The following is a 71,046-nucleotide window of genomic DNA, read 5'->3' as shown; positions in this document are numbered from 1 at the left end:
ACCCTCACTCTTACATACAAAGGTACCTAAATACAAGTGGGCTAACATCTGTCAGGCTGCACAATCCATCCTAAAACAGCCCTCAGGCTGAAGATCTGTTGGAGGGAATATTGATTATGAATTATGTATGGTTAAGCTTCCCATCCACTGCACATTCTTTCCTTTAGAGTCTTTCTCTGCATCATGTCACAGAGGCTTGGCCCCTTAATATTATTGAATATTACATCATTGGATCCAGCTTTACCTGATTAATTAGTTGAATTGTTCAAGCCACTTCATGGAACTTCAGCCAATAAGCTGTCTTACTTTCTTTTCCTATTGCTGTGATAAAAGACCCTTCAGGGAGAAAGAATTCAGCTCACAGTTCCAGATTATAGTCCATTATTGCAGGCAGCAGGAACTTGGAACATCTGATCACCTTATATTTACCCACAGCAAAGATCAAAGAGCAATGAAGAGCTGCATGCATACCAGTGCTTTGCTTGCTGTCTCTCCTTGTATACAGACCAGAAACCCCTTTATCTGAAGGTCACTAGGAGAAGACTGGCTTTTAGATAGGTAGGATGAGGGTCTTAAAGCCCATGCCAACAGTGACACACTTCCTCCAACAAGACTACACCTCCTAATGGTGTCACTCTCTAGGCCAAACATATTCAAACCACCACATTCCACTCTCTGGCCCCACAGGTTTGTTCAAACACATGAGTCTATGGGGCCATACCTAAACATAGCATAATGCAAACTACATTTAATCCAACTTCAAAAGTTCCCATAGTCTATAGTAGACTCAACAATGTTAAAAATCCAAAGTTCAAAGTCTTTTCTGAGATTCATGCCGTCTCTTAACTGCAATCCCATATAAAGTCCAAAGTGCTGGACAAGACAGAAAACCAGCTGGGTGAACAGCAAACTTTACATCTTCATATCTGATGTGGAAGCACTCCTCAGAACTCCAACTTCTTTCACCCTTGTTTACTGATGACAAATCTGGCATTCAGCAGCAACAGACTTCATCCCCTTGTGCTGCTTTTACTCCCTGTGAGCAGCTTTCTCCAGAGGAATTCCATGGCTCTGACATTTCTAAAATATTGGGGTATCTGAGGCAACTTTCAATTTACCACTTCTTGTTCCAGTGTCTAGGACCTACACACATGATCTTCTGGGCTCCTCCAAAGGCCTTGGGTTACTTCTCCAGCTCTGCTCACTGTAGGACTCTTACGACTTTGGTTGACTCCACTGCATTACTGCTACTGGTGTTGGTGGTCATCCCATGGTATTGGCATCTCCAATATTGCAACTTGGCTTCACCAATAGTTTCTCATAGGTTCCCTTCCTGGTGCCAAGCCTCAACACCCCTTCAGGCCTGGCCATCAACTGCAACTGAGGCTGTACCTTCACCAATGGCCTTCCATGACCTCTTTCATGACAGTGCCAACCTCAGCTGCTCTTCATGATCCCTTTATGCCTTCAAAACTAGTACCACCTGGGTGACTCTTACACATTACGAAGTACAGCTGCAGCATGAGGCATAACCTTGTTTATCTCTGGAACACACCTTCTTTGTGCTCTCAGAAAATTCTTTCCAGATTTCACCTCAGTGATGCTGGTCTTGTCTTAATCACCACTAATTACTTATCTCTAGCTAACCAGCTGTCTTGTCCCACTCGACCAGCAAGCAAAACGCAACCACAGGTTCTTCTTAAAGCAGTTTTTACTCAGGCAGCTTCTTTCTTAAAATCCGCCAGCCTCTCTGGTTACAAGTGTTTCTCACTCCAGCCACAACCACACCCCCACCAATCACCACAGGTCACATCACCTCACCAGGCAGGCTTGCTCAGCCAATCAGGGATTAAGGGCGGGCCATCCACCAAACATGGGCTTGTTTACTGCCTGGAGCAGATTTCCATCCGGCTGGCCTGTTTACAGCCTGGAATGGCTTCCTACAACCAGCATCAGTTGTCCCAGTAGTCTCCTTGTCCTCTTGACAGAGCCAAATGGGCAAAGGTGCTGAGTTCTGCTGCTTGCTGGGGCTAAACTATGGCCCCCTTATTCTATTACATTATCATCAGCTTTCTGTTTTCCAATGGTTTCCCTCATTGCCTAAGCTTAGCTGTCCTGAATCTTGCTCTGTAGCTCAACTTTGAACTCAGAGATCTGCTTGACTCTGTCTCCTAAATGCTGGAATCAAAGGTATGTACCACCAAACCTGGACTTAATCTTTTCTCTACTTGGAACCTGCTCTATACCAGGCTGGCCTTTAACTAAAAGATCTGCTTGCCTTTGTCACCTGGGACTAAAGGTGTGTACCACCATACTTGGACCTAAGTTTATCTGGGTGAGATCTTGTCCCAAAGTCACCACTCTCTTGATCTGTTCATTTCCTTGAACATAGGATTTAGCTCCATTACATTTCCTGGTGCTCCTTTATTACCATATATTTTTTATATTTTTCCTTCCTGAACTTGTTCCTTTTCATTAAAATGTTCTTTATAAGAGTGAACTTTAGTAACCACACAACAGAATTTATAATAGGCTGTTTTGAGATTTCTTTTTTCAAAGTAATTAATCTAAATCTCTTCACTTTAGCCTCAGGCAGACTCTTTGAAGGGCAAAATGCAGCCACGTTCTTCACCAAAATATCACAAGAACAGTCTCTCAGACACATATCAAAATTCTTCTCTGAAATCTCTAGAGCCAGGGTTCCACAGTTCAAATCATCCTTAGCAACAAAGCCTTCCATATTCCTACTATGATGTCCCATTAGGCCCCACTTAAAGCATTCCATGGCATTCCATTCCAAAGTCCCCAAACCAACATTTTCCAGACAAAAGTATGGCCAGGCTTATCACAGCAATACCCCACTCCTGGTACCAACTTCTGTCTTAATTAGTGTTTTACTGCTATGAATAAACATCATGACCAAGGCAGCTCTTATAAGGACAACATTTAATTGCAGATGCTTACAGGCTCAGAGGTTCAGTCCATTAACACCAAGGAGGGAACATGGCAGAGTCCAAACAAGCATGGGGCAGGAGGAACTGAGAGTTCTACATCTTTATCTGAAGGCCACTTGAAAAAGACTGGCTTCCAGGCAGGTAGGATGAGGGTGTTAAAGCCCACACTCACCAAGACACACTTCCTCCAACAAGGTCACACCTACTCCAACAAGGCCACACCTCAGTGTCATTCCTTGGGCCAAGCATATTCAAATCACCACACAACCCAACTCTTAAAGTCTATTCCCACATTCATTTTCTAGGTTTATATCACACATTAGAAAAACCATGCTTTCTTGTGTGTACATATAAGAAAACTGGGGTGCAAATGTTCTGTACCTCTTCTCCTGAAACTCACAGAGCTCTGACCTATTTAGAAAGAAAGAGACTTGGGTACTCTGACTTCTTACCATAGCTCACTCAGTCAGTGCCGTCACGTAGACGTCTCCATACCTGCACTGTAGGACTTGGGAGTAGCTTCTTTGTTGGGTGCTTGCCTATTGTATAAAAGGCTTTGCTTTCCGTGGCCAGCCAAGCCACATGGCCTCTTCCGGAAGAGGAAGGCTGGGTGCATTGGGGTGAGGGTGGGGAGAACAGATGGATATTCCTCTATGTGAGGGCAAAACACAGAAATGAATCCACATGCTGAGCTCTCAGCAGATACTGAATATTCTGGCACTTAGGTCACAGACCTTCCATACTTCAGGAGTGTGGGTGATGCATTTCCATACTTCAGAGATGACCAGTCTAAGGTGGTTTGTTATAATAACCTCAGTGGACTGAGGTGGCAGCGAGGGCTCACATTTTAGAGCCTTCTTCTTTTAGATCCACACCCACTTCAGAGATCAGCTCTGTGTTCTGATCTGAATTAAGCTATAATGCTGAAACTTGGAATTTATCAATATATTTATTTGAGTGTGTGTACATGTGAGTGCATGTGTGTGTGCATGCGTGTACAGTAAATATGTGGTTTCCCTTGCAATTGTTCTTGTGTAGAGATCAAAGGACAACTTGCCAGAATTGACTGTCTCCTTCCACCATTTAGGTCCAGGGGTTGAGCTCAGGTCTCCAGGCTTAGGAACAAACACCTTTACCCCCTGTCTTAGTTAGGGTTTTATTTCTGTGAGAAGTTGCCGTGACTATGGCAACTCTTTTTTTTTTTTCTTTTTTTTTTTTAATTAGGTATTTTCCTCATTTACATTTTCAATGCTATCCCAAAAGTCCCCCATACCCACCCTCCCAATCCCCTACCCACCCACTCCCCCTTTTTGGCCCTGGGGTTCCCCTGTACTGGGGCACATAAAGTTTGCAAGTCCAATGGGCCTCTCTTTGCAGTGATGGCCGACTAGGCCATCTTTTGATACATATGCAGCTAGAGACAAGAGCTCAGGGGTACTGGTTAGTTCATATTGTTGTTCCACCTATAGGGTTGCAGTTCCCTTTAGCTCCTTGGGTAATTTCTCTAGCTCCTCCATTGGGGGCCGTGTGACCCATCCAATAGCTGACTGTGAGCATCCACTTCTGTGTTTGCTAGGCCCCGACAGACTATGGCAACTCTTATAAAGGAAAACATTTCATTGGGACTGGACTTTGAATCCCCAGCACCCACATAAATAGTTGAGCATAGCTGAACCCCCAGCACTGGGGACCAGAGACAGCAGATAGGTCTAGTCAGCTTATGACCAAGCCATTCTAGCTGAGTGTCTGAATCAGAGAGAGACCCAGTGTTGAGGGAGGAGTGTGGAAGAGTGTGAGAGGAAGACATCTTATTAAAGAATGACTGCTTTGATTTCCATCTCCGTAAAGCAGAACAGAGTCACAGATGATAGAAAACACATATGATCATGAATATATGTTGACATCATAGCTGACAAAGAAGACTCAGTGTCTCAGTCTGATCGTGTTTCCTGGTTGTTATCGAAAATAAATTTCCGAGACTGACTGCACCTATGATTTCATTTCCCACTTCATGGTTGGGGATTGAACCCAGGGCCTGCATATGAGGCAAACACACCACTACTGAGCCACATTCCTGCTCCTTCATTTCACAGCAATTCAGTGAGATAAACCCTTATTCACTACTGGCGAAGAGTTAATGGGTTCTAATTTATGTTTCAGAGATCCTTGCAGCGTACCTTACTGCTTATATAAAAACAATTATGATGGTAATATCTACTATTAATTATATATTTGATTTCATTGGATTATCACAACAATGTCATGAAATAATGGTAAATTATTCCTATTTACATTTTTGCCCGTAGATTTGTGCTGCTCAGAACCTTGGCCAGAGAAGCTTCTCTCTGCAGTGGGCAGCAGTTAATGCAGAGACTCATAACTGGTCAAAGTGCTGAGAAAAAGTCTTTTTCTGAGTGTTCAGCCCTAAATGGAACATCTGTATCAGCCTCTACCTCAAGGCCCAGGGAATATTTAGAAAACAGAGGAATAGGCCCTGAGCTTGCCTTTGCTTATAAAGTAAACTGGCTTCACCTTTGCTTTAGTGAGCAAAGGCTATGTGCCTCAAGCCATTATTATATTTTTCATGCTAAATGGAATATTTCTGACAATAATTGTATATATTCTAGGTGTGTGTGCACTATTTGACATGTGCACACAGTGTGAAATGATGACCACAACCAAGCTAAAGTGATGTGCCTGTTGTGCCGCCTGGTTTGACATTCTTTCCAGGATCGTGGGCACACTTTTCCATGGTGTGTATTCCAAGCTCAAGTCTGTAACATCCAGCATTGTCTGCATGATGCACAATAAGCTCTATGATCACTGCAGCGCTTTAGTACTTTGTTTTTAAATGATGTTTTTCCAGTTTCACTGTTTAAACTTACCGGCCCAAGATCTTGTCAGACTCTGAGTCTATAATGGTTCCTGGTTCTTCCCATCTTGAGGCGCTTCTGACATGACTGGTCTAGAAAACACACTTCCTGCCACAAGGTGGTGCCTGTGTGATTTCTTTCTTTCCTTTTTTAAAAATTAAGATATTAATTCCATCACTTTCCCTTCATTTTCTGCCTCAAAATGAGTCAGCTCAAATCAGTACTTTCTTTTTGTGGGGAGGAATAAGGAGGAGTTGAGACAGGGTCTCACTATGTAGACCAGCCTGACCTCAAACTCACAGAGATCTGCCTGCCTCTGGCTCCCAAGTGCTGTGATTAAAGATTTGTGTCACCAGGTCAGGTCCTGTGTCCTTCCTTTAGAACCAAGGACCTCAGTATCCTTCCTGGTCCTCATCAAGGGATAGAGCTGTTAATACATGGGGGCTTTACACTCCCAAAAATCAGAAGGATACATCATAAGAAAACTGGCTGAGTGGCATCAAAATGCACAAGTCTGGCCTGGGTCTCTGTCTCTGTGTCTATCTCTGTTCCAGTAAATGCATTTGAATTGTTCTCAAATAAACATATTGGCTTCAACAAAAAACCACTAGCCGAGAAAGAGAACACACATAGCTTTAAGTGTTTTATGCTCTTTGCACAAGCAGATGCTGGGAAATAACTCTTGTCTTTGGTTGCAATCTGCTGAGCTCTCTGGCACGCTCTGGCTGTCGCTGAATATGGATAAGTCTTGAAAGTTGCAGGAAGCCACTTGAGTTCCCCCTGCACAGCCAGGTCATAATGTCTTTAACCCCACTGCCACACTCTCTTGGTTTTTGTTTATGAATGCATTTTATTTTCAATGTTGCATGTCACTTATTGCTGCATAAATACAGCAGTGTTTGTTCCTTGCGTTCCTAATGTAGTAGATGCGTACACAGAACATCAGGGAATGTAAATACAACTAAAATCTGCTACATTAACTACAAGATGACTTAAAAATATATTAGTCTCAAAACATATTCTCTAAGGCTTATTCTTCCTTTCTTTTCTTTTTATTTATTTTTTTTCCTGTGTGTTATTTCCTGCAGTACTGGAGTTCTTACCCAGGGCCACACACATGGTAAGCAAGTGCTGTACTACTGAACCTCACCCCAAGTTCCTCCCCTGATTGTTGTGTAGAAGACATACTTAAAAATATCGGTCTAGGGCTGGAGAGATGGCTCAGTGGTTAAGAGTGCTCTTCCAGAGGTCCTGAGTTCAATTTCCAGCAACCATGTGATGGCTCACAACCATCTGTAATGAGATCCCATGCCCTCTTCTAGGGTGTATAAAGACAGCTACAGTGTACTCATAAAATAAATAAATATTTTTTAAAATACTGTTCTAAGTCTAGAACCTGTTGAAGTTATTACTGGTTCTTTCTCCCATTTTTATGCTTCCAGAACTAAGACTCAGACTCAACTTATATTTACAGATACCTTGGACATATAGCTAGGGTCTTCTCTGACTAGAATCATAACAAGATAATCCATTTATTTTTATTTTTTTTTTTTGATAATCCATTTATTTTAATCGATATTCTGCCACATGGCTGGTTACCTGTGCTAAGGTACCATGCATCTTGATACAGCTTCCTAGTGAATCTCCTGCCTGACTCTCTCCCAGAATCCTTTCTGTCTCATGGATGTCCCACCTCTTTTTCCTGGGTAGCCATAGGCCATAGGCTTTTTAATTGACAGGTGATGCATCCATGTAATACACAAAACATTCTCTTTACAATTCCCTTTTTTAGTCCAGTAAAAGGCTCCCTTTCTTTCAAATTTAAATATACAATTATAACAATTATGAAAACTATGAAGTATGATATACATTTACAATGTCTATAGTATTTGGAAATTTTAGAAAATATTCTATTATCTATCTTATTTTGGTGTGTTTAAAGTTTTGTACTTAACATACTTTTTAATCCAAATTTACATTACTATTCTAAAAACATCTTTTTAGATCTAGAACATCTTTTTAAACCCTAAACAACTTAAGCTTATAGTAAGACTGTGATTATCTAGTCTTCAACCCCATCAGAGATCTGAGAAGGATAAATATTACCTGAGTATACAGGAAGAACTGGAACACAGCTTCCAAAAATTATAGAAATGATAGAGACAGCTGATCATCTGGACAGACCCCAATATTGTCTCTATAACTTTAGAGCATCCATCTTCAGTGTTCTGATCCAGTATATCTGACAAATTTTGTGAAGCAGGAATTATGAACAACATGTTTACCCTGTCTTGGCAGAGCTTGGTAATCAACTTCCCTGCATCCATTTGTCCTTTATTTGTCTGTAGTTGAAGCACGTATATTTTCTTTGCCCAGGGGCTAGCTTTGCTTTCTACAATTGAAGCAACTCCATAGAGAAGTTATTGATTCTCTTCATCTTTGAAGTGGAATAGGGGTACACTCAGGAGCAGACCTGTCTCGTAGTCAAAAGATCTTTTAATAATGAAATAATTATAAATGCCATATTCTGAGGATCTCTGAGGTTTTGAAGAACCATCTATCTATTCACAGCATATCCAAAAAAAAAAGCAAATGTTGCCTCTCTCCAGCTATTTATTATCTATACAATCCAGGATGTATATTTATTTCTGTGATAATTCAGATTAGTATCTAACATGACCCTGAGTTTGATAACTATTAACTTTCACCTTTAATCCCAGCACTCGGGAGGCAGAGGCAGGTGGATTTATGAGTTGGAGGCCAGCCTGGTCTACAGAGTGAGTTCCAGGACAGCCAGGGCTATACAGAGAAACCCTGTCTCGAAAAACCAAAAAAAAAAAAAAAAAAAAAACAAACAAACAAAACAAAAAAAACAAAAAAACCTTAATTATCCTGAACAGTTTGTAAGAGAAGCTATTTAAAAGACTTTGATTAAGCCTTGCAGTTTTAAAGTACTGTAGTAACCTATACAAGAGTTGAAATATACAAATATGTTGTAACAAATTAATCTTATATTTTGTATCAATATACAAAGATTTATACCAATGAGAACGTTAGTCCTGGATCAATATACAAAATTTTGTATTGCTGGGCAGTGGTGGCGCATGCCTTTTATCCCAGCACTTGGAAGGCAGAGGCAGGTGGATTTCTGAGTTCGAGGCCAGCCTGGTCTACAGAGTGAGTTCCAGGACAGCCAGCGCTACACAGAGAAACCCTGTCTTGAGACCCTCCCCCAAATTTGTAACAGTGTGAGAAAATGTAAGTTCAACTTTGTATCAAAATATGAAGATCTCTACCAATGTAAGATTATGGTTATAATTTTTTTGGATTAAGAGTAGAATTAATAACCTAGCCTTATTTGTTTAATTTCTTTCTTTCTTTTTTCTTTCTTTTTTTCTTTCTTTTTTTCTTTCTTTCTTTCTTTCTTTCTTTCTTTCTTTCTTTCTTTCTTTCTTTCTTTCTTTCTTTCTTTCTTTCTTTTAAGGAAGACCAAAGTGTGGATACTTCGCTCCTTCTTTTTTTTTTTTTTTTTTTTAAGATTTATTTATTTATTTATTTATTATATGTAAGTACACTGTAGCTGTCTTCAGACACTCCAGAAGAGGGAGTCAGATCTTCTCATTACAGATGGTTGTGAGCCACCATGTGGTTGCTGGGATTTGAACTCCGGACCTTCAGAAGAGCAGTCGGGTGCTCTTACCCACTGAGCCATCTCACCAGCCCTGTTTAATTTCTATAGTTATCTATATTGCTCTTTTTTCTTTTTATCCCCCTTCCCTTCCCTAAGAAAGAAAGGATAGAGAAAAGTAAAGAGAAAAGAAATCCCTAAATCTATGTTCCCCATTTCATTTATCTCCTGTCTAAGACCATAATTATTTGTAAATCATCCTCTAAAATGACAACATATTAATAATTCATAAGATGACCAAAGTCATTCACTCCAACTTAAGGGACAGGGAAGATGGTCTTCATATAATTGCTTCCTGCTGATTTCAGCAAAGAATTCCTGTTAAGGGGCCCAAAAGGAAATTGGGGAGATGGTTATGTCAAAAGAAAAGCGGCTGACATCATTTGTTGTTCAGTCTCTGTATGTTGAGACAATTTAGGGCTTAACTGAAGTCCCAGCTGGAACAGTCTGAAAGGCTGGATGAACCAAGGTCACCTGGGATTAGCAGTCCTATTTGAAGCTGTCCTAGAAGTAAGTCTCTGGAAACAGCATCAGTTTGAGGCAGGATCAATCAGGAAGCTGGAAGAGCAGGCCTCAGTATTGAGGGTGAATCCTGTCAGGGTTGTCCTCTTGGCATTTCATTCTGTAATATATAAATCTTACCAGCAGTACATGGTTCTATAAAGACGTTTGTATGGAGTGTGCAGAGATCAATTAAAGATGAGTTTTCTTTTGTTCTTTGTTTAAGCAGGTGATGCATCCATACAATACACAAGATATTCTCTCTATAAGAACCAATCTTTTGGGGTGTTGTTCAAGACAGGGTCTCTCTATATAGCCTTGTCCAGCCTGAAACTTATTTTGAAGACCTGGTTGGCCTCAAACTCATAGAGATCCGCCTACGTCTGCCTCCCAAGTGCTGGGATTAAAGGCCTACATTTTCACCGCCCAGCTTAGAACCAATCTCAAAGTACAATGTACATATTTACTAGTTAGCTCAACAGTTAACTATTTTCAGTGTTTTCTAATCTACATACCTGTCCATCTCCTTTTCCTGTTAACAACTCACCAATTCATCTCAATTGTTTCTTTTCTTTATTCCTTTCCTTTCCTCTCCTCTCCTCTCCTCTCCTCTCCTCTCCTCTCCTCTCCTCTCCTCTCCTCTCCTCTCCTCTCCTCTCCTCTCCTCTCCTCTCCTCTCCTCTCCTCTCCTCTCCTCTCCTCTCCTCTCCTCTCCTCTCCTCTCCTCTTCTTTTCTTTTCTTTTCTTTTCTCTCTCTTTCAGAATGAATTTCAAACTGTGTCATGGGAAGCCTCACACTGCCAAGGGTCCATTTTATTAGAATTCAGTAGTTGTTTATAGGTTGGAGGGATTTGCAACAATGAAATGTGCCAGTCAGCAAGTTGCAAGGGATGCCATACTTCTAGACTAGATCCACTTCTGGCAAGAATTTAGTAGATCAAGGTCATCTCCAGGAAATTTTATGTGTTAAGCTTTACAGTTAGTCCCTGATCTTTCCTTAACCAATTGGTCTAGATTTCTCAGCCCCCTGACTTGTTCATATACTGAAATGCTGAGAGTCTCTGTTCATGTCTCATATTACTGACTTATCTTCTTGCTACAACAGAAGTGCCTGCCAAAAGCAAATTAATGAAGGAAGCGCTTGTTTTGTCTCATAGTTTCTGGTCATACAGTCCATCGCGGTGGGGAAGGCGTGGTGTCATGAGCGTGAGGCAGCTAGTGACATTGCATGTGCAGTCACAAGGCAGGGAAGGATGGATGCTAGTGCTCTGCCTGCTTTCTCCTTTTCCTTCAGTCTTTGACCTTAGCCACATTTAGGATGAGTATTCCCAACTCAACACAATTATCAACTCCCTCACAGACACGCCCTTGTTTTGTAGAATTTTCCCTGTCCAATCACATTAGGGCATCAGGAGGCCTGTGATTGGACAGGGAAAAGGGAGGCAACGCTAAGAGTTGAGAGACAGAGAAGGTCTCAGGGAGAGACGGGGAAGGACATGATGGAGGCAGAATTGAACCCGTGTGGTTTTCACCAGACACAGGTAGTTATGATATCAAAAGGTTAGAATAATTGGCATAAAGCTTTGATCATTATCAATTGGTTCTGAAATTATTGTATTGGCATATTGTAAATTGAGAATTTATTGATACATAAATCTGGTTGGTTAATTATAAGCTTTAAGAGTTTTGATTCTACTGGGTAAATACGTGTTGTGATGGCTGACCGCAGGGTGGATGGTCATAGCATGGGCCTGGTGGCAGTGATTCGCCAAGGGACTCCGGAGCTCTGGCCAGAGAGATGGCGAAGTTGAGGTCACCCTGCTGGAGCCATGTGGCCCACTGGTTGCTGGCAGTAGTGCAGGAAGCCTGCCTGTCTTTTTTAATATATCCCACAACACCCTTGGATTGCATCCATGTTGATTCTAAATCCCATGAAGTTAACAAGAGTCAACTATGGTTCTTCTACAAAATGGCACAAAACCTGCACACATCCTTGCATAAGCTTTAACTCATTTCTCAATTTAATGCCCAGTGCAGTGTGCATGCCTTGGAAACAGTCATTATATTTTATCACTTAGAAAATATGAGAAAAAAAGGTCTTCCATGTGCTTGCTATAGACCCAACTCTACCCATGTAGTTTTGATCCTCTAATTCAGTAACCCAGATATTGGGAGATGAATGATCTGAAAAGCAAATAAACAGAAGCCAAGCTTCACGCCATTGACCTACAATTCCAGCTACTTAGGACGCCAAGGCGGGAAGATTGCAAGTTCAAAGCCCGTCTGAACTCTATCATAAACTCAAGTCCAGCCCAGGGAACTTAATTATCACTCTCGATTTGGGGGTATTATTCTTTGCTGTCCACCTTTGAAAAGAAAAAAAAAAAAAAACTTCATTTCTGCCTTTCTCTTATCTGACAATGCAGTTGTGCATGTCCCGTAGTGCCTAGAGTCTAAGCTTGTGCTACATTTTAAAAAAGCTTCTCCCTTTTGAGAGCTGGAATGTGAGTTTGATGGCTCCTGCATAAGTAATTTTTTTGGACCGTGAAACAGTCGCTCAAGGCAGGAGAGCAACAAAATAAAAATAAGCTGGGTCCTGGAGATCACTGAATCTCTTTACAAGTCAAGGCCAGAGAATATCTGGAGAGAGGGGGGTGGGGGAGAGAGAGAGAGAGAGAGAGAGAGAGAGAGAGAGAGAGAGAGAAAGAGAGAGAGAGAAGGAGAAATGAGCTAAACTACAGTGATGAGGCTACTATTGTACTCCTTGCAGAGAACCTGATTCTTTCTATTCCCTGACAGTTCCATACACGTGTATACTGAGCTCTTGGTCACTGTCACCCAGTTACCTCCTTCTAACCCCTCTTGTGTTAAACCTTTCTTCCTCCCAGCAACACCCCTTCTACTGAGTTCCATTCTGGTTGGTGCTCCAGTATGGTTTTGATGTTACTTATTGGAACACAGGAAACCTATCAGTGGCTTCCCCACTGAAGATAATAACACCCCTCAGCCAACAACCACTGAGAGTCCCTTAGTGGGATGAGGAGCGAAGCCTCAGGAGCCCCTTTCCTGTCCACGATGACATGGTGATAGATTCAGTCTTCTTCAGCCACAGTGAGGTTCATGTCCAGAAAGCGCTCTCCCCAGCCTTTGGTTCTTATGTCATGTCTTTCCCATATCCCAGATGTCCCCGAGCCTTGGGAGGGGTGATGTAGATGTTCTACTTAGGGATAAGCATTCCACAGTCACTTCTCTGCACTTTGACCTGTTGTGTGTCTCTGCATTGACCTATGCCCACTGCTGAAAGCTCCTCTGGAGAAGCCATGAGCAACACTCACCTGGGCCTGGATCTTAGAGGCTTCTCCGTACTGACTCCTCTAACAGTCTGAGTTTCATGTCCTATCTTGGGTCCTTGATCCATTTGGAGTTTGGTTTTTATGCAGGACACAAGATAAGAATCCACTTTTATTCTTTACCTATAGCTATACAGTTTCCTCAGCACCATTTGTTGAAGGCATTCTCTGATGAGTATTTTTGGCATCTTTGTCAAACATCATGTGGCTGTAATTGTGTGAACTTACTTCTGGGGTCTTTGCTTCTATTCAGTTTACCTGTGTGTCTGCTTGGGGGCAGTACCATTGAAATCAGAGATGTATTTTTATTTATATGTTTGAGCGCTTTGTCTCATGTGTTTGCAATTCAGTACAAGGCTGGTGTCCATGAAGACTAGGAAAGGGCATTGAATCTCCTGGAACTGGAATTACAGATAGTCGTGAGACACTCTGGTTACTGGAAATTGAATTTGGGACTTCCAAAAGAGTAGCCAGTGCTCTTATGCACTGTGCTCTCTCTCTCTCCATACTTTTACATAACTTGAAATCAGATACTTTCAGCAGTATTCTTTTTTTGAGGCTCACTTTGGATGTGTGAGGCTTTTATACTTCCCTGTGAGTTTTAAGACTGTTCCTGATTCTGTTAAGAATAATTGCAGTTTTATTGAATCTGTAGGATTCTTTTGATAAAATGGTCCTTTTCACAGGAGTATCCTACTAAGCAGCCAGCCTGGGAGGTCCTCCATTGTGTAGTGTCTTCTTCAGTTTCTCTCTTCAGTATTTTAAAGGTTTGTCATTGTTTTGTTTTTGAGGTTATTATGAATCAGACTGTTTCTCTGATTTCTTTCTTTTTTAAAAAATATTTATTTATTATTATGCTGTATATTTATAAAGTATTAGTACACTGTAGCTGTCTTCAGACGCGCCAGAAGAGGGCGTCAGATCTCATTACAGGTGGTTGTGAGCCACCATGTGGTTGCTGGGATTTGAACTCATGACCTTTGTAAGAGCAGTCAGTGCTCTTACCTGCTGAGCCATCTCTTCAGCTCCTGATTTCGTTCTCAATATCTTTGCCATTGGGTATAGGAAGGTTATTGATTTTCTTATGTTATTGTTTTATTATGACACTTTACTGAAAGTTTAACAGCTATAGAAACTGTCTAGTAGAGTGTTTGGGGTCTTTTACATATAGAATCATATCATTTAAAACTAGATATACCTTGACTCCTTTAAGGAGTCAATTCAATTTTTTAAAAAATTATTGTTTCAAATTTGTTGCTTGTTATAGATTTGTTTAAAATATTTGTCTCATCTTGGTTTAACTTTAGTAGAATATTTATCAAGAAATTTATCCATTTCTTTTAGATTTTCCAATTCAGTGCATTTTGAAATTATGTCCATATGTTTTTATGAATTTCACTGGATTCTGTTGTAATGGCTCTCTTTTATCTCAAATTTTATTAACTTTGGTCTTCTCATTGCTTTGGCTAGTTTACCTAAGAGCCTGTTGATCTTGCTTATTTTTTCAAGGAACCAGCCCCTCATAGCATTGGTTCTTTGGGGTTTGCTGCTCTGATTATTTATTTATTTATTAATTCATTCATTGGTTGGTTAGGATTTATTTATTTATTTATTTATTTATTTATTTATTTATTTATTATATGTAAGTACACTGTAGCTGTCCTCAGACACTCCAGAAGAGGGAGTCAGATCTCGTTAGGGATGGTTGTGAGCCACCATGTGGTTGCTGGGATTTGACCTCCTGACCTTCGGAAGAGCAGTCAGGTGCTCTTACCCACTGAGCCATCTCACCAGTCCGGGTTTTTTTTTTTTTTTTTCAAGACAAGTTTTCTCTGTGAAGCCCTGCCTGTCCTGGAATGCACTCTGTAGACCAAGCTGTCCTTGAACTCAGAAATCTGTCTGCTTCTGCCTGAGTGCTGGGGTTAAAAGTGTGGCCACCACATCTGCTTATTTATTTATTTATTTCCATCCAGTGCTTTGAGGGTTGGTTTGATCTTGCTTTTCCATTGTCTTAAAGTGCATTATTAGGCTGTTTGTTTGTTTGTCTGTCTGTTTGTTCGACAGACTTCTGATTCTTTAACTGTGGATAGTTGAGAGTTTGGTATGTTGTACTTCCAGTTCATTCAATTAGAGGACTGATTTTTCTCTTTTGATTTTTCCAGTGACCCATTCATCATTCAGTACTGTGCTATTTAATCCCTATGACTTTATATATTTTCTATAGTACCATTTGCTGTACAGCCTAACTTTATTCCATTGGTAACACAATAATACTACATTGTATGTAAATAATACAAGGCCAGCCTTGTCTACAGAGTGAGTTCCAGGACAGCCAGGACTACACAGAGAAACCTTGTGTCAAAAAACCAGACAGGGCTGGAGAGATGGTTCAGCGCTTAAGAACACTGTCTGCTCTTCTAGAGGTCCTGAGTTCAATTCCCAATAACCACATGGTGGCTCATAACCATCTGTAGTGAGATCTGATGTTCTTTTCTGGTATGCAGGTGTACATGCAGCTAGAGCGCTCATACGTGTCAAATAAATCTTAAAAAAAAAAAAAACCCAACCAGACAAACAAAAACAATCACCAACAAATACATATATACACATACATATATGTTTATATGTATGTATATGTATGTATATGCATACATATATACAAACACACACACACACACACACACACACACACACACACACACACACTTGTTTAGACTTGCTTTGTGTCCCAATGAGTGATTTATTTTACAGTTCATGGGTTTTGAGAATACCTATTGTGTGGTGTTTGGTCCCCCTGAGATGCTCTGTTACAGCATCAGTTATCCTTCCCTTCCTCCCTTCTTCTTTTCTTCCCTCCATTCTTTCCTCCCTCCCTAGGAAGCCATGACCTTTGTGCATGCCAGGCAAACTCTCTACCAGCTGCCTACCCAGCCTCGTATTGCATGAGACCAAACATCTTCTCATCCCACGTGACTCCTTGTCCTTACTTTTCCGCAGTGCTGGAAATTGAAGCAGACTCATTCATACCCCACATGCCCTCTGTCACCTCTGAACTCTGTCTTTGTTTACTCACTGAGTGTATTTTCATTAGTATAGATCATTGTACAAAATACTAGATTTCATTATGCAAGTTCCATATATGCATGTGCTTTGATTACCTAAGCTGCCCCCCCTCTGCCTGTCATGGGAAGCAGATGAAGTCCTGAGTGACTCTGTATTGTTGACACAAGCATGGTCACCTCAAGGACCTCAGATCTCAGACCTCAGGCCATGGGAATGGGAAGGCCTTCCCAGGTCAGGGTCAGAGGGGTGGTCAAGCCTTACTCTGGTCCAAGAACAGATGTTAGGAATGCCTGGCCCTTAGCTACAAGCAGTGTGTGCAGAAACCATTAACCACATTTTCTTCCTCCCAGATGAAAGCAACCTAAGAATGCTCCCCTACTGAGATTAGCTAACCCGCCACTGCCGCCTCCTCATTCGAGCTGAACATAACACACGCTCTGAGTTTCTAGGTTGCTGTTGGTGTGTCTTGATAGAGCGCATGGCCTGATCAACTCCTGTCTGTTTGTCTGTCCTCTCCTTACTCTCTCATAATCTCAGTCATGTTTCCAGGACACAGCCACACAGCTCATGACAGCTCCAACATGTTCCCTCAGCTCTAATACCTTACCTACTTCCTGTTAATCTCCCATCTTGTGTGTCTGTTTCCCCTCCAGATTCTTCATGTGAAAGAAAAGTGACCTATGTCCTGAATCTGCTTTATCTCCAGTTTGACCCACCTTTCTGCAACTGACATTTTATTCGTCTTTACAGATGATCAGACTCAGTTAGGGCTGGAGCAATGGCTGAGCAGGGGAAAACCACTTGCCACCAAGCCTGACATCCTGAGTTCAATTCCCAGGTCCCATGTGATAGGAGAGAACCAGCTCCTGGGGACTGGCCTCTGACTTCTACAAGTGTGCTAGGGTAGCCACAAGCCTACACATACACATAAACAAAGAAATGAATAATCAAGCCAAGCCACCTCTTGGAAAAGAAAAGATGTTGAGTATTTTTAAGATCTCAGTTATATATCTCTATATGTTTCATGATGGGCATTTAGGCTGGTTTCATAGTGTGATGGTTTGTATATGGTTGGCCCAGGGAGTGGCACTATTGGAAGGTGTGGCCATGTTGGAATAGGTGTGTCACTGTGGGTGTGGGCTTTAAGACCCTTATCCTAGCTGCCTTGGAGGTCAGTCTTCTTCTAGCAGCCTTCAGATGAAGATGTAGAACTCTCAGTTCCTCCTGCACCATGCGTGCCTGGATGCTGCCATGCTCCTGCCTTAATGATGGACTGAACCTCTGAACCTGTAAGCCAGCCCCTATTAAATGTTGTCTATGTGTTGCCTTGGTCACAGTGTCTGTTCATAGCAGCAAGACCCTAACTAAGACACAGATCTTGGTTACTGTGGATAGTGCTGCAACAAATGTGAATGTGTAAGCATAGTTGTGGTCCGAGGGCTGCTAGTACTTGGGGTCATGGCCAGGAGTGGTGTGCCTGGGCCATAAGGTGGCTGTTTCCACTTTCTGCAGAAATGCACTCATCTCCATAGTGCTGTAAGCCTTTGAAACCAACTCTGTAATGTTGAACTTGGTCCTTATTGCCAGTGGGAGAGTATTTGTTAAGTTTGGGTCATAAATTCATTTTCCATCACAGATCTTCTTGGTATCTCTCTCTCTCTTTCTCCTTTCTCTCTCTCCCCTCTCTCCTCTCTCTCCTTTTTCTCTCTCCCCTCTCTCTCTTCTCTCTCTCTCTCCCCCCTCTCTGGTTCATGGATTAGGTGAGCTATGGGATCAAACACTTTATGATAGACAAACAAAATCAACCTAATTATGAAGAGAGTGTCCTAGCTTCATCCCTTGCCCACATGTTACAAGTATAGATTTGGAAATAGAAAAATAGAAATAGAAATGAGACCATACCTGTGATGTTAGGATCTTTGTGTATCTTTTAGGATATTGATTGGATTAAGTAGCCAGACCATCCTCTACTCAAATTAAAAAAGGAGAAAAAAAAATGATAGCAGCAGATAAGTTACAGCCTTAAATAGATAAATAAAAATGTAACAAGCAAGCTTTGAACAAAATTCCAGTAGATGGCAGTGTTGACCAATTTCTGTAAAACTGGCATTTCTGAAGATGCTGACTAGAGCTGTTTAAATAAATATGTTTTTAAACTTCTGAATAACAATTCTATATGTTTTGATTATGAGTTGTACTGTACATTATAAAATAATAAAACCCACAGAAGAACAACAACAACCACAGCCTCATAAGGATGGGCAGATGGTGGTTTGAGCTAGCAGCTTTGCTGTTGATGTAGTAGTGTTCCTTCACACAGTCGTAGGCCCAAGGAGAAATCCCAAACAGAGCTGTATGTGGAAAGGAGTATTTATGGAGAGAAAAGTGCAATAGGTCTCAGGGCAGAGCCCTAACCAGCCAGGGTTAGTGTTCGTGGAAGAAGAAGAAGGGTGGGAATGTAGTTCAGGGTCAGAGCAGGTGCTTAGCTTGTGCAAGAGCCTGGGATCTGGTCTCATCCCAAAGAAGAAAACAAGCAGGTGAAAAGGAGAAGAAAGGAAAGGAAGAAGGAAAGAAGGAAGGGACTCTAATCTCTCACACATACAGAGGTGAGGGGTAGACTGTCACATGAGAACACCACAGGAGATTCACTGTCTAGCTGCACATTATCATGTGTACTTGTGATCCCCAGTCTCAGGAGTTTGTGCCAAGAAGATCGTGAGTTTAAGGCCATTGTGAGGTACATAATATGACTCACATAACTATGTAAATAAATAGGCAAGTAAGTAATATATAAAGTTAAAAAAACTAAAAATAACATAGTTGTCCTCAAGCCACAAAGAATGCTACCACCAGGAACCAGCCCTGGAGGCCATTTAAGCTTGGCCTTGAAGCCTTGAGAACCTGTGAGAGAGATGTCTGAGCTTCAAGCTGTCCAGCCTGTGCTAGGCCCTCCCTAACAGAACAACTCCAAAGTATTGGCTCTACGTCCTCCATAGGAATTAGTGCTCCTCGGGCAGTGTGTGGCTTGCAGTGCTGAGGTGCTGTAGGGAGAGTTGGTTAAGGCTGTGGGGACGCTCTGATTACAAGGTCCCTTTGGTTTCCGATCTTCCCCACTCACTGACTTCCTGCCCAGGATCTACTTCCTGTCCTCACAGCCCAGATCTGCTTCATTTGGGGTCACAGCAGCTGTGGATGTCACAGCTCACACCTCTCACTGGAAGCGAGCCTCCTCTTTCCTCTTTGCCCCACCCTTCTTCCAGGTGCTTGGTAGATGTCCTTTTCTGACCAACGAGTCTCCCTGACTCGAAGAACCCAGGGTCTCTTTCTTCCTCATCTGTGTGACCAGACTACCAAAATCAGAAGGTTAAGTTTCTTTTTGGTCCCAGTAGCCAAAATATTCATCAGCGGCAACTTAAGGGAGAGGAAAAAAAAAAAGTTTGGACCCTCCGTTTCTAAGGAGTACGGTCCATCATACCAGGGTAGGCATGACAGAGCAGTGCAGTCCCTGGAGCAGTGGCTGCTCCTGGGACAGTTCACAAGGTCACGTCCCAGGAAGTAGAAAGAAAAGGGCAAGGGGTGGGTATAACCCTCAAGGCCACCTCTAGTGACTTGGTGACTTCGCTCAGCTAGGCACCACAACCCACCACCCGTGGAAGAAGTGGTTCAAAGCAGGAACCTGTGGAGGGTGTTTTAGAGACAAACAATAGTGATGAGGCACTCCTTGAGGTGTGTCGGGGAGAGTATTTCCAAAGCAGATTAACTGTGAAAGGGAAGCTCGCAAGCATCTGACATGTTGGGAAACCAGACTAAAAAAAGAGAAGAAAGCCAGCCGGTCACCGCATTCCCCTCACTTGGCTTCTTGATTTATTTGCAGGAACAGCCTCCTCCAACCTCACACTTCTGCCCCCTTGGAGCTTCCTGATAAAATTCTCCAAAACAAAAAGCCTTACAGTTACCCCTGACAGGTCATAGCGATGGGAAAAGCAAGGAACGCAGCTAAGTACGGAAGAATACTGCGAAGAGCAACAGTGACACACAGGAGCAATTTGAAAACAGGACAGAGCCGGGTGGTAGTGGCGCAGGCCTTTAATCCCAGCACTTGGGAGGCAGAGGCAGGCGAAATTCTGAGTTCGAGGCCAGCCTAGTCTACAAAATGAGTTCCAGGACAGCCAGGGCTATACAGAGAAACCTTGTCTCGAAAAACCAAACCAAACCAAACCAAAACACAAACAAACAAACAAACAGACAAACAAAACAGGACAGAGTTTTAACTTGCTCATGGTCACGCCCTGATGTTTGGCATTCTGGTGGTGACGGCTGGGCAGACAGTTCTCATCATTTTCCAGGTTTAGGTATTTATGGCAAAAAGAAAAAAAAGGGGGGAGGGCTATACTTTTTGTTATTGTTTTTGAGACAGGCTTTCTCTGTGTTCTGCTTGTCCTGGAACTTGTACACCAGGCTGGCTTTGATTTCAGAGATCCACCTGCCTCTGCCTCCCAAGTGCTGAGATTAAAGTACAGCCACGCCCAGATATTTTTGTCCATTTAAATATTAACTGCCGCATGGTTACGTGCATAGTTGATGAGTGACATTGCAACACTAATTGTGGAGTTTTAAATAGCATGATTTATTTTCTAATTTAAAAATATAACACGTGGGGGGGTGGGGGCTGGGGAGATGGCTTAGAGGTTAAGAACACTGTCTGCTCTCCCAGAGGTCCTGAGTTCAATTCCCAGCAACCATAACTGTCTATAATGATATCTGGTACCCTCTTCTGGCCTGTAGGCATTCATGCAGGCAGAAGGCTATATACATAATAAATAAACAAATAAACAAACCTTTTTTTAAAAAAAGTTAAAAATAACACAACACAAATAATTATAAAGATTATTATTCAGAGCTTATAGAACTCAATTCTCTTAAGGATCTGTGATCATTTTTACATTAGACACTCCAGACATGTTTTCATATAGCTCTCTCAGAAGGTAATGAGTAAGCAAGGTAGCCTTTACCTCATTTCTGTTTCAGAGAGGAGTCACCTGGATTTCAGAGATTGAGTTGGGAACCATTGAAAACGCTTTTCCCCCATATACAAACCATCTAAATGGGATTGACGCTCCCGTGTTCTGACTTGTTCCACGGGAAATCACCAAGAGACATTCCCTGCTTTCTTCCAGCCTCCCAACTGTGGTTTTTCAGCACTGTGTTTCAATTGGGCCGTGGTTTCTAGTCAGAGTTGCCAAGGCACTTGAGGAGCTTGCACATCTAGGGAGGGCTCAGAAATCACTAAGACTGACAACCTTGTCTCCCTGGTTGGGAAACGAGACTCCGGGACAAGAAGAAACTTGTCTGGGACATCCAGTCAGCTCGTGGCGGACGTTAGAATGGGGCTCTTCTGACTGCAGTTGCCTGGCACTGGGGAAAACATGGATGAGCACAGGTACAGGCCTTTCTGGAGGTAGGCGTGGTGCTGAATCCCATTGTATAGATTTAAAAAGATATAGTCAAGGCCTGGGGGTAGGGATTGGGATTTACGAGTCATGGCCAGAGTGGCAGAATTGTGGGGTTGAAGAACAGGGCACAAACAGCTCCAACACTTTGCTTTTCCATCAAATTGAACTGTGACCCTTACATCCACCCTGAACACCAGACACCTCCAATTGTTATCAGTGACAATGTCCACCAGGTGCCACTGACAAAAGATGTCAAATAACATGTCTGTGACTTAGATAAGGACACATGGACATTTTCTACTCTGTAAACCTGTCTTCTAGCCAGTTAAATGACAGGCCACCTGGTAACGGGGAAACTGAAAAATCTATCTGGAGTAACCTGAAATGTTTTTTTGTTTTCTGCCTTTGGGGCTGAAGCGTTTTAACTCTTAAGGTTTGGAATAGATGCTGATAAGTAATAGCTTTCTTGGATATGTGTGCAAGTTTGGGTCTGGGTGTATGCACATCTGATTTACATTGCATGATCCACATCTTACCGACACGCTCACATGTTCAGGAACCATAAGAATATCGATGATGCGCTGGAGAGATGGCTCAGCGGTTGAGAGCACTGACTGCTCTTCCAAAAGTTGTGAGTTCCAATCCCAGAAACCACATAATGGCTGACAACCATCTGTAATGAGATCTGATGCCTTCTTCTGGGGTGTCTGAAGATAGCTGCAGTGAGCGAGCGGGGCCAGCGTGAGAAGCAAAAGTGTCTGAAGACAGCTACAGTGTACTTATATATAATAAATAAATAAATCTTAAAAGAAAGAATATAGGTGACTTGAGTCAGGTTTCTGTGGGCAACTGCGAATGTGATCAATTGGTACCTTGTCTGGTAAGGCATAGGAGGCCAATGTCTACACTATCTGCTACTGGTGGATGATACATGAGGTAGGTTTCGTAAATATGACCATGATTGGGAATCCTATAATCAGAGACATATCATTTATATATTGATATTGATGTTTTTGAGTGTGTGTGTGTGGTATATGTATATGTTTGTGTGGGTGTGTATAAAAGTCAGAGTTTGACACTGGATGTCTTCTTCAATCCCTCTTTGTCTTATTTTTGAGCCACATATTCAGGCTCTCTACCTGAATATGGAACTCATTTTGGTGAGGCTGGCTGGCCAGTAAATTTCAAGTATCTACAAACAAGAAAAACCTAATGTCAAATTGGATAGAAACTCGAAACTGAGGACCAACAGCTAAGGCGATCCTATCATTACCTTCACATTTGTGTCATGTGCCTTGGGGCTGTGAAAGGCAGCCTGTTTTGGTTGAGTGAGGCTTGCTCTGGAGACCAAGTAGAAAACTCTACAAGGGACTGAACAGTGAGCCACATTCCTAGAGACAGGTGCCTGCCACCACAGAGCCCCCAACTCCATAATTCTGTGACTATCAGTCACACAGACAAAGCCCCAAGTCCCTGGCATTCTGGCTAGACTCCGCCCCCAAAAGTTACCTGACAATAGCCAGCTATGCTCCTCTCCACAGTAAAAAGGAACCGCTTGACTTGGGAGGCAGAGGCAGGCGGATTTCTGAATTCGAGGCCAGCCTGGTCTACAGTGTGAGATCCAGGACAGCCAGGGCTGAACGGAGAAACCCTGTCTCAAAAAAACCTAAAAAAACCTAAAAAAAAAAACAAAAAACAAAACAAAACAAAACAAAACAAAAAAAACCTTAAAAAAAGGAGCTGTTTGGCCCCTCCTTGCTCTCTCTCTTTTTTTTAAAGATTTTATTTATTTATTTATTTATTTATTTATTTATTTATTTATTTATTATATATAAGTACACTGTAGCTGTCTTCAGACACACCAGAAGAGGGTATCAGATCTCATTATGGATGGCTGTGAGCCACCATGTGGTTGCTGGGATTTGAACTCAGGACCTTTGGGAGAGCAGTCTAGTGCTCTTAACCACTGAACCATCTCTCCGGCCTATATAGCCACATTTTTAAAGATTTATTTATTACATTTATATGAGTATACTGTAGCTGTTTTCAGACACACCAGAAGAGGGCATCAGATTCTATTACAGATGGCTGTGAGCCACCATGTGGTTGCTGGAAACCGAACTCATGACCTCTGGAAGAGCAGTCAGTGCTCTTAACCGCTGAGCCATCTCTCCAGCCCCCTCCTTGCTCTCTTTAAGCTCTCACTTTTTTTTTTTAAAAAGATTTATTATATGTAAGTACACTATAGCTGTCTTCAGACACTCCAGAAGAGGAGACCTGATCTTGTTAAGGATAGTTGTAAGCCACCATGTGGTTGCTGGAAATTGAACTCAGGACCTTCGGAAGAGCAGTCAGTATTCTTAACCGCTGAGCCATTTCTCCAGCCCCAGCTTTCACTTTTCTTACTCTCATCTCTAGTCCTCCTTCTCTCTCTCTCCCTTCCCCCCTCTCTTCATGTGGCCATGGCCAGCCTCTCTCTTTCTTTGACCTTCTCTCTTTCTCCCTGCCTTTCTACAATAAAGCTCTAAAACCATAGACCATCTCTGCTCATCAAGGCCCGCCATACTTGAACGATGGGATTGGCTTTCCCCTAAAGATCCACATCTAAGTTCCTGCCTGAAGACCTTCCTGCGCTCCAGCCACGGACCAGACCAAGGACTTTCGCCAGCGTGGGAACCACCCAGTGCCCCCTCTCTCCCTGCCCTCTTCTTCCTTCGTCCCTGGGGATGACCAAGTCACCCCTGGGGACCCCATTTTGTCCTCAGCGCTTCTGTGGTGTCCAGCAACGTCTGGGATGCCTGAGACTGAGAACCTGTTATCTGTGGCCTACATGAGACCCAGAGACCTTGGACTGCCCCCTGTCCACCCCCAATTGGGCTGGGTTCTGTGGCTTCACACAGCCAGACACCCACCCAGGGCAGCGTGGAAAGTGTGCAGCACTCCTCTCCCACTCCCTTTATTCCCCCACACCCACAGCCCTACATGTGCCCACACCCGAACACATACACACACACGCACACACACACACACACACACACACACACACACACACGCATAATACCAATGAGAAGAAGCTAAAGATAGAAAAAAATAAGTTTGAATGCAGGAATTTCAAACATACTGATGAAAAGTTATGTTTTAAGAACAATCAGAGAGTCTTGAAATGACAGTAAAAACTCAATAATTTATATACTCAAGCCAAATGTCAATTAAGCTTTTATCACTAATAATCACATGTAGTCTGGGCATGGTAACTCACACTAGCACACTCAGGTGGCTGAAGCAGGAGGACTGTAGGAGTTGAGCCAGTCTGAGCTATTTCTAAGACCCTGTTGCAAAAACAAAACAACACAAAAACAACAAAAAACTATAATAACTGTAATAGTTGATAATAATCACATAGAAAATGGAAATCAAAATAACTTTAATAATTGCATATATTGAGGTGGAGATCCAGCTCGGCTGGTTAAGTGCTTGTCTAGAGTGTATGAAGCCATGAGCTCGATCCTGGCACCACGGGAAACCGTGGGATGGCAGGTACTGCTCCAAAACAGATGTGGTGTTGGATGCCTTGTAATCGTAGGATTTAAAATGTGGAAAAGGGAAGATGAGGAGTTCAAGATCATTCTTGGCTTCTTAGTAAGTCTGAGGCCTGCCTGGCACACATAAGACCTTGCCTCCCTCTCCATCCCTCCTTTCAAGTTGTACATAACCGGATTTATGACCCAGTATCTTAGTTAAGGTTTTACTGCTGTGAACAGACACCATGACCAAGGCAACTCTTATATGGACAGCATGTAATTGGGGCTGGCTGACAGGTTCAGAGGTTCAGTCCGTTATCAAGATGGGATCATGGTGGCATCCAGGCAGGCATGGTGCAGGAGGAGCTGAGAGTTCTACATCTTCATCTGAAGGCTGCTAGCAGAATACGGACTTCCAGGCAATTAGAATGAGGGTCTTAAAGCCATATTGACACACCTACTCCCACAAGGCCACACCTCCTAATAGTGCCACTCTCTGGGCCTAGCCATAAACCATGGAGTTTTCAAAAATTTGCCAATCTCTAAAGCAATTAAACTTGAATCTTTGCATACTCTCCCTGGCCTTAGTCATTTTTTCTCTAATTTAAAGATTTATTTTATTCTTTTAATTACATAAATGGGGAGGGGGATCTATGTGCACGTGAATGCTGGTGCCTGCTGAGGTCAGATGCATTGAATTCCCAGGAGCTGGAGCTGCAAGCAGCTGTAAGCCTCCTGACATAGGGATTGGGATCCAAACTCAGTTGCTGCGGAAGAGCAGTGTGCTCCTCTTTATCAGTGAGCCATCTCTCAGTGTGTTTATGGATTTCCCAGAAGCATCCGAATTCCTGTAGACAAGGATGTGAACCAGTAAGTGTGAGAATCTTTTTTTATCTTGTCAGGGGCAGGAATGATGACTTTGTGGGTAACCATGCTTTCTGCCATGCCTGGTGGGGATCTCTTGAACTCCCAAGGTGGAAAGAGAGGACAAATCCCACAGAGTTGTCCTAAGAGCTCTCCAGAGGTGCTGCCTCCAGCTCCGCACAGTGTGGAGCTTCAAGGACGGACAGCTCGCTGGAGTCTGTCTTTTTTTGTTTGTTTGTTTTTTGTTTTTGAGACAGGGTTTCTTTCTCTGTATAGTCCTGGCTGTCCTGGAACTCACTTTGTAGACCAGGCTAGCCTCGAACTCAGAAATCTGCCTGCCTCTGCCTCCACCATGTGGATCCCCGGGATCAGGATCCAGTGGCTGGGCTTGGCTGCATGAGCCTTTATCCAAAGAACCATCTCACTTGCCCAAATGTGTGACGCTTAAGCCAAGATCCATCCCTTTGGGCAAAGGAGGTTCCTTTCCTATCTCCTCTTTATACACTTGGCTACTTCATAACAAAACAAACCCTGAGAGGAATGGGGAGCGACAGTAACTTCCTCCTCACTCCTCCTGTAGCCACAGAAGGCCGTTTTTATTTTTAAGTTACTGTGGGACAGAGCACAATGGTTGGCCATTTACAGAACCGAAGTCGTTCTCGTCAGAGCTATTCGGACAACTGGAGCAGGTTTGCCAAGATGACAGAAAGCGGAGGTCATGGATTCCGATGAAGAAACAGGAAGGGCATTCACAAGCTTTTGGCACACTGACCTTTAAGTTGATGGCTTGGCTAGAGACGGGTAACTGGGTTTTCCCAAACTCCTTTTTTATTACCCTCCAGGAGAATGACTGAGTCTAAGAGCTAGATGAGACCTCAGAGCAGATCTCCCTGTTCCTCCTACCAGTTGCTACTGGTTTCAAGTTGGAAGAATTTGGGACAAAGGAATTGAGGCAGGACAGGATTATCCCAGAAGCCCGTGGCAAAAGTCAGACCCTCCCTCCTCATTTCCACATTCTTTCTCTGGTCCTTCTTCCTGACCATGGCTCCTTTACCAGGTTTCTTTGACTGTGTTTACGGGACCTAAAGTGCGGAACAGCCCCGCCTTCCGCCCCCCCCCCCCCCCCAGCCCGCCTCCTGCCCGAAGTCCAAGACCAGGCTTTAGTTTTATCCGTCAGTTTTCTGAAGGGACACACGAGGGCAGCAAAGGTTTAGGAAAAATATTTAGTTCGTTGGCCAACAGAAGTTCAAGACGTTAGGGAAAGGAGTTATTGGAGGTTTGTCTTGGGGTTGTTTATTTGATGGCCCTGAGATTAATTGTTGTTTGTCCGTCTCAACAAGAGGTTGAGGACTTTAGAAGATATGTCCTTCGCCACGGCTCAATCAGTTTCTAAATGTACCTCTGCTAAGAAGTGGTGTAAAGCACGCCTTAGAAATAGGAACCACGGGCTAGTACAGTAGGTCAGGGTGATTGCTACCAAGCCCCGATGACCTGAATTCAGTCCCTGAGGCCTACACGATAGAAGGGGAAGCAGGATTTCTGCAAGCTCTCCTCCGACCTTTACAAATGAGCACATGCACACAATAAAAAAAGTAAATAACTAAATGTTAAAAACAGAAGCCTGCCCCCCTTTTGAATGCTAACATTCAATTGCATCCTTACAGAAATTGTGAGCTTCGGTATGGTGTGAAGATTTAAGAATCACGAAACTTGGGGAAGATTTCTTTTTGCTACTGTCCTAACACATTTTTGTCGTATGGATTTTTGGTAAAAAAAATTTTTAAACACTTGCTCATTTAATGATTTCATTTCTTCTTGTTGTTTCTTATTCATCCCTAGTACGTCTCAGTCAAATTGTGATTACTGGATTTTCAGCTGCCTTCCTACTATATCTGCTTGGTTCTGACAGGCGGGACAAATAGCCTAATACAGCTGTGTGCGTCTGTAGCTCCAGTTACCCAGAAGACTTACGACTGTAGGATTGCGTGCAGGAAAGGGACCAGGGTGAGGACTGGGCAGACTGGAGTGGGTGGCATGGAACACACTGACAACATTGAAAGGGAAACTTTATTGTCACAAGATATTAGTTCTCTGTCCAGACTCTTAAAAAAAAAAAAACACACATTTATTTTTATTCTTTGTGTATGTGAGTCTTTTGCACTTCTGAATGTCTGTGCCTGCATAAATGTCTGTGCATCCATGTGTATGCCTGGTGCTCTTGGAGGCCAGTGGAGGGCATCAGATACCCCGAAAGTGGAGTTACAGGTGATTGTGAGCTGCCATCTGAGTGCTAGGAACCTGAGTCCTCTGCAAGAGCATCACGTGTTTTTTTTTTGTTTTGTTTTGTTTTTTGTTTTTGTTTTTTTGTTTGTTTGTTTTTGTTTTTTGAGACAGGGTTTCTCTGTATAGCCCTGGTTGTCCTGGAGCTCACTCTGTAGACGAGGCTGGCCTCGAACTCAGAGATCTGCCTGCCTATGCCTCCTGAGTGCTGGGATCAAAGATATACATGTGGCCTCATCTAGTGTTCCTAACTCTCCAGCCCCACAGTGTCCAGACTCTTTGCAGCACATTAAAGACACGGGCAGGCATAGGTCTGCCTAATTAGGTAACATTCATTTTCTGGTTTTCTTTTCAGTAGAGGTTGAGCTCCTTGCTGGGACACATTCTCTCTCTCTCTCTCTCTCTCTCTCTCTCTCTCTCTCTCTCTTTCTGCCTCTCACACACACACACACACACACACACACACACAACATTAAAGAGCCTTTTATTAACTTTGGAGTTCTTTACACTTCCTGACCAAGATAGGCAATGGTTACCTAACATCACTGATCATTCTGTCCTCTCAGTTTACATTTATTAGTTTAAAAAAAAAAATCTTATCAGATCTTTAATCCAAGATACACACTAATGTATTAACTCCTTAGGAAATGTGTATAGAGAGGACCGGCCACCAGTCTGGACATTCAATTACCTCTTTTACTAATAGTCTCAGTAGTTCTCAGATAACTGTATGGGAGTGAACTGGAGTCAGCATATAGGTTTGTAGAGGGCTCAGTATACTCATACTTCACATTTTTACAAGGGGCATTATCATAAAAGCCTTAATGCTCTCAACGTCTAGTTCTGATGACTCCTTCCTCAGGGTAAAATTATGGAAAATGTACTGAATTCTGTCTCTTTGGGAGTCTTGAGCCAAGCCACTGTTTAACCTCAAACACCACAAGTCAAATTTTCCCTATTGCATGCTGGCGTTTCAACACACTGGGAGTTGCCAAAGCCGTAGGATGCCCACTTGTTTCTAGTAGTAGAGTTAAAGAACACTTATATATGTTAAAAGTAATGCTTGAAATCGTAGGATTTTTTTTTTTTTTGTATTAAATATTTGAATGAAATTGGAATGCTTAAACTGGGTATTTTTTTTACATGCACACACTTATTTCGTATGGTAATAATCATTGCTTGGATATTCTAATAAAAAGAGGAGACTGTTTTAAGTACATGTTCTTTCTTTATTAAACGTATGAGCTTCATTCGAATTTAATTTTTCAAAAAATTAAAATAGAAGCCTGAAACAGCCAAATGCTGCTGTAAAATCCTTGTTCTACTGAGGGTCATAGACAGCTTTGCCTTTAAAAGTTCCTGAGGCAAATGAAAACCAGTTTTTCATAATTAGAAATAAACTATTTAGGGTGAAGACCACAATTATCGGAGTATCCTATAATTTGCGTATTTTACATAGCAATTCTCCAAGTCAGAAAGTGTGTATAAATTGTCAGGTTTGTGTATTTGTTTTCAATCACTCTGGGGTCGGGGAGGGGAAGCAGTCCCTTCCCTTCTTCTGAGCACCACTCTTCAAAGGAAAATGATGAAATTCTCACATTCCCAGCCTCCTGGCTGAAATCTTCTAATTAAAAAGGTTATGCAATGTACATTGGGAGCTTCAAAACCTGAAGGTTTAAGTTTGGGGACAGGTGATGTCAGAACGCTCTGTCGAACATCCTCCAGACATCTCTCACCTCAGTGGCTTTGTTAAATTGCCAATTAAAAACCTGAATAAAACTCAGCACGTTGAAATAAAGATAGAGAAAAGCACAATGCTGTTGAAGGTCTCTCTAGGGTGCCAAGAAAGTATCAAATACTGTTTTATTGGGGGGGGGGATCAATTTTTTTTAAAAGAATTATTTACTTATTTTAAGTATATGAGTACACTGTAGCTGTCTTCAGACACACCAGAAGAGGGCATCAAATCCCCATTGCAGGTGGTTGTGAGTCACCATATGGTTGCTGGGAATTGAACTCAGGACCTCTGAAAGAATAGCCAGTGCTCTTAACCACTGAGCCATCTCTCCAGCCCGGGATAAATGTTTTTTAAAAACACACAGAAGCAAAACTCCCCAGACCCTGAAGAACCAGCTATATCTGAAACGCAGAACCATCTGGCTTGTCATTTTGGGATTGTCCATAAATATTAGTTTTACAAAGCCCAACATACCTACAAGCACCGAGAGCTGTCCTTTAAGCCACGTTTGAGAAAATAAACAAGGCTCTGATATGAAGAAATTATCCAGCAAGGTGTTGGTGGCCCAGTGTTTAATCCCAGCACCTAGAAAGCAGAGGCAGGCAGCTCTCTGTGATTTGGAGGCCAACTTGCTCTACTAAGGGAGTTCCAGGACAACCAGAGCTGTATAGAGAGACTCTACCTCCAACAACAAAACAAAACAAAAACGAAGAAAGAAGAAAGTAGATGGATGGATGGATAGATAGATAGATCGATAGATAGATAATCGGGCAGTGGTGGCCCTTGCATTTGATCTCAGGACTAGGCAGAGACTGGCTGATTTTTGGGTGTGAGGCCAGCCTGGTCTACAGAACAAGTTCTAGGACAGCCAAGGATACACAGAGAAGCCCTGTCTCAAAAACCAAAATGCATGCATACATACATACATACATACATACATACATACATACATACATACAGGCAGACAGACTGCAATGGGTGTGAGGCCAGCCCGGGCTACATAGTAAGACCCTGTTTAGAAAATAAAAGAAAGAGAAGACAACAGGAAGAGGGGGAGGAAGGCAGAGGGAGGGAGGAACTCAGAGACTAAAATATAGAAATTTGGTTTTAATGACAGTGGGGTTTTGTGCTGGAAGAACAATGGGGTCCAGGGGTCCCCCCGATCTAGCGCCATCAGCAGCAGAAAGACCCCTTAAAGAGACATAAGATGAAAAGCAAGTGTCTCAGCTTTCTAAAATTAAGCCCTTAAAAATAATTAAAAAGACAAGCCAGATTAGAGTAACAACTTGAAAAGTCTCAAGCCACGCCTTGCACCCTAGTCTGCCGCCACTCATCTAAGATTAACTGAAAGCAAACGCAATCTTGTGCGGGGGACTCCTCGTTCCTCGCTGCTGCGAGAAAATGCGTGGAAGAACCTGGATAAAGGGACTCAGGACAGAGCGCTGGCGACAGCCTTGGTTTTGCATGGCAGAAAGTTTTGAGGCTTCCTTCCCAGACTTCCAGGAGACTTGTTTCAAATTAGGAGACTCTCTGTCTCCACCAGCCTCTAAATTCTGAATGGGAAGGAGCCAGATCGGCTCCCCGCCCCCTGGCCCGGCAGGATTTGGCGCCGCTGCGCGCAGCAGGGACCATCCATCCCGAGGGGGCTTCCTATACTCGGCGCCGCCCCCAGGCTGGACTCTAGCCACCAGTCATGGCTCCCCCCTGGAGCTGGGAGGATCAGAGTCTCTGGGCCGAGGGTTTGGACGTAGAGATGTTCAGAAGCCCCTGGTGTCCCCTTCGTGACAGGAGGTGACGCCCACCTGTTTGCTCACGAATGGCCCGATTCAGGCAAAGACACCTCAACTAGATGCCAGATTCCATCAGAGGCGTGGCTGAGCCATAGGGAAACACATCCTCCTGCAGATTAAGGTGCCGGAGGGACAACAGCCTGGGGCCACGAGCCGCTTGTAGGGCCCCCTGGGCTTGCAGCCTTTAGGGTAGTTAAGTAAAACTTAACCTGCTGCTGATCCTGGTCGCTGCTTCAGGAAAAGGCAACCGAGCAGCTGTGCTCAGGAGACCTACCTGTATGCTCAGATATAGAAAAACTGACCCAGGAGAGGGAGGATTCCGGAGAGGGCGCTACGACAGAGCCAGATAGTGGTCAGCAAACAGTTTGGAGAGGTTGGGGTTGGAAGTGGTGGGGTGGGCAGGATAGAACAGAGAGAGAAATGTCCTCCTAACTTAGGGGAAAGATAAAGAGTAGCCTCAGATTTTAAAAGTTGGCACAGTGGTTGGGAGCACTTGTTGCTCCTGCAAAGGACCCTGGATCTGGTGCTCACACCCTCATTGGGCTGCTCACAATAACCTATTCTGGCTTCTACACCTTCGAAGACAGGATACACACTTAAAAAAAATCGAAAATATTTTCTTTAAAAATTGTTCCAAGAGTGGAGCAAGGCAAACAAAGCAACTTAGTTAAAAATATCCATAGCCGGGCCCAATTCTCACAACATTCAACAGTGTGGCATCTGAGAGTTTACAAGTTCCCAGCTGATACTGACTTTCCCCTGGAAAGCTTGCAGGCTGGCAGTGCCCGTATTGTCGTTTTATTCTTCTTCAGTACTGGGGATCAAACCCAAGGCCTTCCCTATGCTAGGCAAGTGTCTTGGAGTTAAATCCCCTTGGAAGATTTTTGCTTCATCCCTTCTCAGGGACATTCTTATGTAATTGCACCAGAAAGCTGCCTGGGTATCAAACCGAGGGAACTCTCCAGGTGACCTCCTTGTAGAGCAAAGCCAAGGCTCTTTTGGTCTTTCTTTGCTCCCTGGAAAGCTTTTTAGCTGGGGGAAGGGTTTAGGGTCATCCCACCTTGGGCTTTTGAAGACCCTGTTAATTCCCAAGCCCCTGACAAACACCCTGTCACATGCGACAGAGCTCTTGCACCAAGACTCAAGCCTAGCCTGGACTCTGCTTTCAGGAGCTGTTTGGGAGTTGTAAAGGGTGACACAGCTTTGCCCAGGCCTTCAACAAGTACAAGTGAGAATTCCACACTGGAAATTCTTCCAGCCAGATCTGAGGCAAACTTCTAACTCCCTTTGCCCCTCTGGACTCAGGCTGGTCTTTTAGGACCCAACATGATCTCTTAAAGTCTAATGGCCACAGACATTTCAGACTCGGGTAACAGGCGCCAAGACTCCCCAATTTAGGGTGGCTTGTACGCACAGGAGTTCAAACTCCCAAATGTGGATGTGTATGCTTCATGGATTATGATGGGGGGGGGTTTAGAAATGCCAGGGGTGGGGGTGGTAAGTCAGGAAACAATTTTGAATGCTCAGGTACAAACTCAAGTGTTAGTTATAGTGAGTTCTGAAAAGTAATACCAAGACCGACAAAGCAGTCTGAAAGGAAGAATTCCTTCTCTTAATTTGTTTGTTTGAAAGCAATGGAGAGGCAGGCAGAGACACCTTGGTGGAGCCCCCCAGTCATTCCAGTCATCCCAGTCCTTGAGCTTGGCTACACAAAGCTCCTCTCATCCTGTTTTAAACCTGGAAACATTTAGAAGACTCCAAGGCTTGCGGGTGAAGACAAGGCTCTCTCATGGTGTCTTAGGACAAACCTTTCCAGCGTTGCCTTGACATTTAGTGGGTACCACCTGGCTCTATCTTAATCTTTTCCCCTGTCCAGAACACATTCAGGAGACTGATGTCCATTGCAGGAGGCAAAATCAACTGGTACCAGTCAGGAATTTCATGAGTACCCCTGCAGCCAGGGAGACTAAAAGGGACTCATAGATTCTGAGACTTCATCCCCCTCCCCAAATTCTTTATTTTGAAGGGCCTTAAAAGCATCTGAAGACTTGAGGAAAGCTGGCATTAGTGTTGGGGGTGGGGGGTGTCAGTGGGTTGGTCCATTCCAAAGGGCCAAGAAAGGAGACTCTGCACCTTGCCTGGCCCAGTCCTGGGTGCTGTCATGTTCCTGCTCCAAAGCCCAGGCTATTCTGATCTTTCGTGGCCTGTTAGGACAAGACACGATGGGGACTCCTCGCTGTGGCCAAATGATTTACTCTTCCAAGGAAGAAGTTAGAATAGTCTCCATTTCTCCTGTCACCTCTCACGCCACCCACCACACCATGCGCGTGCGCAAGGTTCTCCAGAGTTTCGCTCCGAGGCAGATCACTTTATGACAGGGTGTGACAAGTGGTGATTTTGTTCCTCTTTTGATGGCAGGATTGCTTTGTAAACAGAAGCACAAACTCGTTCCGATAGTGGTTCCGCACCAGTGCACCAGCAGCCCTGGCAAAGCGGGCGGCCGAGTCAACCGTTGCACCTGTCGCCCAGGGCAGAGAGGGCTGGGAGGCCGGGCGTTGAAAGGTCTGCACCTAGTGATGGCGTGTTCTTCCAGCCTTCAGGGCACATCCTCAGCCACTGGGCCTTTCTAGTACACACCTAGGGCTCTCTCTTTTTTTTCTTTTTTTCCCCCAGGACGGCTCTTTCTACTGGCACCAGGGAACATCAGTGTGAAGCTCCCGGTTTCACTCCAAGGTCTCCGGTCCGGTCCTCAATTCAGCACCTTTGCAAAGCGATGTAGCTTCCTTCTCTTGTGGTTTCCTGGTAATCCTCTTCTTTTGCCTTAATCCTACTGGAGAGTCCAGAGGGCTTTGAGGCCCTGGAGACATCGTTTTTAAGGAAGGCCTCAGGTACAGTGGGAAAATGCCACTCAACACCTCCCCTCCCTCTTTCTTTTCAATCTCCCTTCCTGGCTCGGACCCTAAGAACTAGTTTACTATTCAAAGTTGAGTTGAGTTTTCTCTGGCCCAAGGGCAGCCAGGAAGATAAACTGCGAAAGAGGGCGGTGCTTATTGATTCCCTGATCCGCAAAAGGGGGAAAGTGAACCACACACAGGTCACCCCACAGGTGACTTTAGAGTTACCCACTTTTTAGCCTTGGATCCAGATTCTGAGGGACTTTTAAGGAACTTCGGGGTCCAGCCCTGGAAGTTCCTCACCAGATCGACAAAAGAGAAATGACAGGAATCGTGGTGGCCCTGAGGTGAATGAAAATGAGGTGCAGAGACTAATCTTAACAGCATATTCCTGTTGCGGTTTGAGGACTGGTGGCGCTAAAGGAGAGCTTCAGGTCAGGGATGGGTTCTTGTGTATTTGATACTCCGGCCTGGCAGAGACCCAACTCAGCCTTACCTGAAGCTGGGGTTGCATGTCATCTGTCATCCGATCTACTCTTTCCCAGAGAGCGCGTTCTGGAAAGGTACAGAAAGTTTGCGATCCGGTGCTAAGTCTTAAGGCCGCTTTAGCTTCTGAGCCAGCATTGCTGCCTCTCTAGGAAGACTGTCTTAAGCCCGGTGCCGAATGAAGCCGGGAGGCGGCTCAGGTTTGTCCTTCAATCCAGTCCTGGGCACTGTGGGTGTCTGAGTGCCTCTGAGCCATAGAAGACAGATGAGATGAGGAACAGATATGGAAGCCGGTGTCTGGGGAACTGGAGTCTGGATGGAACGGGGTGGGGGGTGGGGTGGGGGTGGGGTTGAGGAGGTAATCTTGGGAGGGATCTAGACAAACACCTCAGCCTTGGGCGGAGGGGGGGGGCGCGTCTTCGGTGAGGAAAATGGAGCTGATCTCATCTTGAATTGAACTGGTTTTGAGTACTGTAGATGTAAAGGTGTGTTTGGAATGGTAGGACTGGAGCCTCTGGAGTGCTCTGGCTGTTACATCACCTGCTGAACGGACTTGCTCGGGTTCCCCTCCTGAATTCTTACCAATCACCCGTTTTTTTCTTTCTTTTCTTTTCTTTTCTTTCTTTCTTTCTTTCTTTCTTTCTTTCTTTCTTTCTTTCTTTCTTTCTTTCTTTCTTTCTTTCTTTCTTTCTTTCTTTGAGACAGGGGTTCTCTGTGTAGCCAAGGCTGTCCTGGAACTCACTTTGTAGACCAGGCTGGCCTCGAACTCAGAAATCCGCTTGCCTCTGCCTCCCAACTGCTGGGATTAAAGGCGTGCGCCACCACCGCCGGCCGCAAACTGAGTTTCAAGTCAATCCAGAATCTTTGCTAAGAGCACTCAAAATTGATGTGAACTCTGACGTTTGAGCTGGAAAACTCTACTTCTAGATCTTTTCTCTTTTCCAGTCTTCTTCCTTCCACCCTTCAGAGTCTCATGAGAGACCCCCCAGGCCCAAACTCTTTGATCTCCAGTGTCTCTATCTGCTCTGAGCAGCGACTGACTTTGCACACACCACCAACCACCGGCACCATGACCTTGCCTGCCTCTTCCTGCATGCATCGCCTTGCCCGTCAACAAAATATCACGCAGGGTGGAGATGGCGCTCCTTAAGCCCCACCCCAGCCACGGCACATGTCTGTTAGGTCTTTCAGGACCTGGCCAGGCCTAATCAGGGGGTGCTGTATGAATCCAAGGTAAGGAACGGCAGGGCAGAGGGTGTCTGTAACCACTGCACATTTGCAAGGGAGCTCAGCATTCCCCAAGGGAACCATAAGGAGCTTCAAACACTGCCGCCACCTGCGCCTTGGGTTAAAATAAGAAATAGGTTTCACCACTCTCTTTTCAACACCCCGGAAAAAAAAATCAGGGCGGGTTCAGTGTAGACATTCATGAGTTTAAAACATCATTTTACTATTAGTTGTCACTAAAACAAAATAAAGGGGAAACAACCCCTCAAAACTCCACCTACAAACAAACTCCAAACTTGTTGAGCAAGGTTTTAAGACAGGTCCAAGAAAGTTTCCAATCAAGTAGAAAATCGGCCCTGAGATGAAAGGCCAGCAGATTAAGGGATGATTAAAAACGCTGAAGGGACTCCAAAGAAAGACACCAACACTCCTCCCCTCGACACTCGAGTGGGGTGCACCATCTAGACCAGCCTCCCCGCCAGAGTAGGAAGGAGGAGTTTTGGGGTGGAGACTTCTTCTCCACTCTGCAATTCACAGCTGACCTTTTACATATATTTGCTGACATGTCAGAGAAATGATTGGAGGCCGGTTCTTTGTTCTTCCCCAAGTCCCGACGATAGTAGCGCCAGGAGAATGATTGAGGCTGTCTTGGGTGCTCCAGGCTCGCGCTCTGTATAACCTGAAACCTCATGGTCCCCGAGAAAGTGACTGCCGCAACTGTGGGAGCAGGGCACCCACCCCCGGGCGAATCTCCTCTCGCCTCTGCTCCTGCCCAGGTGTGATTGCTGACAGAGATGAGCGAGCAAGATGGGAGCCCCAAATCCTGTGGCTTCTTTTAAACTCCCCTCTAATTAGAAACAGCAATGAAGTCACCTGAACGATTTTATCTGTCATGGGAAAGCAAACCCCAACCCCAAACCTCAGCTGCCTATCCCAGAACCACCAACGCCCCAATTCTCGCTTTTAAAAGTTTTTAATGAAAAAGATAAAGAGCCTGAAAGTCATGGGGGCTTGGGGGAAGGGGGGCAGGAACCGTGAACGTGGGTTGTTGGTGGGCTTTATACTTAAGTGTTAATATTCCAACGTGAAAGAGCACGTGTGTGTTTGTAGTCCCCTCACCCCCAACCCTCTGCCCATGGAAGGGGACTGAATTTCGGAGACACAAGTAAAGCAGAATTGCGAATATCTTCACCTATTGAGCAACACTTGATCTGGAATCCACAGCTGAGGCCGCCCTGGGGGTGGCAATCAGATCCGCTAAAGCTGGCAGTGCCTTGAAGATCGTGGGCGGGTGAGGAGGAGGGGGCGGGGGCCCTGTCCCACCGCTAGCGTCCAGGTGCGCCCGGACTCTCCATCGGCCCTTTCTCCAGATCTGGCCCAGCCACCCCCCCAGCCCCTCCCCCACTTCTAACCCAAAAGTTCGGGGGGGGGGCGAGGAAACCGGTGGAATGAGCTTGCAGATGTCCCCACTACACGAGTGCTCAAACACACGCTCACACCCGCGTGGGACTCAGCAACCTTCAGCAGCCAGTCCCTGGCTTCGGTTCACTGGCCAGGGACTGACCGGGAAAGCGGGTTAGGGCTGTTGGGAAAAGCTGGAGCTGATGGTGAGATTGCCGTGGCTATAAATCCATCACTTCCCAGGTCAGCTCAGAGAGGTGCTGGGACTGGAGCTGGCAGAGTGAATTCCTTAGGCCAACGCGCATGCGTCGGCAGGTAGCAACCTAGCTCTTTATGACCAGGTGAGATGTTGGTGAGCAGGTAAAAAAAAAAAAAAAAAAAAAAAAAAAAGGATTTGTCTAAGCGATTCCAGGGAGCGGGCCCGGCTGAGCCCTCTAGCCCATGCCCGGCGGGGACCCGTCGCCAGGAGCGCCGAGCCGCGATGTCCATACTTGCCAAAATGGGGGACTGGCAGGTACGGGGGTTTGCCTTGGCTGGGGCTGAGGTGGGCGGGGGTGGAGCGGAGGAGGGGGCCGGGAGTGGGGAGGCGGAGAAGAAGTACCGTGGCCCAGGGCAGGGGAGTCCTCGGTGAGGCACGCCTGGCAGCGCCCAAGAGTGCTCCCAAGAGAGGGAAGACTGGACAAACCAGCGCAGGCAACAGCCTCGGAGCTGGGGGCCAAGAGCGCGGCCCTCGGGGCCAGAATCCGGGAAAGAGTCCGGCTCAGGCGCCACAGGTGGCCCCTCGGGTCACTCGTGGTTTGATCTCCAGCCATTTTCCCACCCCCATCCCAACAGAAACTTGGGTGGATGACTAATTAAGAAGTAGGGAGGGACGCCGGGCTGGAGGTATGGGTTCCCCGATGGCCGTACCTTCAACTTCGCCCCTAGACCTGGTGCACCTGACCGGTTGGTATCCTGCATTTCGGGGACCTTCCTTGGAGGATGAAATAAAAAGACGTCCTGATAGCCAGACAATAGCCGGGAGCATATTCTTCTCTCTCTCTCTCTCTCTCTCTCTCTCTCTCTCTGTGAAAGACACTTTTTAAAGTTTGCCAAAAGTTTAGCTGTTCTCTCAATCGGCTTCCTAGGGTAGGTTTTCGGTTGTTGGGCTACAGAATTGCGGTGGTGAGTAAAGACAGCGAATTTTCGGTCTTAGAACCTGCCAAAGGTGACCCTGTTAGACCGTGGACTCCTCAAAACGGAGTAGGCGCCGGGTCTGGCCTTAAAAGATCCACAGACTCCAGCACCCACCCTGGGAACGTGCTTCCAGATTGCCCTGACGGGGAAACAAGGGCGGCTCTAGCTAGGTTGAAGTAGCACGCCGCCAATCCCCAGTTGAGGATTTCATAATAGGAACCGCAGGGCCCTGTTTTCTTCCCTTTTTTTGCCCGAGCCAACCAAGGCCTGGTTAGATCTACATTCTCTAAGCCACAGGCCTAAGGGGCATTTTGAACCAAGAGCTTCTACCTTCCCAAAGGAAAACAAAAAAAGAAAAACACCAAAAAACAGAGCTGGAAGCTTTGCTCCTTCCAGGGCAAGGCCCTGGAGTTGAGCTGCTTTTCTGCCGTTTGCCTGAGAGCTCAGGGTAAAGTTCTGAGAGTGTCATCTTCATTACATTGTCTGGAGTTGGAGAAATGAAGATCTTTGGCTGTTTGTTTTCCCCTTATATTTATTACTTTTATTAGTTGAGTGAATACTTTTATACTCTTCCTCTAGTTAAACCTGTTAAATGATATTCCTTCCTCAAACTTAAACTGACTTTGTTTAAGGATGAAAGTTTCACACCAAACACAAACGCTAGAGCCTACGCCCTTCTCTCCCCACCCCCTGGGTACCTAACTCTTTGTGGGTGCTGAAGCCTGATGCTGTTATAGCTAAATTCTAAAGAAATCGGCAGGAGAAGGTACCCACTGCCTAGAGTGGGCTATGGTTGGGACCAGGCCTCTAGGGATTCAGGCTAGGTTTTGAAAGCCAGGGGTGACTAAAGAAAAGAGACAGAGATGTGGCTGGAGGTCAGGGCCTGCTGCGGGGAGAGCCTACAGTTGGCAAATGGCTGTAGGGCCTGGATCTGGGGCTGAGGGCCAGTGGTTTTGAGACCTATGGGAACAGATCTACCAGGCTTGGCCACTTGGGTATCGCTCATCTCGGTGGATGTTGACAATCAGAGAACAGAAGATCATTCCGACCCATGTTTCTTTGTTACTCCCGATGTCCCTGCCTCGGTATAGTTCATTCCCCCCAGGTCAGGCCTGTATCCTCAGCTCTAACTCTAGGCTCCTATCCAAGGGAACCACGGCCCCTGCCCAGCTGCAGAACTGACTGCAAGAGACGAGTTGTGGTAATGAAGCTCAGGCAAGCGTGTGCTTCCCAGGCTCAGGGGCTACCCAACCGACCCGCTCTCCCCAGCCTTTCATCAGCGCCCACACTGCGGGGCCGCGACTGCGGCCGCCCAGAGCTGGCAGGCCCAATCTACACGTCAATGGTGCCCTTGGCGGAAGTATAACTACAGTTTAGTAGCCTTTAGCTGATTTGGAGCCAGAGATCCGCCGGCACTGAGCTGCGGGGACAGGGGAGGGGATTGGGGGGGGGGTCGGGTTAGAGAGCAAATAACCCCTTAAGCGCCTTCCCCCTAGGTCACAACTGAAGGAAAAGAAAGCGAAACTTACGAGTTCCCCGCAAGCACCCTGGCGAGCCCGCAGGACGTAAAAACCCCTGCTTTGAGGCCTTGGAGCGGGCCTACAGGTCATAGGGCACCGGGCTGTGGCTGCCTCTGGGGAAAGTGGAGGTGCTGGCCCCTCCCAGAGACTGAGCTCTAGGTTTTAAGCCTTTTTACAGGTCAGTTGAGCTTGGGGGAAAAACCTTGCGGAGCTTTACTTAGAAATTGACCTTTTTTTTTTTTCCTGGGCAGAGTGGGAAGCCAAGTTCCTACACCTATCAGCCAAAGTGCTACTTAAATGTGGAAAGGCATCTCTAGGGGTTACCCAGGGCCTTGAGACTTTGAATTCACTTGTCAGCTCTGGTCTTGTCTCTGGCTTTTCGGGGAAGAGACTCTAGCTTAGACAGGGTCTTCAGGAAGGAGAATTGCACCTCTACAGTTTTGAGTGGAGGCTGGTGTTCTCTTCTCTTGCTTTTCTTCCACCTGTTAGCAAACACTTGGATTTGCCGATGTCTTCTTCCCCATGAGGGATTCACTATGGAAATCGAGGAGGCCTGGACATTTGGGGTGGGGGGGGGGGAAGGAAAGAAGAAAGAAAAGAAGGAAGAAAAACCAAAGAAAAAAGAATCAGATGAACCAGAGGTCTCTGAGGAGATCTGCTGTCGTTGATCCACAATTAGCAGGACAAAGACAGATAAAAATATTTTTTAAAGTGCTAGTGGGAAAACTCAGCCAGAGAAATCCCTCTATATCAGAGTGTCACATTAAAGTCTTTAGTGTTTTTTTTTTTTTAATATCTTACTTTAGAATAATTGCAGTAAGGGAGGAAGGGTCCCGGTGGAGTGAGTAAGCCCCTGGGCGGAGTCAGGAGTGGCCAACTTGGGGAAGGGGTGTCTCCTGCCTTCAGGTTCTTCACCAGCCGGCCATTGCGCCGCCAAAACGCCGGCGTTAGTAACATCAAGTCATAAAGGGTCGCGTCCTTCTTTAATTAAAAAGGAGAATCTTGGGAAAACTGGAGCCGATTTGCACAGGAAGAGTTGGTTCCTAATGTTTTATTTTGATGCATGTACGACACCGCATGGAGAGTCGCAGGAGCTCATGGGTCTGCGGTTTGGCTCACTCCAGAAGGGGTTGTGCATCCCCATCCGAATTCTGTGTTGTTGTCCACGTTGCACCTGGGAAACCTTACAGTCCAAACGCCCGGATGAATAGTCAGTCCGATTCAGCTTCATACAAACCGGAGGAAAATCATTTAACCCCCGGATCTGTCGAGTAACCTCTTCAGGGTACAACTTTTATTTTACACGTAGCAATTAAGAGATCGCAAACCCCAACCGAGCCACCGGAGCCGGCTGGCAGAATCTCCAACCTGGGGGGAGGGGGGAGCGCAAAGCTAATAAAACTCCCAGGGCGCTGCAGCCCGAGGGGGTAACAGCCGTGAGCGGAGGCGATCTCTAGTTGGGCAAAATTCTTGGAGTGACTTTGCTGGTCCTGGTTTGGTGGCTACGGTTCATTGCGAAAGGGATAATGATTTCTAATAAAATCGGACGGGGACGAAAGGCAGATAGTGGCGGTTGTAGTAAGAGTGGGAGGTGGGGTACTAAAAGTTGGTCCCTAGGCGCCGCCGCTGGTACCCTGCGTAGTACAGAGCTTTATCCAAAGCATCTTTGGCTAGCAGGACCCGAAGACAGGCGAAGGGGAAAGAGATGAAATTGGGGATAGGGGACGCTCGAACAGGGAGGGTGCTGGAGCTCTAGGAAGAGTTGTTGGGCTTGCAGGCTGGCATGCAGGCAAGTGCTCTAGGAGCAAGTTAGCGGCTAGAAGAGGCCTTTATACCTGGGTCGGAGCGGCCGGCGGCAGATTGTGGTCCTGGCGAGCAATTGGACTATTGTTGATATGCTAATGAGGCGATTAGGCTGTTCGCGAGGAGCAGGAAAAGGGAAAAGTTTCTACCATTAGAGGGAGATCTCCGAGCGCACACGGGAGCTCTCTAACCCTTCTCTCCTCCTCCCTCCTCGCCCTTCTCCTGGCCCTCCTCCTCCTCTACCTCCACCTCCTCCTCCCCCTTCCTACCCTTCTCCTCCTCCTCGCCCTCCTCTCCTCCTCCCCCCCTCCTCCTCTTTTGCTCACCGCCCGCAGCCCGCACTTTGCGCTAACCCAGAGAGTAGCTCCGCTGGGGTGCGAGGCGCAGAGGGGCAAATCCGATCACGCCGATCCATGAAAATGCTTTGGAAACTGACGGATAATATCAAGTACGAAGACTGCGAGGTAAGCGCGGCGCCGACTCAGTCATCCTTGCGGCCACAGGCTTGGAGATCGACCCTCCCTCTCCTCCTCCTCCTTCTCTCCACGCGAAATGCGAGTGGGACAAACTTAACACCCGCGCAGCTCCCACCCCTCCATGTCGCCCGAATAGCACAGGGGAGACGCTGGAGATAGTGGACATGGATCTCGGTTCTTTCACTTTTGTCTTTCGAAGCTCGTGTTCCACTCTTTCCCCTTTTCTCCTGGTTACTTTTGGTTCTGCCTGAGAGTGGAAGGAAGAGAAGAGCTTGGATTTAAAAAAAAAAAAAAAAAAAAAAAAGCTGGCAACTGGGCACGTGCCTGTGCACTCTGGTGTGTTTGAGCGAGATCCTGGGGGTGCCTACAGTAGCAGGAAGAAAATAAAACCATGTCCCCCCTTTCACTCCCTCCCTGACATTAATACCCCCTTTTTCATTCATTCTTTTCTTTCTCCCTAAAGACGTTCCCTTCTTGCATTTGGAGAAGGGCGCACACACTTCGCCCTGACCTGTAAAGCACGTTCGGCTTGGGAGCCCACACGTCAGCCCTTGGTGTCACTCTTTAGCTGCTATAGTCCTTGAAGTTCTAAGGAGTTTCTCCCGCCGAGCTTCGGGGTGGACACACCCCGTGGTGGTGGTTGGGTGTGGGTGCGTTACCGGCCTCTGGGAGTCGGGGACGGGGGAGGGATCCCCCTTCTACCTGCCAGTGCTTAGCGGCGGGACCCTGAAAATCCTGGGGCGACAGCCGATCGTCTCCAGTTGCCGATAGTCCGCTGGGATCAGAGAGAGGGCCGTCCCTTGGGAACCCATTTTAAAACCCAGAGCCTCAGAGCATAACTTTTGGGACAGTCAGGGAGGCATGAAAAAAGAACCAACGGCTTGTGCGGGGGGTGGGGGAGGGATGGCCTCAGCCTGTTGTGTGTGTGTGGGTTTTTTTTTTTTCATACCCCACTGAAAGGGGCTGATCAGCGAGTGGTGTGACGGAGGGGTGGGAAGCCCGTGATTATCCAAATCTGTAGTAGCCTTGACTTTCGCTGTTCTCTCTTTCTTTCTTTCTTTCTTTCTGTCTGTCTGTCTGTCTGTCTGTCTGTCTGTCTGTCTTTCTTTCTTCCCCCCCCCCCCCTTTCGGCATTTGGAGCTAGGGGTTCCGGCTAAAACGTCTGCTCGCGGGCGCGCAGAGGCAAAAATTCTGACTTCACTCGAAATTAGAAACTGGGTTTACGTGAGGGAAGTGTCACCCGCTCCCTCCCCCTTTTCTTTTAAAATGCTGGGTTTTTTCGCCTTTCTCCTCTCCGTCTTTCCCTTTATCCCTCTCCACTCCCAACCTGGGACACCAGGTGACAGGCATCCCTACCAATATCCCTGCTTCTCTGGGGACTCCTGTGGTGCGCCGAGAGGGGCCCAGGAACCCCATGTAGGACCAGACAGCTTTGTTTTCTAGACTAAGGGTGACTTTTGCCGGCAGGGCTAGGTTCTACTGTGACTCTTTAAGAGCAGTTTTTCCCCCTTAGGGATCTGGGCTCCCTTCTCTAGCTGATGGTTTTTTCACTTTCTTGGAACCCCGAAATCAGTTCGGGGTACAAGCGCCCTGAGTGGAAGCGTTAAGAATCTTAGTGTGGCTCAACACACCAAAGGAAACTCGAGGGTAGGGCGCGAGATGAACTTGAACCCCCCAGAGGGACTCTGAAGGCGCATGAGAGAGGGGTTGGAGAGGGGTGTGATGAGACCGGGATGGGAGAGAAGAAGAAGAAAAAAAAAAAGTCTGGGCAATCTCAACAACTTTGGTATCAGCGGGATAGCCAGCTCTGGAGCGGAGATTTCGGGTTCCCGAGCGGGCTTAGAGTTGTCTGATTTGGCTGAGACTCTGCAGGGACACGCAAGAGGCGAGGTGCCGCTTGTTCCGACAACCAGGCGGGCCGACTAGCAGTGGCGACGCGAGGGGAGAGCTAGCTCTGTCATCTAGGGGGTGTCGGCAGGAGTGGCCCAGCCAGTCCGACGGGTTTGTGCAGGGAGCCAGGAGCCTTCGCCAGAGGCGCCCAGGCTGGGCCGCTTCGCGTCTGTGCGCGCCCGGGGCCGCGTCCCGGCTCCGGCTCCGGCTCCCGCTCCCGGAACCCGGTCCGGGGACCAACCGAGATCGGAGAAGCCGCAGCCGACGGGCTCACGGCTCCGAGGTCCTAGGGAAGGCGGCTCGCGACCAGGCGGAGGACAAGGGTTAGCGAAGCGGGCGGGTTGCTCCCAGGCGGGACGCCGGGCCATGGAGGATCAGCGAGGCAGCGGGCAGCCGAGTCCCGAGTCCCAGGCCCCGCTGCGCAACAGAGAATCCCGCGGCCGGAGAGCGGCGGGAAGCACCTCCCAGGCGCAGAACTCGGTGGGCAGCCGCCAGCGGGTCCCGGGAGCTCCAGCCCGCGGCGCGCGACCCCCGCTCCATCCCGAGGTCTGCCCTAGCCTTTTAGGTCCGATTGTCCTCCTTCGCTTCCTCTCCCCTCCCCCCCCACCCCGCCGCGGGCTCCCCCTCCGCAGCTCCGGCTCGGCCCCCTCCTCCCCCTCCTCCTCCCTCCCTCCTGCCCTCCCTTCCTCCTCCCGGGCGCTCCCTCCTTCCTCCCTCCCTCTCTCCACTCCTCTCTCTTCTAGTCGCCCACACTTTCTTTCTCGCACACGCACGCAGACACATCCTCCCTCTCGGTGCTCCGACCCCCTCGGCCTCCCTCTCTCGCCTTCTTTCTCTTTCACTTTTGCAGGCCCTGCAACCTTTTAAAATGTTGCCCCTTTGCTGTGATTCGCCAGACGCCGCGCCGCGGCCCCCCGCACGCTCGCCCGCTCCCTCCGTCGCTCGCTTTTTGTCTCTCGCGCTCCCTCTCCCCACCTCCGATTTGCTACACTGAGACTCCCGTCAATGACTGCATTGAGAGCCGGCTCCGGCGCGAGTTGCCTCTCCGCTTCACGCTCGATTTCCAGGCATTCTTCCCTTATTAAGTATTCGTGTAATATTAATAGTCATGAATATCTGCTATTAGGAGGCTCCAGGAACGCTGCCCAGCGCGGTTATTAGAAGCTGAAGTGAAGCCGCCGCTAAGGAAAGAGGGGGAGACACGGATTAAGGAACACGCGCGCGCGCGCACACACACACACACACACACACACACACTTTTTTCGTTTTTCTTTCTTTTCTTTTTTGGTGGTTTTTTTTTTTGGTTTTTTTTTTTTTTTTTTTTTTTTTTTTTTTTTGTTGTTGTTGTTGGTGGTGTGGTTTTTGCTTTTTGTTTTTCCTAAAGAGCTCTGAAATCCTAACCGATCCTGGGAGGATAGAGATCGTGGGTTCGACCAGCTGAAGGCGCCGCGCGACTCGGTGGTACAAGTTCGGATGGATCCGAGCGGGGCTCCGGCGCTCGCGGCAGCGTCCGCGCGGTGACTGGAGTCCTGGGTGGCGCGGGGCTCTCGGCGCCTTTTGTGTGTGGCTCTTTCGGGCCGCGGGGCAGCCGGGTGCTCGAGGCGTGGTGGTTTTTTGCTTTTTGCTTTTTTGCTTTGGTTATTGTTGTTGGCTTTTTTTTTTTTTTTCCTCACCCTGACTGGTTACCCCAGACTCTTCGCAGATGTTAGTTCACAGTTTTTCAGCTATGGTGAGTCCCACCCCACCCCCAACCCTGTTTCCTTAGGAATTCTGTTCCAGAAACCCGCAGCCGAGAAACTGCCCGAGATCCTGAGCTTCTTGGCCAGGGTTCCTTGTGGACCTCGCTTTCCGTTTGCATTCCTATCTCCCTTTCCACTTTTCTCTGGCTCCTTTCCATCCCCAAATCCAACGCGTCGCCACTGCCCTGTCCCTGCTGGACCTCTCCGTGCACGCAGACCTACCCCGCAGCTCTTTCCTTGGGCCAGTTTCTCGCCGGGTTCGTCTTTATTTCCTTGCGTCTTTACTTGCTCCAGAGACGCTCTCCATATCTGATGTTCAATCCGTCTTTTGGGGTGGGGGTGAAAGGCGCACCTCGGTGTGTTCCCCTAGCCTGGGGCCTGGCGGCTAAACCTCGGAGAGAGGTTCCCGCTCTCTGGAAGCCACTCTTGGCTTGCTTTGCAAGCAGCTTGCAATTGAAAAACCTAAAGTCGGGGGTTTCTTTTGCCCTTTGGGGCTGGGGTGGAAGGGGCGGGGGCCTCCGCTCCGGGGTGCACCTCTTTCTTTTTAAAAGAACTCGGTGCGGCAGAATCTTTCTATTTTAAACCCTGGCTTGGCGTCTTTCACTCCCCATTCATATCATAAAAACGATCCTGTCGTGTAAAAAGCCTACAAACAGAGGAAGCGGAAAAGACAGACCCCCCCCCCAACCATGCAGTTAAAACCTTTAAGCTAGTCATTTAAACGTGCGCTTTCTTAAGGCCTCCGTGTGAAGCATGTTTCTACTTAAATAGTCATGAAATGGTAATAGTCTTTGAAGGTTTATGATTTTCCCCACCTCGAGATTAATAGAAGAGTAAACAATAATGCAGTGGCGGACAGGTTCAAATCCGGGAAAAGCAAAGGCCGCTTCTCCTGTTTAATATTTAGTGGCTATCTGAATTTTGCTTAAGGAAGGCTTGGTACTGCGGCTGTTAAGGGTTGTATTACAGGACACAGTCTTTTACGTCTCCTTCCCTCCTTTGAGAGGAATGTCCCTGAGAGTCTACTGTGCCACTATATTTACATATTCTGATTTCTTTGCTTTTTTTTTTTTTTTTTTTTTTTGGAAAGGCCTGCTTCACTTCTTGGGTGTTTTCCAATATGAACAGTGTAGTAGTTGATACCCCCTACTTCGGCGGCCTCCCCACATTGGGCTTGTGGAATGGATTTAGTAGGGTAGTTGAAGCCCTGCGCCTCATTTCTTCTTCCCCTTCCCGTCTTGCTTTCTTCCAGGACCGTCACGACGGCACCAGCAACGGGACGGCACGGTTGCCCCAGCTGGGCACTGTAGGTCAATCTCCCTACACCAGCGCCCCGCCGCTGTCCCACACCCCTAATGCCGACTTCCAGCCTCCCTACTTCCCCCCGCCCTACCAGCCTATCTACCCCCAGTCGCAAGATCCTTACTCCCACGTCAACGACCCCTACAGCCTGAATCCTCTGCACGCCCAGCCGCAGCCGCAGCACCCGGGCTGGCCCGGTCAGAGGCAGAGCCAGGAATCTGGGCTCTTACACACACACCGGGGCTTACCCCACCAACTGTCGGGCCTGGACCCTCGCAGGGACTATCGGCGGCACGAGGACCTCTTGCACGGCCCGCACGGGCTCGGCTCTGGGCTCGGGGACCTCCCGATCCACTCCTTACCTCACGCCATCGAGGACGTCCCGGTAAGAGGCGGTGCAGGCCGCGGGAGGGAACGCAGCCCTAGGCTCACCTGCCCTCTGGGAAGCTTCGTGGAGCCCAGGCCCTCAGGGCCTTGGTTTTCCTCAATAATAGTTGGGGGTGAGGGTGAGACTCACTTAAACAACCGAGTTTTGAAATTAAAAAGTAATTGAGAACAATGCATCCTGGAGCTCGCTCAACAATGCCTGGGTCACCACTTCCAACCGACACAAATAAATCAGGCGATTGTCACCCTTCAGGTAGCTCCTCTCCGAGACAGTAAACTGTGTGAGATCGAGGGAGATTCTAATTCCACTGCTGAAAGTGGCGTGGGGGATGATTTCTCGCTGTTTTCCGAAAGAGGTTAAATTTAAACCTAGAGCTTCTCAAATGGACTCACAAAGTACAAGTCTGGGAGACTTAGGGTAAGGTCCTTGATCCGGCTTTTATACACATTAGTAAAACCTAGAAGTTATGCCTACCCTATCCTGATCCAAGGGACATAAGCAGCAAATCCAAGCACGGGGACGTTAAAATGCAGCTTTCTTCTCTTCCTGGGGGTGCTAAGTAGTGACCTCATAAATCATTAGCTAGGTTCCCAACGCCTATCAGAATCTGCTACACTGCATATTCAATTAAATGTTTGGAGACTATTGGGTGCTGTGTGGAGTTCTAATTCAGTTATCAATAAATGCAGTTTAAGATGATTTCTAAATAAGCAGGGCCCTTAGCATATGAACTACTTAGAATGTAACCCAGGCTAAGGATAATTTGAAAATACTTTTTAAAATTAAATTGCAACCAGTATCTCAGCCTTGGCTCTATAAATTTGTGGCTTTCTTCCTGAAGTGTAATATGAATATATATATAATATTATATATATATATATATATATATATATATATATATCTTCTGTTAAAGGTGCTTTTCTTTGGAAAGGAAATGTATCTGGATGTGATTTTTGCTAAAATGCTATTTCAAATTACTACATCAAATATAGCAGTGGTATGTCTGTTGACAGTTTAATGATTACTGAATTAGATTGTAAGGAAAACGGGCCACATGAACTTACCTGATTGCCTGGCGGATTTAAAACATTCTTGAAGTTCTACAGGAAAATAGAAAATTTATTACCTCTCTCATTTAGCCTAGTTAATCACTGAAATTTGTTGGTTATGCTTAACAGCCTTTCAAGGAACACAGAAAGCAGGCGCTTGGTCCATTGTAAGGCTAAGTGAGCTCTGTGTGTGTGTGTGTATGTGTGTTTGTGGTGTGTGTTTGTGTGCATATTCACGTGCTTTTAAAAATGATCCTTAGTGAATTTGAATAGAACTAGATCCTTAGTGAATATAATTTTGAATAGAACTAGAAGTTATGGTGATTTTAGTTAGAAAGTCTCTGAATTCTTTTTTTTTTTTTTTTTTTTTTTTTTGCCTGTTCTTTGAAAACACTCAAGTAGCAAAGCAAAATAATGCCGTAAGCTTTGGAGTTATCCTGCATTGGACATAGATCTACTTTTGCAAAAAATGTCCTGTGGCTGGTGGGAATTCTTGATACCTGTGTGGTAACTCTTTGTGGTGAAATTGGTCAGTAGGAGAAATTAACCAAATGATCACATGAAAGCAGGAAGCCTTGTGCTCTTCTCACCCTCCCCCACCTTTCAAGGGGAAAAAAAAATCTTTCAAAGGAATTTGGGTCAGGAAAAGGGTTGTTTTCAATTTTCTCATTGCTGCCACAGTTAACTTTTAATAAGAATGACTGCTAAATATTTAAGAAAATCAAGTCGATGGTGAAAATTACTTAATCATTAATATCTCAGTGGGGTTTTAAACTTAACAGTCTTCCCTGTATGGACAAGGTCTAGCTAGAAATAACAGAAATAAAAGTATTATTCCACACTACATTTACTTTATGGGTTTAGGGTGCAAGCATAAAGGGATCATATTTCCCCATATAGTTAAAACACAAGAACTGCAGCAGTAGTCATTTCTGAACATTTCTCAATTTAATTATACTTAAATCCAGAAGCACTTTAGGCAAGTTACAAATGAGAGCATTGAGTATAATAAAACCTGTAATAAAGCAACTTAGTGCCATCCACCCGGAATCATAGCGATCAGCCACAATTAACATGAGCATAAATCCAAGGCAGAATGGAAAAGGTTCGAATCAGTATTATTGTTGGACAAAGACTAGAGAAGGAAGTAATAGTTTTTTAAATGGCAATGCCTGTGCTTGGTAACGATTGCGAAACCCTCTATCTCAGCAGCCCTGGTGCTAATTTGTAAACACAGCCAGACATTATATTGCCTGTCAGTTTCTGCATTAGAAAACATGATTTCATTTTACTTTCTAATCACGTTTGGATTCTAGCATATACGCATACCCATCCATCTGTGTGAGAGTGTGTGTGTGTGTGTGTGTGTGTGTGTGAGAGAGAGAGAGAGAGAGAGAGAGAGAGAGAGAGAGAGAGAGAGAGAGAGAGAGAGAGAGAAGGGTGGTGGTGGGGGAGACCCCACACTACTGCTGGACAACAGGAGAGTAGCCTCAAAGGGTTTTTGTTCCTGATATTTCCACATTCCTGCCATATCTACTTCAGGCAGCAGTCTTTTGAAAATTATTTCTAGCTTTCCTTAAGTGAAGGTGTGTGTGTGTGTGTGTGTGTGTGTGCGTGCGCTTTGTGAATTACCTACAGGGTTTCCAACAGTCTGCTGTTCTCCCACCCCGTCCTTTCTATTGTGTTTCTTTGGCTTTGCTGCCTCCACACTGGGATCCCTGAGGTCTGAGGCTGCTGAAAGGTGGCACACTAAAGCTAGGTGCATTTCTAAAGGTCGAACTGATTGTTTAAAAAAAAAAAAAAAAAAAAAAAAAAGATTAGGAACTCCAAAACTTCATTTGATTTTCAAAGAAAGTTTTATTCTCCATCCGGAGCTCTTCAGCGTGGATTATCTGCTGGGGGGGAAGGGGGAGGAGAAATGGGCCGAGGGTATACAGTGAAACCTCTTGAGTTTTAAAGCTCCAAATTCAGCAAGCCAAGATAAGATGTTTATATATAAATGTCATGGGGGAGGTGGAGGGAGAGCTCCCCTCCCCCACCTTGCAGCGAATATTCATTTCCTTTTGTTTTGATTATACGCTTACATTCATGTGTATCCTTTTGTTGCAGCACGTAGAAGACCCGGGTATTAACATCCCAGATCAAACTGTAATTAAGAAAGGTAAGCCATTTCCTTCTTCATTCCAAGCATGTCCTTACAGGCAGAGTGCTATTTAAAAGAACATACAGGACTGTATTTATTCTTTTTTTCAAATAGGATTTCCTAAAGGCTCAGAATTAGCAAATAGATACGCATAGAAGAACAGTGCTTAAACCACCAGCTTTCAGGACCTTGATAATGGCAACAGGCTAGCTTTGTTCTAATCGGGATTTCAGCGTTGAATGTAGTTTAATGATATTTGCACAAAGTGAAATGTGCACTAGTTGACCTGATTTGGAAGTGGCATTTCGATTTGGAAATAGTCTCATAGTTAATTAATTGTGTGCAGTTAAAGGCCATGAGGGTTCAAAAGTGTATCAAGCTGAAATAATACAAATAATTTAATATTAATAAAAAGTCAGATTGAAAAAATGCACCCTATCAGGGGAGGACAACTTTCGAGATCTCTGATTTAGTTTCTAGTCTCTTGATTGAGTTTCAAGGCTTTAAAACTTGAATTAGGTTAGCAAAAATTTAGCTTTTGGTTAAAATTAGTATCTTGAAGATGCCCACTGTTGACCTATGTATATAGAAAAGAAAGATGTTACATAATTTGCATGGGTTTATCATCTGCATTGTGCTTAGTGGGTAGAAATAAAGTTTCTTGTATTAAATGCAGCAGCAGTACTTTTGTTGTTATGGTGGCAGGTACTTCAGGATTCTGGGCACCACCAGAGGATGATGCTATATAAAACTGTTCTCATTTCTAACCCCCGAATCAGTATATTGTTAGCTAGTTTAAAGTTTCATTTTTGCATCTGTGAAATCTTTGTCATGTCAAATTAGATGTGTAAGGGATAAATGTTAAGAGGTACTCTTTCCAAGTCGACATGATAATTGGCTCTTTTATTAGTAATCTCTCCCGAGTTCGTTTAACTCCTATTGTCTCTATTAGCCTCCCCAGAGCTATTAATGTCACAAGTGATCTATCCAAAACCTAGAGGCCCTCACCTCCCCATACAAGTAGAATATCCCTATTTAAAGGCAAAACAAAACAAAAACATGAGAGGTGCTATGATGAGACTGTGCATATTATTATATGTCTCTGTGTGGAATTTTAAGATACAAACGCATTGAACTTAAACGGTTGTAGGTGCATCTGAATTTCATGTGTTAAGAAATGAACCCCTTGTTCTGATGGTCTTGAATTTGTTTTCTAACAATGGTAGATCCAACAATGAAGAGCTTATGGTTTTAACTGATTATATATCCTAACCCCCATCCCTTTGAAGGGGCTTAGACAGACAGGGTTCATTTAGTATTTGCTCAACAAAAGGATGCATTCCTAATGTTCAACTGTAGGCCTATTCTTGAGTCCTGTTCACGGGCTTGGAATGATCTCCAAAGCCCGAGTGTCTTTTAAATGGAACATAAGGGTCTATTGATGAAAGGACGGACGTGTAGTGTGTGATAACAGAATCCACCACTTGCTAGCTTACTGAAATGTTCATTTACTGGCTGCTGCAGCAATCGAAACTGTCTGCTGGTTTTAACAGCAATTTCTTTTGGCACTGAGCCTTTCGCCAGCAAAACCCCCACTACACCAACCCTGTCTCGGGTTTACACATAAAACCCATTCGTTGCCTCCCTAAACCCAAGCTCCTGCATCACTTCGGAGCCCTTTGAGAGCCTAGGGGGTCGCGACAGCATCAGCCATCTCTAGACAGCTTGCTGCAAGGGTCAGGGCAGGATGCCGCCTCGGGATTCCTGAGCTGAGCAGCGCTCGGTCGGTCCGCCCCCCACACGCGCCCGCATCTGTCTTCGCAGGCCCCGTGTCCCTGTCCAAGTCCAACAGCAATGCTGTCTCCGCCATCCCTATTAACAAGGACAACCTCTTCGGTGGCGTGGTAAACCCCAACGAAGTCTTCTGTTCAGTTCCGGGTCGCCTGTCGCTCCTCAGCTCCACCTCGAAGTACAAGGTCACGGTGGCGGAAGTACAGCGGCGCCTCTCACCGCCCGAGTGTCTTAACGCGTCGCTCCTGGGCGGAGTACTGCGGAGGTGAGGCTCGGACCGGCCCCGCCCCGCCCCACCCGGCCCCGCCCCGCCCCGCTCCACCCCGGGAACCCGGCCCCAGTGCGCCTGCGCTGGGCCGGTAGCTGTACTGCACGCGCGACGTGAAAGGGGCGGAGAGAAAAGAGTGGCGCTTTGTGGGCGTGGCTGAAGGCGGGGGTGGGGTGTGAGGCAACGCGCCTGCGCACTCGGGAACTCCGCTTTCTGCAGCACGCAGGCGCAGTTTTCTACGTCTGGGGCTCAGTCCCAGCCTTGGCAGCCGTGGGGCGCCGTGCTGCTGCCTTTTCCCTGGTTGCGCACAGGTTACAAGCTCAGAAAAGCTTCCGGGCTCCTTGCTTTGCCTTACTACACTGTAGGGTCTTGAGTGGAGATTTAACAGACAGGTTTTCAAGTAAAGAAAGAGAGTGACTTCTGCTTGCTGCGTGCCTCCCATCCCTGGTTGCTGGCACTTCCTGCCATAAGGAACCTCTACCTCCACTCCAGTCTCTGTACGGGGGGGGGGGGGGGGGGGGTGTTCTTTTGACGTTCTGATTTGCTGTGATGTGTGACAGGTTTCTGTTCATTATATGTAGTCGCATCCATTAACACAGGAGTCTCACCTCTCTGAAGTGAGTGAGTCCTGTTTTTCACAAGGGCCAGGGAGGTAGAGTCTAAAGAGAGAAAAGTTTCAGAGCCAGGTGTGTTCTTAGGGATCTATCCAATGGTGTGAGTTGTAGGCCTAGTATTAAATTTGGCCAAAGAGTATGTCTCTTACTCTCCTCTCTACAAAAGACCTGTAATTCGTTGTCTAACTTTATTCCTGTATATTAATAACTCTCAGTTGGGCCTTGGTGGGTATGGCCCACCTACATACTCTAAGAGGGTTTTTGCAGAGTTAATACCAGCGGCTTTCCTTAGTTATCTTTTACTGTCACAGATCTTTCTCTGCCCTCTGCTTTTTCCTCCCCTCCCCCCATCCCCAATATCGGAGACTGCTCACCTATGGGAGTATAATCTAATCCACACAATTAAAGACCCACTTGAGTAGGGAATAAAATCTGAAATTAATTAATTTGCTGTTTTATTTAAACAATTTATCTTAACCACTTTCTGATTATGGGAGTCTATTTAGACATCTATTTAGAAGTGACTCCATTGTTTCTGAAATCAGGGAAAAATTTTGAAGGCTGATATCAGCCATCAGCCTCTTGACATTTCCAGTTATGCTCCTGACATGGCATGTAAACACTTGGCAAGGTGCATTTCCCATTGGGATCAAAGCCAGGACATGAAATGAGAGCGCGATGATAACTTTGGTCACTGGGAACAACCTAACAGCAGATCTTGTGAAGACAATTTAAAGACCCCACTGGGCTTTGCTGGGATTATAGCAACAGGGAAAGCAACACAGTTATCAGTGGAACTCAGGAATACCTCCAACTCTTGCAATCAGAACTGTGTGTGTGTGTGTGTGTGTGTGTGTGTGTGAAAATGGAAAGTTCCCAACCTGCCACAATAGTTGCAATGACAACTATGCCTTTCATCTTCCATGATCTTTCTATATAGTTCCTTCTTGCTCTCTCTTTTCCTGCCTTGGAACCATGACCCTCAGTTTTTAAGAACACATTTTAGAAAGTGTTCAGAATGACTCTGATGTGACAAGAGAAAAATCAATCTTTTTAACACCCCTGCCTCCCATGTTTCTGAAACAGAGCGAAGTCTAAGAATGGAGGGAGATCTTTAAGAGAAAAACTGGACAAGATAGGATTGAATCTGCCAGCAGGGAGACGTAAAGCTGCCAACGTTACCCTCCTCACGTCACTAGTGGAAGGTAAACAGATCTGCTTGCTATCTGGAAGGGAACTGTCAACTTGGGGGTGGGGTGGGGTGGATAATATTTAGTAGCCAGATGTTTGAGTGTGTTTTGTGTCCTTTGGGTGGCTTCACTTTTCCATGGAATGTAACTGGGAATTGAAAAGAATTTGGGATGCCAAGGAAAAAAACAAGAAACAAAACAAAATAAAACAAAAGATCCAAAGCCTATTTGTATAGACTCGTGCCTATATGTTCTTCTTCCTCTGTCTGGCAGAGTCACCCTACCCTCAGCTCAAACCTGACCTAAACAGTGAACAAATTTAAGAACTACACATTCCCCAAGTTCCTGTCTCCTGGAAAGAACTCAGCAGTAAATCACTTAAGTTATTCTGACATCTGCATTTGAGAAATGCGTGACCATTACTTCCTGAATGAATTTGGGAATCTCTGACCTGCATCCTGCTTTAAGACTGTCCCAAAAGCTCAGGGTTAAAAGCCCTTGTGGGTTGTTGGTTTCCAGCCATATACTTCCTACCTCTTGTTTCCATTGTGTGTCTTCTCTCCAGGAGGGGCAGAAAGTGAGCAATTCTAGAATCTGGATTGTTTGATACAGAAAGAGAAGAAGAAACAGACAAATTGTAAAAGAGTTTTTTACTCCGGCTCCCCCCCCCCCCCGCCTCCCCTTTAGTACACACACACCCACCCTTCAAAGTCCTTAAGACAAAAAGCCACCCTGGCCAGCTACCCAAAAGCTGTCACCAGAATCTGCTCACTCACCATCCTGCTTCCTAGATTCCCAACTTCTTCTGATACTCAGTTCATTTAAGGTTGGGAATCAGGGAATAGCTCTCCTTTGTGTCTTGTTATATCTCACATTAATAGAAAAATAAGAAGATGGAGATTTATTACCAGGCAGATTTAAAGCTAGCCACTTATGTTTTAATGAGGCATAATTTATTTGCATAGTGCATCGAGGGAGATATTGCCATGGAATCTAAGAATCTGAAAGTTTCTCGAGAACATTGGAAACAATGTTTTTGAGAAGGCATTCTAGGATTTCTGGGTGTTAAATGGTGTTGAAGGTGGTGATAATGTAACTTAAAAAAAATCTATTGTTTAGGGCCAGAAATTCAAACCCAGCAACATTATGTTAAAATAATGGTAGTGTATAGAGATCCTGCTGTCCATATCATAATCCCCAAATTATATGCCAGGAAAATGGTGGTGGAAGCTGAGGGTAGAGCGTGAGGCACTGGTCTGGGTCTGGGGGTTGAGTGAGGCAGAGGGGAGGCAGTTTCTGGAGAACTGTTATTGTTTGTGATCCGCACCATTTTATGGAAACAAGCTCTGCAGAGAGGGCTTTGATGCTCTAATTGGCGCATGCGTTCTTCCGGAGCCGGAGCTAATGGCAGGAAGCCCCGCAGTAAAAACCAACTGGTTCAGGAAATTAAAACCAAAGATTCGAAAATCAACAACACAGACAGACTCAGTGGAGTGACCCTCAAATCCTCTTGGTTAATCGGCTTGGATGAACAGATAATTGTATGTGATCAAGTTAAAATGTAAACTTTCTCGGTTGTTCGCCTGCTGAAATGCTCAAGGAGTGATTAGGAAGCGCCACTGATGGGTGTGTTGATAGGTGTGAGGGTGGAACAGGGCAGCCATTTTCAAACAGAAGTCGAGGAAACTGCAGTCGGGGATGGGGGTGGGGGTGGGGATGGGCGAGATTAACATTTTCAAACCCTCTTGGCCTTGTAAGCCAGCTAGGCACTGCTGAGTTTGCTCTCTGGATCGCACAGAGAAGAAGAAAAGTCTAAAGAAAGGAAACAAGTGGTTTCTGTTCCTTCCAACTTTTGGTGAAGAAAGTTTAGGGAGTTGGGTGTGGAGGGGAAACTTTGATCCCAAGTCCGTGGTTCTCTGGCCCTCACTTCCCTCCTCCACCTCTTGCCAGGAGAAGCCGTCCACCTAGCCAGGGACTTTGGGTACGTGTGCGAAACTGAATTTCCTGCCAAAGCAGTAGCAGAATTTCTCAACCGACAACATTCCGATCCCAATGAGCAAGTGGCAAGAAAAAACATGCTCCTGGCCACAAAGTAAGGCATTTACCTCTGCAGGGTCTGGGCTGTTCACTGTCAAAAGAAACAGAAATTAGCTCCTGCTCCCCCCACCCCCCACCCCCATCTTCCTTTCTTGTTGATCGGCTTTGCTGTGAATACTGAAATCAGGGCACCAGTGTCGAAGTGAGCGCAGTCTGTGTCACAAAGGAACCAGAGTGGGATTGTCCCTGTGTTTTCTGTGTTCTTCCTAAAGTCTGTCTCTTTCTGTGTTGACTTTTAAATGAATGTGGATGTGTGTGGTTTGCAGCCGGGGGTTTCACTGAAAGAGTATGGATTTGTGTTGCTTCAGAAAAAGTCAGAATCAAATCCTCACAGGGCTACCAACTAGGCTTGCCTGGGTTTTCTCTCTATCACTGTGTTCTGAAAGGCAGAGGCTAACTCGGCCTACAAAATGTGCCGTCCAGCAACAGCTCTACTCTTACCTCTAATCCCAGTTTCTATCCTCTCTCTCTCTTACACACACACACACACACACACACACACACACAGAGAGAGAGAGAGAGAGAGAGAGAGAGAGAGAGACTCAGAGACAGAGTTACATAGTTATACTATACTATGTATACTATGTAACTCTGTAAGTTTTAGTTAACTGGCAAGCTATCATCTCAGGGTTTCAAGATGGCCCAAGTTATATTCCCAAAGTGCCTGGGCTGAATTGACTTCTCTAGGTTGAAAAGAAAAATGACTGTCTTGATATGTTTGCTGGAAATTAAAAGGCTTGTTTAGAAGTCCTCAATTATCAAAAGCTGGTGTCACCGAAGGGCACCGCAGCAGAGAGTTAAGAGGCAGAGAGAGGCCTTGTGTGGGACAGTTTCTGGCCTAGTGATAGGCTTATACACACACACACACACACACACACACACACACACACACACACACACACACCCTCCCTCCATGGGCTGTAGCAACCTCAGGAAGGCCTCTGCTACTGCTGGCTTCCAGGACCAGACAAACTTCCTGTGTGCTGAGGTAGCTCTCTCTATGGCTCCCCACTTTAGTCTTAGAGACAGTCTGTCACTGACCCCAGAGCTCACTATTTGGACTAAAATGGCTGCCCAGCAAATCAGAGAGATCCCACTATCTCTCTGATCCAGCGCTGGGGTTAAAGACATAAGCCTCCAAGCTAGATTCTTACATAAATTCTGAGCATCCAAAGGCAGATCCTTGTGTGTGTGTGTGTGTGTGTGTGTGTGTGTGTGTGTGTGTGGTGTGGTCAAGTGTGAGTTCTCTCCCCGGGGCCTGCTGTTGTTTTGAAAAAGCAAAGTTTGCCTTTCTGCCTAAATTCAAGTCTCATCTGGTTTGAAGGTGAATGAGAGGAGACCCCATTCCACCAGCTTTTATTGTGGTTCCTTTAGGGATGTGGGGAGCAGGCTCTGGTGATATTTTGAAGAACAAGCCTGGCATTTCTAGAATACTGAAGAGGGATACTTGTGTTTTTCACTTCCGGTGTAACTTTTCTTTGCCTGTGAAATGCTTTCCTGTGTTCAGGGTGTTTGCTGTGAGAAAGGTGTAGGCAGAAGTTTGTCAGGGCTGAGGGTTGGAGGTGGGGAGAGAAGGGGAGGTCTTTTTGAAGTAGGAAGGGTATTCATTTAAGGGAGGAGTGTTGGTTTAGAAGTGACAGGCTTTGTTATTCTGAGTGACTGGCCTTGAGTCCTGAGTGGGGGAAGGTGGGCTGGATGGCTGAGGTAACTTCAGGGAGCGATGGTTTCTCACTACCACTAAGGCCTGATGGGAGCTTTCACTTCTGTCTCTGTTCCACTGCAGACAGATCTGCAAAGAGTTCACTGACCTGCTGGCTCAGGACCGATCTCCCCTGGGGAACTCGCGGCCCAATCCTATCCTGGAGCCTGGCATCCAGAGTTGCTTGACCCACTTCAACCTCATCTCCCATGGCTTCGGCAGCCCGGCGGTGTGTGCAGCGGTTACGGCCCTGCAGAACTATCTCACCGAGGCCCTCAAGGCCATGGACAAAATGTACCTCAGCAACAACCCCAACAGCCACACGGACAACAGCGCCAAAAGCAGTGACAAAGAAGAGAAACACAGAAAGTGAGGCTCTCCTCCCGCCCCGCCCCCGCCCGCCTCACCGGCCCGCGTCCCCCCACTCGCCCCTCCCCCACCCGGCAGGTGACAGCTCCGGGACCAGCCACTCCTACTGCTGCTGCTACTCTGCGTTGCCGCGCCGCCCTTCGTCCCCGGAGTCCTCCGGATTGCTCTCTCGACTGCCAGTGGGGCAGCCGCTGCCTACTCAGCGCCTTGCCTCAACTTCCCCATCAGTACCAACACCCCCTTTACCCTCGTGTGGAGCCTAAGAGAACAGAACAGGTCGTGAAGCCAGCAAAGAAAAGTTCTGTCGCGTTTGTGAACCTTTTTTTTTTTTAATCAAATCGACAACAAACATTAAAACTTTTTTTTTTTAAAAAGGACGTTAAAAAATTTAAAAAGTATATGAGCTTCATGGGACTAACTCATCGCCTTCCCTTGCGTACTTCAGATTGTAGCCATACTTTTAAAAAAAAAGGCAAAGAGGATAATGACATTTTTTATCAGTATTGTGAATAAACTTGAACACAAATACAGAAGTTCTATGTCCTGTCTTCAGTTGTAGAAGTTGTCTTCTGCAAGGTACAACCACCCACTTGAACTTCCTCTGATGACACAATCCACAATTCTATAAGGGAATCAGTGTTCACGTCTCTGTATATATTTATTTATGTGTAATTTAATGGGATTTGTAAATATGGTGAGTCTGTTTTAAACCTTTTTTTATTTATCTGGTGATCTCGTTTACCTCCTGTTTAGTGGGCTTTGGATCCTCCCTGTTAGTTCTTCATGTGGTTTTACTTAGAAATCCAAGGTTTGGGTAAGACTCCCCCTCCCCACCCCTTTTCTCCAATTCATGGATTTAGCCCCGTGGTAGCATGTTAAACGATTATAATGAAACAGCTGAACAAAAACATTTTTAAGGTAAAATAAAAATTTATATATAATTAGTATTACATTTAGCTTTTCATTGAACTGACAGGAAAAAAATCAGTGATATTGGGAGATTGGAAAAAAATTTCTTAAACTGGAGTGATTTGATAATCCTTCTATGGTATCATGGGGAGAAAAATAAAGTTTATTTGAGTTCACTGTCCTCCCTTAAAAGCATCCTTCGAGCAATAAATGAATATTGTCTTTAAACCAAGGGTTAGGGATTTCTCTTCTCTTCTCTTCTCTTCTCTTCTCTTCTCTTCTCTTCTCTTCTCTTCTCTTCTCTCTCTCTCTCTCTCTCTCTCTCTGCCTTTCTCTCTCTCTTTCTCTGTCTCTCTCTCTCTGCCTCTCTTTGTTCATCTTTAAACATTTGGGACCACCTGGGCTTCCTTGTCTTCGCTGGCCACATTGGAAGCAGTCCTAGCTGCACTGTGTTGAGTTGCTCTGGCAGGAGCCTCTATGCCTGTCAATGTATCATAGTCCTTTGTTGCCCAGATAAATAAATATTTGATACGCTTTATGTCGATTTTTTTTTTTATTCAGTGGCTGTCTTTACCCAGGCGTATTTTTGTTCTTGGCAGTATTTTTTATTCAGTATGGTTACAGTAATTGAGTTTAACTCTCCCTTGGCAATTGCTCTTTGCAATAAGCAGCTGAACCCATTGCTTCCCTCAAGTATAATAAAAACTTACTTTCAACTTGGAGTTCAGAGCAGGGTATCATTTAGATATTCCACTGAGTCTGTATTCAGACAAACGACCCAATAAAGCCCGATGTATTCTTTTGGATAAAAGATTGTTTGTACTGCTAAAGGAATGACATGCTATTGCTTCCTGACCGGGGGCATTAACTTTATTATTAAAAATAAAGTTTTATTTTATTTATGTTGATCCTTTAGGTTTTCATTTGCATTTTGGAAGCCAAAATTCTAAACTCTCAGAACTAAACATTAGAAATGACAGATCCGGTTGTGAGTGGAGTCAGAACAGAAGAAGCCCTCCCCCCTGAGTGGCTCCAGAATCTGTCTCAGAAGACAACTGAAACTCAAATGATTAGTTCATTAGTACAAGGAAGATGGCCGTTACAGTCTTGTTTGCTTAGACTTTTATGGCTTAAGCTAACTCTCATTTTTCTGGGAGAAGAAAAGGAAAGGTGGCGGAAATATTCATGGAACCCAGAAAGAGAGGCCAGATGCCCCATTTGCTCTAATATTTCATCTAGAGATGAATTCACTACTGGAGCCAGAAGAGGGGAGTAGCAAAGTAGGTGGGTCTCTGGAATCTTTGACACCCCCACCCCAAATTCAGGCACACCCAAAACCCTTTCTATCTTGACTGGCTCCTCCCAGGACCTTTTAGAAACACAAAAGTCTCCAAAGTGGACAGGAGAGGGTGGCAGAGGGCCTTCCCCTCCCCCCCCCCCAACCTTCTCTATCAGTCTTCTACAATAACAGGACTGCTCTGGGGAAAGGAAGCACCTTCTAGCCCAGGAAGAGGGCGGATTCAGAGCCCTTTGTAAACGGAATTTGTAATTCTTTGCCTTGGAAGTAAGGTGGCTTTTTATTTTGATTTAACATATGGCTTTGTTGTTGTTGTTGTTGTTGTTATTATAACAAAGAAATAGAGGCTGGCTAGCTGGAGGGCTTAGTGAAAAGCTGTGTAGGTAGGCATGCTGAGAAGGGCTGGACTTGTGGTCCTGGGCTTTGGCTTCTGGGAAGACTGAGAAGGCAGAGAGCCTCCATGTGTCCCTCTGCAGCCTTTTCCCTTCTGATCTCCTTATGGAAGGCAGTGTAAAATCAATCTCCACAAACCAACAAGAGTTGGTGGAGTCTAAATTCTATTTTCCAAAGCCAGAGAATTCATAACAATGGTGGGTTAAGAAAAGAGAGAAAGAGAATTCAGATGGAAAGTGTATTCTCAGAACGCAACGCAGCAATTGTTTTTTAAAGCGGTTATTTATTATTTCCTAGAGAGACTGGTTAACTGTAACGTAGATGTAATAAAATAATGAGGCGAATGAACCCTAACTGTACATACTGTTGACAGAAATGAAATGCACACATCGTCGTAGCAGGTGAAGTGAAGCATTGTCTATCAGGACTGTTTTTCTTGGCTGCATCTCAGATTGTGGGGGGTGGGAGGGGGATCCTAACCTCAGGCACAATAGCATTCATAAACAGCCATCCATTGCCGATCTTTCTCCAATGACACATAAATACTCATTTTAAAACGAAACAATCTTATTAAATACCATTCATTCATATCTGGATTTACAGATGCCTGTTACGTTGGAAAACCTGAACCCAATATAATCTTTGCATCCCACGAAAGATGGAAAGGAGATACTGGCTGGAACAGGACAGGGTAAAAAATAAACAATGGTTTTCAAAAGCAGAGAATCAGTGATTTTCATTCTGTGGTTGGACTCGTGATCTTGCCTCTGTTTTTAAACAATAAAATTAAAAGGAGTTATGTGCATTTTAGGGGAATAGGATGCAGGAGATGATTATCAATTTTTTTTTCTTAAGTTCAGCTTACCAAAGGCTATGTGAATTTTGGCTTTTTCTGTTGTAGCTGATGTATAGTCTCCTAAACATGTGGGGATTGCTTGACAGGTCAGGTGTTTATATGCTAACAACAAAGATTCTCTTTGGATTAAACCAGATCAAGATACATGGTTGAATTATAAAGATGCTCACCAAGCTATGCTAATTACCACACACACCCAGCTCTTATGGAAACACAATGTTCTTTCTAGAAGGCTAGTCTTAAACTTCAACACCCTTTAAAAATCACAATCCAACTCACTCCTCCCCAAAATCGAATATTAATACGATTTGTGTTCTTGATGGAACTACCATCAGGACCGCAATGCCCCGCAGCTGAAATAATATTTAAAATAGAAGGGATTTGACATTTGAGAAGTCAGTGGCTTGAAATACCCAGTTGTACTTAGCTAATTCAGTCCTTAACCTCTGGTTTCAAATAAATCAATTACAGTCGATTCCACTTCAGTTCAGAAGTGCACAGGGTTTTAGTTAATTGAATACATTTTATTCACTTGCTAGGAATATTCATTTATCAAAATTCCAAACTTAATGTACATTTCTTTACAACTCGGGTTATGTCAGACTGCACAATCAAATCCAGTTTACCTGGATTTCCCCAAATCTCTCTTAAAATTCAAAATTTTATCTACTCTGAAAAATAATGCCTTCCAGTTCTTTCAACCCAACCCAGAGTCTGTTCACAATAATTCTGTGTCAGGCAAGAGAGTTCCCTCATAAAGGCAAAAAAAAAAAAAAAAAAAAAAAAGAAAAGTCATGTGGTCATTAGCCTTGTTCTAAGTTTAAATAGGTTAAAAATAAAGCTAGATTAATTCAGTTTTAAAGTGTAGACTTGAAATTAAAAAAATAATAACCTGCATGGTTTCTATTAGAGATTTACTTTGCTGGACAGGTACACAGTACTTTGTGGTCTTAAAGCCACAGGCTACTTTCTTGACTCTAGCTCTTCCTTCGCCTCCCTCCCACCCTAGGGCTCTTTTTTGGAAGTGCATGAATACGTAGGAACGGTTAAACAAAGCCGTACAGTTGCATGTGCCCAAATGAAGTTGTGCTTTAAGCAGATATTGATGTATGCAGTGTTTTATATTTATTGTTTTCAGCATCCTGCTGGCAGCCACTTACTCTTTGGAAAGGAAAGGGGTTAATTAGCGTCATTATCAATCACTAATGCTTGCCTAACGTGTCCAAAGAATAATCAAGTTAGAAGAGGGCATGAAGCCAACAGCTGCTTCAGCCCAGTTACAGATCTTTTAAGCCACTCAGTGCTGGGGTGGAGGGGAGGCTGAGTGGTGAAGACTCTTCGTTGCCCGGGGTAAAAGGGCTGTAAAAATCAGGTCAGCCTGCTAGAGATCCGAGAGGCAAAACTAACAACACAAACAACCAGCATTTTCATCCTACCCCCACTCCCCCTCCGAGTTACAGGTGCAAAGATTGCTGCAACCGAGACAAGACAATTGAAATTTACCCTTTTTAAATTTGATTATCCAAAGTGGAGACTTGAAGAAACAGGTCTATGTTTCCCTATTATTAACTGCAGGATAGGATAGGGAGAAAGGAGGGAGGGAGAGAGAAAAGAAAATCCAGGAACACAGGACTCAACTCCAAGTATCAGTCAACCAACCCCTCCATCCTAGGAGAATAAAGTCACTGAGCAAGTGACAACATCTGTCACACCTTTGCATCCTGTCTTAAGATGGGTTGGAATATTAAACAAACCTTTTTATCTTTTCTATACTAAACTTGGCTCAATAGCTAAGCTGTACAAAAGATGTCATCTTAGCTTCCTGCTATGCTTAATAACACTGCCCTCCCTTTGACCCACCTGGGACTAGAAAGCACTCTCCTCTCCAGCATTCCTTCTAGGAGAAGTTCATCTTTAATAACACCTAAGACCAAGTTAACCATGAGTTGAAACTAAAGGTGTTTTTATTAATGATCAGAATTGAGTTAATTGTCTGTGATGGTAGGGATGCACTAGGTCAAGATAGGCAAGTTATAGGCAGGCGAGCAGTAGAAATGAATGAAACATTAGTATGTGGATATAGACCAGACACATTTCCCAACCCAGTCATGCTATCTCCAAAGACATAATTGACATTTTCTGTGATAGACTGCAGGGCTGTCTGCAGAGTAGAGAGATTGTGCTGACGTGGAAAGCTGAGCAATTCAGGCACGTGTGAAGAGTTCACAGGCTTAAAACCAAAAGTCTTGCTGTGTATAAAAAGGAGGGAAACGGGTCACAGGATGAGTTGGGGGAGGGGGGGGGTCTCAGAAACAAAACTTTGTGTTATTCCTATGCAAGGTTGCGCTCTTCTGTTGTCTTACACAGCACGAAGGGAGCAGAGGCTGCTTTTCACAGAGCAGGTTTCTTTCTGAACAGAGCAGCAATGTTTATGTGGCTGGAGTGAGCTGTGGAATGGCAGAAAAAGCTAAGGAGTTGAAGCCTTCCTACGTAGAGCAGGCTCTCCCTCCTGGCCCCTTCCAGTAAGTATGATGATTCTGAGCTCTGTAGGTTGACTTTCTGTTCCCTCGTTATGTCTCAGGAATGGGGATATTTCCAATCGCAAAGGAGGGTTGTCTTTTCCATGACGTCTTCTTTTTTTCTAAAGTGGCTCAAACCATGCTGTGATCTCCTCTATGGAAATAAAGGTTTTGTTTTGTTGTTGTTGTTGTTTTTTAAAGCTGAGTGGGTAAAGCACTTGACTAGTGATGGGTGTACTTCTGCAGCCCCTCAAAACTAAAACTAGACAATGACAACCTTCCAGTCTTTTGAGTTCCAATAACAATCCTAAACACAGGAGGAGAGCAGCCAGCCTCTGCTCCCATCCATGACCCCATCCATGGTCAATTCAGATTCCCAGCTTCTACCAGTCAGAAGCCTGGGCCACTGTTTTTGTCTTGGAAAGGAGAGTACCCAGAACTCTCTAGATCATTACTCTTTAAAAATCCAACGCGACTTGGGGCTATGGAACACACACACACACACACACACACACACACACACACACACACACACACACACGGTCAAACTATATTTAGCTAATACAGCTTAAAATAATTTTTTTTTTCCTGAGGCACCGAGTTAATGCTAGGATCAAATTTCCGTTTGCTTTGTCAGCTACCAAATCCTATTTCAGGATGCCCCTTGTCTTTTTTGGAGCCCCAAGTCTGGGCTACACTTTTGTCTACAGCAGGGAATCAGTTTGGGAGGAGGTGGCGGCGGGCAGCGGCGCCTTGTGCAACCCCCTGATGAGGTTTTATCCAGCCTTTCCAGGGACCCGGCCTACTGAAAAGGCATTTCTTCTGCTGAAGTCATCTTCATCCCACCCACCCTGCTTAGAGCCCCCGGTATTCGGAGTAATTCACAACTAGGTTTTGTTGGCCCTGAGGTGGAGGCGCAGCGCCGGTGGGAAGTTTGAGTCCTACTTGGGGTGCCCATGGGACTAGGAAGCGACTATGTTGGGGCTCCGAGAGCGGCTAGAGTTAAGGGGGTTCTGGGCGGTAGCCACTGCCACCTGCGTCCAGGTTAGGTTCAATTAAACCGAAGCCCAGGTCTGAGAAAGAGCATTGAAACCGTTTTGCGACTCCATTCCCTCCACTATTTCTCTGCGGAGTCAGCGAGAGCTGGAAGGCATGGAGTTACAGTTTTAAGGGCCCCTTTCGCAGGATCGACTCTTTAATTAATGACTGCAGGCAGGGTTTGGGAAACTTTTTGGCTCAACCCGACTCAGGACAGCACGAAGTCCGCAAATCCCTAGCCCAGGGCTGTAAACAGAGCGACTCCCCTTTCTTTCCCACTGCCTTCTAGGAACTGCTTACCTTCAGCCCTATTGCACCAATTTCTGCCCAACACTTCTCCCTAGGCCTTTCCTCCCCTACACTCAAAGCCCCTTGTGGGCTATATACAGCTATACACTGTAGCTTTTGCAGTTGCATCCAAGATCGCTTGCTTTATTGTAACAATTTATATCACCTTTCAATATAGGTTTGAGAGAACACCCCAGCCTAAACTTGTTTCTAGTGTGGAAGTACCATTCATCTGACTTGGTCTGGGTCTCCACACCCGAGCTTCAGCGTCTCAGTTGGATGACCTTCCCCCATCCCCAAGGCAACACCTATTCATTTGCACCTCCGAGATACTTCCCTCTTTCCCCTTCCGTCCATCCACGTCTGTTGGTCTGTTCTCTTCTTCCCACTCTGCACCATCCCTCTCCCTACTTCTTCCTTCTTTCTCTGTTCTTTGCAAAAACCCACTCTGACTTTTCGGGGACGGGGGTGGGGGGGCGGGGGGGGCGGGGCGGGGAGACAAGCTGGGCTGTGCGGGCGAGGGGGGCTTCGCAGATAGTTGATATTCCGGGTCCAGCCGCTCTCCGCGTTCCCATTCTCTAAGCTCAGCCGGGGGGAAGTGTCGCCCCAGGCCAAACATATGCTTCTTTCCAGCGCGCTAATCCACCTTCAGCGTGGAGGCGTAATTGCTCGAGTGTCCATGGATTCTCTGCGCTTTGTCCCTCGCTGGCTCCCATCAGCCCTGGCACACGCCATTTCAATCAAATCTTTTCAGAAAACTGTCTCCTTTTATCAAGTCGCAGCCCGTGCGAACGACGGGAGCGTTTAACAAAACACCCTGCGTGTTCTGCCGGCCTCCCTTGGCCCTGAGCAGGGAGCTGCGATTAGAGCAACAACTTTCCACAGAGTTCAGTGGTGGGGAGGAAGGGAAAGGGGAGGGGGAGGCCGAGTGGGGAGGGGAAAGGGAGGGAGAGAGGGAGAGGGGAGAGAGAGTGAAAAAGAGAGATAGGGGGATAGGAAGAGAGATGAGAGAGAGAGAGAGAGAGAGAGAGAGAGAGAGAGAGAGAGAGAATATATGAGTCCGAATGAATCAGAATCATCAGGCTAGACCCAAAGTGAGTCTCTTTGAAGGCCCTGGTGTCAGGTGTACTGAAAAGAGAAGGTCAAAGGTTACATTCAAAGCAGAAAATATGTTTCATCTCAGTTATTTGTTTATTTTTTCCCTTTGAAACCCCAGAAATGAATTGCTTCTGTGGGAAGTGTTTGGCTAGCCCGGTGGGATGAAAAAGGACAACAGAAGCTAGCTCAGTGGAGTGGGCTGACAGTGAGGAGAGGCTCTGCTCGAAGAACATCACTGGTGGGCTCTGCCTTTGAAAGCTGAGACCAAAAGTTCCCGAGGCTGGTTTCCATGTACATATCACATCTCTTCGGTTGCCAGGGACAGGGACAGACGCCAGTAAAAGTTGTATGTGTGGTGGCCTTTTCTGACTGATGGTAACACCCTCTTGGTAAATGGGAATGCTCACACATTTTCTATTCAATATTTTAACTATACTCAGAGTTTCCTGAGAAAAAAGGAGGCGATGATAGATTGAAAAGAACTTTAGGAAAACCCCGTAGAAGCAGATTAAAAATTATTTTTTTTTATGCTAGAGGGGGAAAAAAGGAAAGCAAATGTGTAAAAGGAAGCATGAGGTTTGGTTTTGTATAGCAATTATTATGCAAATACACACAAGCAGGAGCCACTGTTGTTCTGTTAGGAGAGAGTGTTCTTGTTGCTTTGCTTCAAAGATGAGAGCATGGGGTGAAAGAACAGATCTCAAATCCCAAATCACCCCAAATCACCCCAAATCACCCCATCTCAAGACTGATTTTTTCATGGCCTGTATAGTTTTCCTTCTGCAACAATTTATTCCCGGTAACGAAGAGGAAGAAGACAGTGCTCACCAGCTTGCCTCCTTCCCCCCCATCCTACAGATGTAGAATTTCAGCAAGTCTTTAAATCAGGAAACTCCCCAGAGCATGGGGATGAGGATGGGACAACTCTCCTGTGTGTGCATTCTTAGATTGAAGTACTTGATCTGGTAAGGTCTTCTTAGCTTCATGGCTCTTCAGTGTCAACCCACTGGTCTATCTCCTAAGTCTGACAAAGCTATTCGTGGGCATCCAAATAGATCAGACAGTTGGTTCAAGACAGTGCCTAGGTTAGTATTTTGAAGCCAATTTCCATGTCCACACTTTAGTACAATGTTTGGAAACACTATTCTTAAGGCCCTATAAAGTTCAGGCTTTGGGACATAAAGGGAAGCAGCGGGGGTGGGGGTGGTTTGATTCCCGCAGGACCTAGAAAATGGGACATATACTTTGCTAGGCAGTATTGACTTTGTCAGTGGTTTTGAGTAAGGAAAAGATGATTTCTCTGGACACCCCAACCAGGAAGATTGGAGAACGGAGAACGATTTTGAAATTCAACTAGTGTTCATTTGGTTAGCCCACTGCCCCTCGTTTTTGTATGTCTGTGTCTCTATGGTCAGTGGTGTGAATTCAGCAAAGGGCCACTAAGGATCTTGCGAAGGAGTTCAGTGCGAACCCTCAGGATAACAAGGGCTGGAATCACAGGCCTTTGCTGCCAGGCCTGGTTTGACTTTCTCCTCTCTTTTCATCATGACATAGAATCAGATAGGGTTAACTTCTTGGATCAACTGGAATGAGGTGGGCTTGTGGAACGGGGGTGGCGGGGGGGGGCAAGATCCATAATTAGAAAACAATGCATTTGGGGAGGTTTCTAACCAGCCCTGGGACCACACCCATGAAAGCTTTGAGGAGAAGAGACTAGAGGAAAATTTAGATCAGGAAAGCCTGAAGTGAACCCAGCACCTCCATAATAAGGTCATTTTTAGAGGAGCCCTCTCTTCTTAAATGCTTAAAGGTCACGACCTCAACCACCCCCACCCACAATACCACTTTCTAACTCTCTGTCTTTCCGCCCACGGCTGTCCTGCTGGCCGAGCTTAGAGAGACCAGAGGCAGGGAAAGCTGGGAGTGGCATTCACTTAAAATCTCCAGGAGCCCCGGTGCTTCTCAGTGACTGGGTAAAAGAAGGGAATGCCACCTGCTTGCAATTCAGAGTATCTTTTTGTGTGTGTGTGTGCCTAACCATAGGTAGCCTGTGCATGGGGCAAACTGGGCAAAATGTATCATTTCAGAATCTTGGGTGCCTTAAAAACTGTAACCCTTCTGTACTCTCTAGCTCAGGTTCCAGCCGTCAGCTCTGAGTGTCACAGGGTTGAAAGTCAAGTTAGTGAGTAATTGTGAGGTGTTGCTTGAGTGGGGGGTATGGAGTTAGGGAGTTTGAGGGTGTTCTTCAGAGGGGAGGGATGTAGAAAGAAAAAAGAGTTCAGATAACTCTTCTGAACCCTCTCCCCAACACGCTCCCCCCCCCCCAGCATGTTGGCTGAACTTAGTGTTTCTTTGTATTGCTGAGGAAACCTTAAGAGCCTTCCATAGGCTTAGGTTTAACCACAACCTTGACTGAATCTGGTTTATGAAAACCAGACTTCTCCAAGAGCCTGGTCTTCTGGCAGCAATTAGTCTGACTTTTCTTTAACAAAATTCTTTGTAATGCCATTCAGAAAACCAGTTGGTAGGAGTTTGTGGTACGGTGTATGTGTGTGTGTGTGTGTGTGTGTGTGTGTGTATGGTGAATATGGAAAGGGTAGATGGAGTGCGCATGGGGTGCCCTTAGAGAAGGCCAATTTGTATGATTTGGTGGAAAAAATTCACAGTGTTAGCACATTAGGTTGGGGGATCTGTGAAATATTTAATTAGTGCCCTGGCTGAAATCCTATTAAAACAGCTTCTATTTTAGAAAAGCCTGCTTGTCCCTTTTCTATGTGCAAAGTAAGGGACAGCATTGTCCTTCTTCCTTGCCACCAAATAATTTCAAATATTTTGCCAAGGCAGTCTAAGATCCGGACTACATGAGGAGACTGAACCAAAGGCCCTATTAGTGAACATCAGGAAGGATCCTGCAGGCACGTGGGCGGAATGGCAGCTAGCAACTCGGGGTAGGGGGATTCTGAGTCTGACTTCAGTTCATTGTGAGCTTCACTCTTCCGAACGGGTGAGGGCTTGCTTCCCCGTACACATGTTTTAAAACCCAAGCCCAAA

General features: G+C 45.6%; 1 protein-coding gene and 1 long non-coding RNA gene across 8 annotated transcripts; one reads left to right on the top strand and one right to left on the bottom strand.

The window, feature by feature from the left end:
• The first annotated feature begins 38,477 nt into the window (after positions 1-38,477).
• On the top strand, positions 38,478-62,914 carry Tfap2a (transcription factor AP-2, alpha). 7 transcript variants are annotated; one of them, NM_001301674.2, is made up of 8 exons: positions 41,796-42,064; positions 42,918-43,046; positions 47,940-48,374; positions 51,536-51,587; positions 53,394-53,625; positions 55,329-55,447; positions 57,383-57,524; positions 59,313-61,414. In NM_001301674.2, the coding sequence occupies exons 2-8, from the start codon at positions 42,996-42,998 to the stop codon at positions 59,599-59,601; spliced, it is 1,320 nt and encodes a 439-aa protein (NP_001288603.2). In that variant the 5' UTR covers positions 41,796-42,064; positions 42,918-42,995; the 3' UTR covers positions 59,602-61,414. The 7 variants fall into 7 exon arrangements, with proteins under 7 accessions (XP_006516965.1, NP_001288603.2, NP_035677.3 ...); XM_006516902.4 differs by lacking the exons at positions 41,796-42,064; positions 42,918-43,046 and adding an exon at positions 38,478-38,597 and having other exon boundaries at positions 59,313-62,914; NM_011547.5 differs by lacking the exon at positions 41,796-42,064 and having other exon boundaries at positions 42,921-43,046.
• Gm26688 (predicted gene, 26688) lies at positions 41,554-48,908 on the bottom strand. Its single transcript, NR_125899.1, has 3 exons — positions 48,852-48,908; positions 42,936-43,305; positions 41,554-42,694 (listed from the first exon to the last, which is right to left on the bottom strand). It is a non-coding gene; the product is annotated as a predicted gene, 26688 (long non-coding RNA).
• Positions 62,915-71,046: the final 8,132 nt, after the last annotated feature.

The sequence above is a fragment of the Mus musculus genome, chromosome 13, assembly GCF_000001635.26.
Source record: "Mus musculus strain C57BL/6J chromosome 13, GRCm38.p6 C57BL/6J".
NCBI lineage: Eukaryota > Metazoa > Chordata > Mammalia > Rodentia > Muridae > Mus > Mus musculus.
Note: the sequence above shows the minus strand (reverse complement) of the source record. Positions and strands in the feature narration are given on the sequence as shown.

Bases quoted from the DNA above. Each gene is read 5' to 3' on its own strand.
- Tfap2a (XM_030247224.1), top strand. From the start codon at position 45,315: ATGGAGGATCAGCGAGGCAGCGGGCAGCCGAGTCCCGAGTCCCAGGCC. The intron at 45,495-47,939 runs GTCTGCCCTAGC...GCTTTCTTCCAG, and splicing joins GACCCCCGCTCCATCCCGAG to GACCGTCACGACGGCACCAG. The intron at 51,588-53,393 runs GTAAGCCATTTC...CTGTCTTCGCAG, and splicing joins TCAAACTGTAATTAAGAAAG to GCCCCGTGTCCCTGTCCAAG.